At 39.3% G+C, this 62696-nt stretch overlaps 1 long non-coding RNA gene across 1 annotated transcript; it reads left to right on the forward strand.

The window, feature by feature from the left end:
• Nucleotides 1–13872: 13872 nt before the first annotated feature.
• LOC120516014 lies at nt 13873–51795 on the forward strand. The gene is made up of 4 exons (XR_005630749.1): nt 13873–13899; nt 21283–21327; nt 42007–42051; nt 51746–51795. It is a non-coding gene; the product is annotated as an uncharacterized LOC120516014 (long non-coding RNA).
• The last annotated feature ends 10901 nt before the right edge of the window (nt 51796–62696 follow it).

Here is a 62696-nt window from a genome sequence, read left to right on the forward strand (position 1 = left end):
GCTCTCTCAAACTCTCTAAAATTGTCTGCTCCTGATGCAGACACACTTTTGAAGAGAAGATATGTTTGCATTCTTTTAATTGTGAGAAAGAACTGTCATCTCTGTCTTGTAATGGAGCACAGTTTAAACTTTTGACTACAGGGTGTTATTTCATGTCTAGAGGGCTCTAATAATGTTAACAGTGTGGGAGAGTTTATAAGGGCTTAAAATATTTAAAAATAACTATACAAACATATGGTTTCTACTTCGCAGATTTTCATCTATCGCGGGGGGTTCTGGAACACAACCTCCGCGATCGAGGAGGGATTACTGTACTTAGTTCGGTGGTATGATGCCACTGTCGGCCGCCATATTGAACTTTTCAACAGTCTTTGCTACTTATGGGCCCATCTTTAAGACATTTGGTACACGGGTTCCCAACACTAACTGAATCCTACTTACGTACATATATACATCCATAGCCTGCAGCTCGGTCACTGTGTGAGGTGGCGTTGGGTCCCCCATCCCAACGCCTCCCACGTTGTTGGCTGCCTGCCTATATAAGACCGTCCGTCGCTCCGGTCTCTACATTCCCTTCCTTGCTTCGCCACGGGATTCACGTCTCCCTACTGATAACTACAGCCTTTTTGTTTAATCCACGGCTTCTCCGCTGTTTTATTGTTTGTTTATTACAATTATAGTTATTGTATAGGTATTTTAGACTTATTTACATTGCTCAGGTACCCATTTCCTTTATCATTTCAACCCCCATTACCATGTCTATTGAGGTGATCACCATCGATCAAAGAACTGTCACTTACCGAGTGGTTTCCATGCCCGGAGATGGCACCTACCTTTTCCATTCTCTTTGTTACATATTGCACGGCCATCTCAGGCTCACTCTTGATATCCGGAGGAACATTGTGTCTTATGTATTGAATGACTGGGACAGGTTCAAGGTGTGGACTGATGACGGTACAGGAGATAATTATACTACACAGGAGCACTATAAGAGTGAAATGCTTAAGCCCTTCACCTATGGTTCTGCATGTGAGTTGATGGCTGCCGCTGAATTGTTCGGTTGTCGCTTTCAAATGTACCGAAATAGCCAAATGTTTTACACCTTTCGACAACCGCCAATGCCTCTTAAACATCTTAGATTCACAGGTGACGATTTCAGTAGTGGACACTTTGATGTTTATGAATGTTTAAACTCTCAAAAGCTGGATGTGATTTTATCGATGAAACCGGTTGTGTGCTTACAACGCTTGACAGATGCCGAATGTCACTTCAACACAACAAATCCTGCAAATACTGTCATATTTGAAACAAACCAGGAAACTCAAACCGATTATGACAGCAGCAATCCAAGCTGTGAGATTTGAGACAAGATTACTGTTCACATGGCCAACTGTAAGTTGCATGCTCAAGAGTAAGCACAGCGCACAGCTTGGTCATGTTACAACCGGAGGGCCGAACTGACAACATGGTATACAAAGAGATCCTTAACAAATAATTATTGGCATATTGTCCCACAGTTTAAAAAGGTTTAATTTTCTTCTTAATAAAAATTTGAATGCAGTACTTCGCCGCTGCGAAGCACGGGTATTTTGCTAGTAATACAATAAAAACAATGAAAATATACATTATGCTAGCATAAGTATAATATACATATGCATATAGTGAGCATAGTGCAAATGTCTCATAAAGTGGCTCAGGTGGTGCAATTTTACAGATGTAGAGTTTACAATGAGGTAATTGTAATTATATTGTAAGTATAAACAGTTCTACCGGGATCACTTCATGGACTGGTTTATTTATGTTTATAGCTGTTATGATGAAAGTGTTTCTGAGCCTTGAGGTCTATGCGGGAAAATCTATGAAGCGTTTGCCAGATGGGAGAAGATTAAATAGACTGTGTGCATGGCTGATTGAAATCCATGGAGATGCTGGTGGGTTTCCTAAGGCTACAGGGTGTTGTATAAGTGTCCTCCAGGGCTTTCTGATCAGCTGCTATATGGCTGTGATTCAACAAACATATATAGTGGGTTAACATACTCTGAGTGGTGCACTGAGAGTAACAATGTTAAAGCAGCTACAGTAGTTGAAATAGTTTGGCCATTGTGTGCACCATTATAAAGTATTGTTACAGAATGAAGGGTAGATGTCTCTGAAAATGAACGAAATATTTCTCAAAGAATCTGTCTAATCCTGCCTTGGTCTCCTTTTGCACCCCTGAATTACAGCTTTAGCTGACTGTTCAATGACAGTCAATAAGTTCCATTTGTACGTGATTAGAAACACTGACAGAGAAAGTGTCTTCAAACAGTTTTAAAGTGACATTGTGTAGTCTGACAACAGTGGATCAAAGGGTATAGTGCTACCACTTCTATGGTAGCAGTATACCCTTCTCTACCCAATGACTATGAATATTTTGTAAGAAGGATAGGCATGCTGGGAATTGAGAAAAGTTGTTCCCTTAAAGTTGTCTTCTCCAAAGTTTAATGTTGATAATAAATGCTTTCACAGTGCTGTATGTTACTGTAATCAGCTGACATGGACCTTGCAACTTAAGATTAAATGCATTCAGTTCCTGTGTTATTTACACAAGGAAATAGAAATACAACAACCAGTTGTTATCTCCAATGTTTGAAAATATTTTTCTGCCCTTTTTCATAAATGTTTTGATTTTTGATCTTAAATCAAGAAACTTTTCCATGGGTTTTCTCTGCTTAGCCAGAACACCTCTGTGAGGTAAAGGTCATCTCCATTGTAACTCAAGAAAAGAGCGTGGCATAAATATACATGGTGACATAAAGTCGAAGAAAAGATGCAGACAGGGACAAGTACACAAAGGTAATGTTACACCCCCACCCCTCATTTCAGACACTCACTGTGAAAAAGTGCATAAATTTAATTTAAATGGCAATTCAATATAATAAAAAAAGGTTTACCTACATTTTAAATATTATTTTAATGTTTCTACCAAGTGTCAAACCCTCTTGGTAATAATTTATCTACCTCCATGTAGTGTGACAAAAGTCTGCTTGACTTTGTCCTTCGATAGTAATAGATGCACAGTTTTTACTTTTTATAATTTTTGAGAAATGTCTAGCAGGCACTCAATGACTTTTGATTTCGAATGTACCTTTCATACAACTTGCCATTTGAAAGTGATTCCAAAGCAATAAACAAAACCAATTTACACATACATAAAACCTCTTCACAGTCTGAAACTAAATATTGTTATTGCTTATTGTACCCTGTACCATGTAAGTCAGTGGAAACTGATGTAATAGTTGGTAATAACATAGTTACAGTATGTTGTTCTTTAGATATAAAGTACAGTTATTAAGGTGACTTTCCAAACTCCAATATTACAGTCCTTTTGAACCCAGAACACTGAAACTGTGATGCACTAACCCTCAGGCTGCCTTTATACTGTTTTGTTTATGTAAATATCCAAAGGTTAAATTAAGCTCAGAAATCTCAAATTTAGAAGACACTTTTTTCTGTAAAAACAGGGACAAATGGGAAGCTGCTGCAACAAAGCAGAAACTGAGCAGCTAAAGAATGCATACAAAACAGGTAAAGGATAACATTAAAGCAATAGCTTATTTTACTCTTGTAATTTTAACAAAGTTTGACCTGGATTTATTTAAAATATTTTGCAATTTACTCAGTATTTATTTCAGTTATTAAGACTAGTACATTTAATTGGATCACTCTAACGGAAAACAATTTATTTAAAAAAATCCACTAATCCATTTTGTGAACTACTTTATTTTATTGATTTCATTAAAATCACACATCATTCCATACAAATAAATAATGTTTTACAAACATAAGATCGAAAACAAATCAACCTCCACCCCTGAGAAAGAGACCTAAGCCAGCAGAGTAAAACTTAAAGCTAGTAAAAATAAGTAAATAGATTAATTAATAAGTGAATAATGATAAATGGAGAAATCCTCAGTACTTTAAAAACTTATTCTAAAATATTACTGATCAGATCCTGCCAGGTTCTGAAAAAGTTCTGCACAGATTCTCTAAGTGAGAATTAGATTTTTTCCACTTTTAAAAGAACAGGGTTTGCAAGGAGATAGGTAAACAAAAGCTTGAAAGGTTTTGCTACCAAGATTAGTAAACTGGAGCTTGAAGTATTTCTCCAACTATGGGATATTGTAAATGCACAAATTGATGAAAGATTTAGATGCTTTCTAACTGGTTTAAATCTAGTTCAAGTGAATTATCAAGAGTTACTCTAGGTGCTACAAATATCGAAGAAGGACTGATAATCCCCAGCCAAAAGGAAAGTGAGGCACTCAAATCTGCAAACTTACCTACCACATCTTTTCTAGCAGTGCAGCACTCTACACGGCTTAATGCACAAAATAATTCTTCTATAACACTGTCAGAGTAAACCAGCTTTCTGAGAGCAATATCACATTTCATAATGAAACTTTGTAACGGTAGTCGTTTATGTTTGGTGTCAGTTGGGGATGAGCCAATGGGTGATGGTAAAGTACGTGTAAAATAAATATTGTTGATTGGCTCCAACCATTTACAGAATTTTGCTCCAAGTTGTATTTAATTTTGTTAGTTTTCAAGTTTGTTATGTGTTCACTACATACCACAGTGAAATTCTTACTTCCATGTGTCTTCATAACAGTATATATACAAGTATATGCAACATAGAAATTAGTATTTGCAAGTACATACATAAATGCACACACTGTTATGTTAAAATATTTGTTCTTGTTATTGACTGTCCCATAATCTACAGATGCAAGTATCACTGGTCCTGTACAGTTACAAAATTGTCTATACAAGTCAGGTAAGGTCTTCAATTAGTCGCTTTATCTACCTAAGGCACTAAATGTTATATACAGTCATTTGAAAAAGTAAGTATACCCCATGAAAACGGTTGAGTTATTTTACATATTTGAACATGCAAAGAGTAGATCTTCATGCAAACAGTACCTACCGATAAAGTTGATATACTTCAATAAAACACAAGGAAAATTTGCCTTTTAAGTTGTTAATTTAATAGAAATTCCTGTAGATGTGGTAGCACTGCTGCCTCGCAGTTTGGAGACCTGGGTTCGCTTCTGGGTCGACCCTGCGTGGAGTTTGCATGTTCTCCATGTGTCTGCGTGGGTTTCCTCCCAAATACCTGCAGGTTAGGTGCATTGGTGATCTTAAATTGTGCTTAGTGTGTGTGCACCCTGCGGTGGCCTGGCGCCCAGCCTGGGGTTTGTTTCCTATGTTGCACCCTGTGTTGGCTGGGATTGGCTCTAGTAGACCCCCGTGACCCTGTAGTTAGGATATAGCGGGTTGGATCATGGAATGGATGGATCTGTAGATATAATGATCTGCTTTGGATCTGCTGGGGAAAAAAGCAAGGACACCCTTAATCTCAGAATTTGGTATTACCCCATTAGTAGGGATGACTTTTTGTAGGCATTTTGCATTACTACCCAACAGTTTTTGTGACATCATCTCAGTTAAATTTTTGACCACTCCACCTGCAAAATTCTTTCAGTTGCAACATGTTATCAGGTGTGAGATTTTCAGCCCGGACACAACCAAACGGACACTTGGCAGTTTTTAAAAAACACACACGTTTAATAGAATTGGCCCCACAAGTCCAAATCCCACACACACACATTGTTCGCAACACCACAACACCCTTTCTCGGACCTTTCAATGTCGGTGGGCTGCCTGTCTTCCACCTGTCACTAGAGCTTCATCTTGCTCCACCTTCTGACTTTAGGAAGGCGGCCCCTTTTATATCCACCCAGATGTGCTTCTGGTGCTTGCTGATGACCTTCTGGCGGCACTTCCTGGAGTGGTGGAAGTGCCGCACTAGCACCCGAAAGCACTCCGGGTATCCCTGGAATGTCTTTCCTCTACCTTCCCAGGTGTGGCGGAAGTGTCAATCTCCCCGGCTCCACAATGCCTGGGGCGCCCTCTGGCCCCAGTGGGTTTGAGCCTCCTTGCTCTGTCCCCATGGTCCCCTCATCATCCAGGGCGGTTGCCCCCTCGTGGCCCGGGGTACATATCGACCACCTCCCGGTCCTTCCAGGCGTCCCAGCTGGGTCTGGCCCCCAGCCTGATGCCACAGAGGTTTTCTTGCAGGTAGTGCCTATTTTAAATCTGCCCACAACATTTCAATGGGATTTAAATCAGGGCTTTCACTAGGCCAGTACTTAACTATCCATTTGATCTATTTGGAGCTATTCATTACTGGATTTCCTAGTGTGCTTCAGATCATTATTGTACTGAAGGGTGCATTTGCGGTTCAAATTCAACTGTCGAATAGATGGCCTCACAATCTTCTGAAGCATACTTTGATAGGAGGCAGAGTTCACAGTTGACTTCATGGAGATGCCGAGGCCCTGAGTCAGCAAAGTAACATGAAGCAATAACATTTCACCAACATGCTTCACAGATGGCATGAGGTTCTTCTCCTAAACTGGTGTCTTTGGTTTAAACTTATTCAGCTTCGGAAAGTATATTTTATAACCATCTAACCACTTCAAAGTTACTTTGTCATTAACAGTCCAGACAAGTTAAACTGTACAAATATTGTAGCTTGTAATTTTTTAAAATGCTGCGCAATTGCTTTTATTGACTCGTTTTACCAAAAAGGAATAGCAAATTTAGGAAATAAAGTTTTGTTAATGTATGATTTTTACAACAAACCTAATCTATTTTGAGACATGTACTGCATAATGTCTAATTATGTTTTCTTAGGAAAAGGATCTTGAGCTTGAAAAGCACAAAATGAACCTAAAGGTACAGTAAATTAATACTTTATTTTTTTGATGCATTTTTCCCCTCTAGAAGATCATTTTGTATTAAAAAATAAATCACCATTGCAAGCATAACCAAATTTTATATTATTTGTTCAATGTGATGATTAAAAATCTTCAGCAATTTAAGAAAATGTAGTCTAGAACATTTGGCTTCCAGGGGTACTACCAGAAATAGGAATTAGGATACTCATGCACTCATGATGGGCATTAACTTTCTGTATCTGATTGATTGATTCTGCACTGGGAAATAGGTGAAGATTTTGGCTCCAGAGGAGTATGCCCTCACCTAATGGTGTAAGATAGTCTCTTTTGTTGGTCACTCGTTCCATGAATAATTAGTTATTTGTCTTGTAGCCTATTTAGCAACCATAGTCAATTACCTAAACCAGGTCTCTCTATGTCAAAATTTCTGATTTCAAACACAATACTCATGTAGAGTATGGGAGCCAGCACAGCTATTTTACTAATTACCACTAATATAACAGATAATGGCAGAAAAAAACAAAATGTTATGAATAAAGAAAAATTGTTACCCTCCTGTTTTCCATGCAAAGTAATATTCATGCATGATATACAGTGGAACCTCGGTTCACGAATGTCTCAGAACACGTACAAATCGGTTTACGACCAAAAAGTTCACCAAACTTTTGCATCTGTTCGCGACCACACACTCGGTATACGAACAAGCCAGTTTCCCTTTTGGTTTGTGCGCACTAATGACTTCTGCACGTGTTCAGTCTCTCCCTGTGCAGCGAGCAAGAGACACACACACACACATACGCGCGAGCGAAAGATAGACACACACGGCACGAGAAAGACACACACACAGAAACCGGCGCGAGAGAGACACACACACACACACACAAGAGAGATGGCTGGAAGCATAATGCCGAGATGGCAGTTAAAGAATGCACCATGCTTGTTTTTAAAGAGACAGATCAGAGCATTGTTTAAACCTCGTTGTATTTAATGAAGACCTTTTTCTATTGGATTTTAACCTCCACTTCACTTCTATTTACAGCAATCGGTTCGTAATGTTATTTTTCTTGGTGGTTTATTAAATTATGGATTTTTCAAATGTTAATTTTTTTCCCCTGTGCTTAAAACTCATTAAAAAAAAGCGTTTTTAGCGAGCGGTTCGTAGCTTTATAGCGCAAACTCTTGCAGTGTTAGTTTTCTGTGTTATTCAATGTTTTTACATTTAGTTTACTATTACGCTGTGCATTCTATGGTCTAATTAACTATATTTGTGCTTAAAAATCTTTAAATAAAATATATTTGCATACAGTTCGTATAGTCAAGAGCCGATTAATTGTATTTACATACAATCCTATGGGGGAAATTACTTCTGTTCAGGACCAAATCGGTTTACGACCAGAGTTTTGGAACGAATTATGGTTGTGAACCGTGGTTCCATTGTAGTACTATAACCAATAATATGTTTCCATAGACAATCAACATCCTTTGCGAGTAGTTAATTGTACAGTGAAGTTTTAACAAATAGTTGCCTATGCTTCTGCTCAGCCAAATTTGTAATACTTGGTTGAAAGGCAGTTGCAGTAATCACCAGAGGCCTCATGTATAAACGGTGCGTACGCCCAAAAATGTTGCGTAAGAACGTTTCCTCAATCAAATCGCGATATATAAAACCTAAACTTGGCATAAAGTCATGCACATTTCCACGGTAGCTCATACCCTGGCGTGCGCAAGTTCTGCGCTCGGTTTTGCAGACTGGCGGCACCCAGCGTCAAAGCAGTGCTACTGTTCCTGTGTGGTTACCCTTTCTTTTTGAGATCCACATCCCTGCCGCTGTTTTTGTATATACACTGAAATTAACCGCATATTGTTTATTAGTTTAATGCATTTGATTGTCATTAACCTGTAACAATATAATGGTCCACAGAATGGTCTAACTATTCCAAATGTCATAACCACATCGGATCATCTTTTTCCATATTACTCAGTAATGGCATATTTTCCCTCAGTTTAAAAGGTTAAATTTTCTTCTTAATAAAAATTTTAATGCAGTACTTGATGATGACTTTTTGTAGGCATTTTGCATTACTGCCCAACAGTTTTTGTGACATCGACTCAGTGAAATTTTTGACCACTCCACCTGCAAAATTCTTTCAGTTGCAACATGTTATCAGGTGTGAGATTTTCAGCCCGGACACAACCAAACGGACACTTGGCAGTTTTTAAAAAACACACACGTTTAATAGAATTGGCCCCACAAGTCCAAATCCCACACACACACATTGTTCGCAACACCACAACACCCTTTCTCGGACCTTTCAATGTCCGTGGGCTGCCTCTCTTCCACCTGTCACTAGAGCTTCATCTTGCTCCACCTTCTTTCTTTAGGAAGGCGGCCCCTTTTATATCCACCCAGATGTGCTTCTGGTGCTTGCTGATGACCTTCTGGCGGCACTTCCTGGAGTGGTGGAAGTGCCGCACTAGCACCCGAAAGCACTCCGGGTATCCCTAGAATGTCTTTCGTCTACCTTCCCAGGTGTGGCGGAAGTGTCAATCTCCCCGGCTCCACAATGCTCGGGGCGCCCTCTGGCCCCAGTGGGTTTGAGCCTCCTTGCTCTGTCCCCATGGTCCCCTCATCATCTTGGGCCGTTGCCCCCTTGTGGCCCGGGGTACATATCGACCACCTCCCGGTCCTTCCAGGCGTACCGGCTGTGTCTGGCCCCAGCCTCATGCCACACAAGTTTTCTTGCAGGTAGTGCCTATTTTAAATCCGCCCACAACATTTCAATGGGATTCAAATTAGGGCTTTCACTAGGCCAGTACATAACCATTCATTTCTTCTTTTTGTAGCTATTCATTAGTGTATTTCCTAGTGTGCTTCAGATCATTATTGTACTGAAGGGTGCATTTGCGGTTCAAATTCAACTGTCGAATAGATGGCCTCACAATCTTCTGAAGCATACTTTGATAGGAGGCAGAGTTCACAGTTGACTTCATGAAGATGCCCAGGCCCTGAGTCAGCAAAGTAACATGAAGCAATAACATTTTACCAACATGCTTCACAGATGGCATGAGGTTCTTCTCCTAAACTGGTGTCTTTGGTTTAAACTTATTCAGCTTCGGAAAGTATATTTTATAACCATCTAACCACTTCAAAGTTACTTTGTCATTAACAGTCCAGACAAATTAAACTGTACAAATATTGTAGCTTGTAATTTTTTAAAATGCTGCGCAATTGCTTTTATTGACTCATTTTACCAAAAAGGAATAGCAAATTTAGGAAATAAAATTTTACAAACCTAATCTATTTTGAGACATGTACTACATAATGCTTAATTATGTTTTCTTAGGAAAAGGATCTTGAGCTTGAAAAGCACAAAATGAAACTAAAGGTACAGTAAATTAATACTTTATTTTATTGATGCATTTTTCCCCTCTAGAAGATCATTTTGTATTAAAAAATAAATCACCATTGCAAGCATAACCAAATTTTATATTATTTGTTCAATGTGATGATTAAAAATCTTCAATTTAAGAAAATGTAGTCTAGAACATTTTGCTTCCAGGGGTACTACAAGAAATAGGAATTAGGATACTCATGCACTCATGATGGGCATTAACTTTCTGCATCTGATTGATTGATTATGCACTGGGAAATAGGAGGTGAAGATTTTGGCTCCAGAGGAGTATGCCCTCACCTAATGGTGTAAGATAGTCTCTTTTGTTGGTCACTCGTTCCATGAATAATTAGTTATTTGTCTTGTTGCCTATTTTGCAACCATAGTCAATTACCTAAACCAGGTCTCTCTATGTCAAAATTTCTGATTTCAAACCACAATACTCATGTAGAGTATGGGAGCCAGCACAGCTATTTTACTAATTACCACTAATATAACAGATATGGCAGAAAAAACAAAATGTTATGAATAAAGAAAAATTGTTACCCTCCTGTTTCCCATGCAAAGTAATATTCATGCATCATATACAGTGGAACCTCGGTTCATGAACGTCTCAGAACACGTACAAATCGGTTTACAACCAAAAAGTTCACCAAACTTTTGCATCTGTTCACGACCACACACTCGGTATACGAACAAGCCAGTTTCCCTTTCGGTTTGTGCGCACCGATGACTTCTGCACGTGTTCAGTCTCTCCCTGTGCAGCGAGCAAGAGACACACACACACATACGCGCGAGCGAAAGATAGACACACACGGCGCGAGAGAGACACACACACACAGACACCGGCGCGAGAGAGACACACACACACACACCACGCACGCACCGCACGCACGCACGCACATACACGCTCGCGCCACACACACACACACGAGAGAGATGGCTGGAAGTATAAGGCCGAGATGGCAGTTAAAGAATGCACCATGCTTGTTTTTAAAGAGACAGATCCGAGCATTGTTTAAACCTCTTTGTATTTAATGAAGACTTTTTTCTATTGGATTTTAACCTCCACTTCACTTCTATTTACAGCGATCTTTTCGTAATGTTACTTTTCTTGGTGGTTTATTAAATTACGGATTTTTCAAATGTTAATTTTTTTCCCCTGTGCTTAAAACTCATTAAAAAAAAAGCGTTTTTAGCGAGCGGTTCGTAGCGTTATAGCTCAAACTCTTGCAGTGTTACTTTTCCGTGTTGTTCAAGGTTTTCTCAGTGTTATTCAATGTTTTTATATTTAGTTTACTATTACGCTGTGCATTCTATGGTCTAATTAACTATATTTGGGCTTAAAAATCTTTAAATACAATATATTTACATACAGTTCGTACGGTCTGGAGCGGATTAATTGTATTTACATACAATCCTATGGGGGAAATTACTTCTGTTCAGGACCAAATCGGTTTACGACCAGAGTTTTGGAACGAATTATGGTTGTGAACCGTGGTTCCATTGTAGTACTATAACTAATAATATGTTTCCATAGACAATCAACATCCTTTGCAAGTAGTTAATTGTACAATGAAGTTTTAACAAATAGTTGGCTATGCTTCTGCTCAGCCAAATTTGTAATACTTGGTTGAAAGGCAGCAGCAGTAATCACCAGGGGCCTCATGTATAAACGGTGTGTGTGCCCAAAAATGTTGCGTAAGAACGTTTCCACAATTATATCGCGATGTATAAAACCTAAACTTGGCATAAAGTCACGCACATTTCCACGGTAGCTCATACCCTGGCGTACGGAAGTTCTGCGCTCGGTTTTGCAGACTGGCGGCACCCAGCGTCAAAGCAGTGCTACTGTTCCTGTGTGGTTACCCTTTCTTTTTGAGATCTACATCCCTGACATGGTTTTATATATACACTGAAATTAACCGCATATTGTTTATTAGTTTAATGCATTTGATTGTCATTAACCTGTAACAATATAATGGTCCACAGAATGGTCTAACTATTCCAAATATCATAACTGCTTTAGCGTTGTTACTCTCACTGCACCTTCTTCTTCTTCTTTCAACTGCTCCTGTTAGGAGTTGCCACATCGGATCATCTTTTTCCATATTACTCAGTAATGGCATATTTTCCCTCAGTTTAAAAAGGTTAAATTTTCTTCTTAATAAAAATTTTAATGCAGTACTTGATGATGACTTTTTGTAGGCATTTTGCATTACTACCCAACAGTTTTTGTGATATCAACTCAGTGAAATTTTTGACCACTCCACCTGTAAAATTCTTTCAGTTGCAAGATGTTATCAGGTGTGAGATTTTCAGCCCGGACACAACCAAACGGACACTGGCAGTTCTTAAAAAACACACACGTTTAGTAGAATTGGCCCCACAAGTCCAAATTCCACACACACACATTGTTCGCAACACCACAACACCCTTCCTCGGACCTTTCAATGTCTGTGGGCTGCCTCTCTTCCACCTGTCACTAGAGCTTCATCTTGCTCCACCTTCTGACTTTAGGAAGGCAGCCCCTTTTATATCCATCCAAATGTGCTTCTGGTGCTTGCTGATGACCTTCTGGCGGCACTTCCTGGAGTGGCGGAAGTGCCGCACTAGCACCCGGAAGCACTCCAGGTATCCCTGGAAGGTCTTTCCTCTACCTTCCCAGGTGTAGCGGAAGTGTCAATCTCCCCGGCTCCACAATGCTCGGGGCGCCCTCTGGCCCCAGTGGGTTTGAGCCTCCTTGCTCTGTCCCCATGGTCCCCTCATCATCGAGGGCGGTTGCCCCCTTGTGGCCCGGGGTACATATCGACCACCTCCTTCCAGGCGTACCAGCTGTGTCTGGCCCCCAGCCTCATGCCACACAAGTTTTCTTGCAGGTAGTGCCTGTTTTAAATCCGCCCACAACATTTCAATGGGATTCAAATCAGGGCTTTCACTAGGCCAGTACATAACCATCCATTTGATCTATTTGGATCTATTCATTAGTGGATTTCCTAGTGTGCTTCAGATCATTATTGTACTGAAGGGTGCATTTGCGGTTCAAATTCAACTGTCGAATAGATGGCCTCACAATCTTCTGAAGCATACTTTGATATGAGGCAGAGTTCACAGTTGACTTCATGAAGATGCCCAGGCCCCGAGTCAGCAAACTAACATCAATCAATCAATCAACATTTATTTATATAGCACATATTCATACAAAAAAATGTAGCTCAAAGTGCTTTACAAAATGAATAGAAAAATAGAAGACACAATAAAAAATAAACATAAGTCAACATTAATTAACATAGAATAAGAGTAAGGTCCGATGGCCAGGGTGGACAGAAAACATGAAGCAATAACATTTCACCAGCATGCTTCACAGATGGCATGAGGTTCTTCTCCTAAACTGGTGTCTTTGGTTTAAACTTATTCAGCTTCGGAAATTATATTTTATAACCATCTAACCACTTCAAAGTTACTTTGTCATTAACAGCCCAGACAAGTTAAATATATTAAACTGTACAAATATTGTAGCTTGTAATTTTTTAAAATGCTGCGCAATTGCTTTTATTGACTCATTTAACCAAAAAGGAACAGCAAATTTAGGAATTAAAATTTTGTTAGTGTATGATTTTTACAACAAACCTAATTTATTTTGAGACATGTACTGCATAATGTTTAATTATGTTTTCTTAGGAAAAGGATCTTGAGGTTGAAATCCAGAAAAGAAACTCAGCCAGGTACAGTAAATTAATACTTTATTTTATTGATGCATTTTCCCCTCTAGAAGATCATTTTGTATTAAAAAATAAATCACCATTGCAAGCATAACCAAATTTTATATTATTTGTTCAATGTGATGATTAAAAATCTTCAGTAATTTAAGAAAATGTAGTCTAGAACATTTGGCTTCCAGGGGTACTACCAGAAATAGGAATTAGGATACTCATGAACTAATGATGGGCATTAACTTTTTGCATCTGATTGATTGATTCTGCACTGGGAAATAGGAGGTGAAGATTTTGGCTCCAGAGGAGTATGCCCTCACCTAACGGTGTAAGATAGTCTCTTTTCTTGGCCACTCATTCCATGAATAATTAGTTATTTGTCTTTAGCCTATTTTGCAACCATAGTCAATTACCTAAACCAGGTCTCTCTATGTCAAAATTTCTGATTTCAAACCACAATACTCATGTAGAGTATAGGAGCCAGCACAGCTGTTTTACTAATTACCACTAATATAACAGATATGGCAGAAAAAACAAAATGTTATGAATAAAGAAAAATTGTTACCCTCCTGTTTCCCATGCAAAGTAATATTCATGCATTATATACAGTGGAACCTTGGTTCACGAACGTCTCAGAACACGCATAAATCGGTTTACAACCAAAAAGTTCACCAAACTTTTGCATCTGTTGACGACCACACACTCGGTATATGAACAAGCCAGTTTCCCTTTTGGTTTGTTTGCACCGATGACTTCTGCACGTGTTCAGTCTCTCCCTGTGCAGCAAGCAAGAGACACAAACACACATACGCGCGAGCGAAAGATAGACACACACGGCACGAGAGAGACACACACACACAGACACCGGCGCGAGAGAGACACACACACACACACACACGCACACACACACACACTCACTCACACACACACACGCGTGCACACACACACACGAGAGAAATGGCTGGAAGTATAAGGCCGAGATGGCAGTTAAAGAATGCACCAGGCTTGTTTTTAAAGAGACAGATCCGAGCATTGTTTAAACCTCGTATTTAATGAAGACTTTTATCTATTGGGTTTTAACCTCCACTTCACTTCTATTTACAGCGATCGGTTCGTAATGTTAATTTTCTTGGTGGTTTATTAAATTACGGACTTTTCAAATGTTAATTTTTTTCCCCTGTGCTTAAAACTAATTAAAAAAAAGCATTTTTTGCGAGATGTTCGTAGCGTTATAGCGCAAACTCTTGCAGTGTTAGTTTGCTGTGTTGTTCAAGATTTTCTCAGTGTTATTCAATGTTTTTACATTTAGTTTACTATTACGCTGTGCATTCTATGGTCTAATTAACTATATTTGTGCTTAAAAATCTTTAAATACAATATATTTACATACAGTTCGTACGGTCTGGAGCGGATTAATTGTATTTACATACAATCCTATGGGGGAAATTACTTCTGTTCAGGACCAAATCGGTTTACGACCAGAGTTTTGGAACGAATTATGGTTGTGAACCGTGGTTCCATTGTAGTACTATAACTAATAATATGTTTCCATAGACAATCAACATCCTTTGCAAGTAGTTAATTGTACAATGAAGTTTTAACAAATAGTTGGCTATGCTTCTGCTCAGCCAAATTTGTAATACTTGGTTGAAAGGCAGCAGCAGTAATCACCAGGGGCCTCATGTATAAACGGTGTGTGTGCCCAAAAATGTTGCGTAAGAACGTTTCCACAATTATATCGCGATGTATAAAACCTAAACTTGGCATAAAGTCACGCACATTTCCACGGTAGCTCATACCCTGGCGTACGCAAGTTCTGCGCTCGGTTTTGCAGACTGGCGGCACCCAGCGTCAAAGCAGTGCTACTGTTCCTGTGTGGTTACCCTTTCTTTTTGAGATCTACATCCCTGACATGGTTTTATATATACACTGAAATTAACCGCATATTGTTTATTAGTTTAATGCATTTGATTGTCATTAACCTGTAACAATATAATGGTCCACAGAATGGTCTAACTATTCCAAATATCATAACTGCTTTAGCGTTGTTACTCTCACTGCACCTTCTTCTTCTTCTTTCAACTGCTCCTGTTAGGAGTTGCCACATCGGATCATCTTTTTCCATATTACTCAGTAATGGCATATTTTCCCTCAGTTTAAAAAGGTTAAATTTTCTTCTTAATAAAAATTTTAATGCAGTACTTGATGATGACTTTTTGTAGGCATTTTGCATTACTACCCAACAGTTTTTGTGATATCAACTCAGTGAAATTTTTGACCACTCCACCTGTAAAATTCTTTCAGTTGCAATATGTTATCAGGTGTGAGATTTTCAGCCCGGACACAACCAAACGGACACTGGCAGTTCTTAAAAAACACACACGTTTAGTAGAATTGGCCCCACAAGTCCAAATTCCACACACACACATTGTTCGCAACACCACAACACCCTTCCTCGGACCTTTCAATGTCTGTGGGCTGCCTCTCTTCCACCTGTCACTAGAGCTTCATCTTGCTCCACCTTCTGACTTTAGGAAGGCAGCCCCTTTTATATCCATCCAAATGTGCTTCTGGTGCTTGCTGATGACCTTCTGGCGGCACTTCCTGGAGTGGCGGAAGTGCGCACTAGCACCCGGAAGCACTCCAGGTATCCCTGGAAGGTCTTTCCTCTACCTTCCCAGGTGTAGCGGAAGTGTCAATCTCCCCGGCTCCACAATGCTCGGGGCGCCCTCTGGCCCCAGTGGGTTTGAGCCTCCTTGCTCTGTCCCCATGGTCCCTCATCATCGAGGGCGGTTGCCCCCTTGTGGCCCGGGGTACATATCGACCACCTCCTTCCAGGCGTACCAGCTGTGTCTGGCCCCCAGCCTCATGCCACACAAGTTTTCTTGCAGGTAGTGCCTGTTTTAAATCCGCCCACAACATTTCAATGGGATTCAAATCAGGGCTTTCACTAGGCCAGTACATAACCATCCATTTGATCTATTTGGATCTATTCATTAGTGGATTTCCTAGTGTGCTTCAGATCATTATTGTACTGAAGGGTGCATTTGCGGTTCAAATTCAACTGTCGAATAGATGGCCTCACAATCTTCTGAAGCATACTTTGATATGAGGCAGAGTTCACAGTTGACTTCATGAAGATGCCCAGGCCCCGAGTCAGCAAACTAACATCAATCAATCAATCAACATTTATTTATATAGCACATATTCATACAAAAAAATGTAGCTCAAAGTGCTTTACAAAATGAATAGAAAAATAGAAGACACAATAAAAATAAACATAAGTCAACATTAATTAACATAGAATAAGAGTAAGGTCCGATGGCCAGGGTGGACAGAAAACATGAAGCAATAACATTTCACCAGCATGCTTCACAGATGGCATGAGGTTCTTCTCCTAAACTGGTGTCTTTGGTTTAAACTTATTCAGCTTCGGAAATTATATTTTATAACCATCTAACCACTTCAAAGTTACTTTGTCATTAACAGCCCAGACAAGTTAAATATATTAAACTGTACAAATATTGTAGCTTGTAATTTTTTAAAATGCTGCAATTGCTTTTATTGACTCATTTAACCAAAAGGAACAGCAAATTTAGGAATTAAAATTTTGTTAGTGTATGATTTTTACAACAAACCTAATTTATTTTGAGACATGTACTGCATAATGTTTAATTATGTTTTCTTAGGAAAAGGATCTTGAGGTTGAAATCCAGAAAAGAAACTCAGCCAGGTACAGTAAATTAATACTTTATTTTATTGATGCATTTTCCCCTCTAGAAGATCATTTTGTATTAAAAAATAAATCACCATTGCAAGCATAACCAAATTTTATATTATTTGTTCAATGTGATGATTAAAAATCTTCAGTAATTTAAGAAAATGTAGTCTAGAACATTTGGCTTCCAGGGGTACTACCAGAAATAGGAATTAGGATACTCATGAACTAATGATGGGCATTAACTTTTTGCATCTGATTGATTGATTCTGCACTGGGAAATAGGAGGTGAAGATTTTGGCTCCAGAGGAGTATGCCCTCACCTAACGGTGTAAGATAGTCTCTTTTCTTGGCCACTCATTCCATGAATAATTAGTTATTTGTCTTTAGCCTATTTTGCAACCATAGTCAATTACCTAAACCAGGTCTCTCTATGTCAAAATTTCTGATTTCAAACCACAATACTCATGTAGAGTATAGGAGCCAGCACAGCTGTTTTACTAATTACCACTAATATAACAGATATGGCAGAAAAAACAAAATGTTATGAATAAAGAAAAATTGTTACCCTCCTGTTTCCCATGCAAAGTAATATTCATGCATTATATACAGTGGAACCTTGGTTCACGAACGTCTCAGAACACGTACAAATCGGTTTACAACCAAAAAGTTCACCAAACTTTTGCATCTGTTGACGACCACACACTCGGTATATGAACAAGCCAGTTTCCCTTTTGGTTTGTTTGCACCGATGACTTCTGCACGTGTTCAGTCTCTCCCTGTGCAGCAAGCAAGAGACACAAACACACATACGCGCGAGCGAAAGATAGACACACACGGCACGAGAGAGACACACACACACAGACACCGGCGCGAGAGAGACACACACACACACACACACTCACTCACACACACACACGCGTGCACACACACACACGAGAGAAATGGCTGGAAGTATAAGGCCGAGATGGCAGTTAAAGAATGCACCAGGCTTGTTTTTAAAGAGACAGATCCGAGCATTGTTTAAACCTCGTATTTAATGAAGACTTTTATCTATTGGGTTTTAACCTCCACTTCACTTCTATTTACAGCGATCGGTTCGTAATGTTAATTTTCTTGGTGGTTTATTAAATTACGGACTTTTCAAATGTTAATTTTTTTCCCCTGTGCTTAAAACTAATTAAAAAAAAGCATTTTTTGCGAGATGTTCGTAGCGTTATAGCGCAAACTCTTGCAGTGTTAGTTTGCTGTGTTGTTCAAGATTTTCTCAGTGTTATTCAATGTTTTTACATTTAGTTTACTATTACGCTGTGCATTCTATGGTCTAATTAACTATATTTGTGCTTAAAAATCTTTAAATACAATATATTTACATACAGTTCGTACGGTCTGGAGCGGATTAATTGTATTTACATACAATCCTATGGGGGAAATTACTTCTGTTCAGGACCAAATCGGTTTACGACCAGAGTTTTGGAACGAATTATGGTTGTGAACCGTGGTTCCATTGTAGTACTATAACTAATAATATGTTTCCATAGACAATCAACATCCTTTGCAAGTAGTTAATTGTACAATGAAGTTTTAACAAATAGTTGGCTATGCTTCTGCTCAGCCAAATTTGTAATACTTGGTTGAAAGGCAGCAGCAGTAATCACCAGGGCCTCATGTATAAACGGTGTGTGTGCCCAAAATGTTGCGTAAGAACGTTTCCACAATTATATCGCGATGTATAAAACCTAAACTTGGCATAAAGTCACGCACATTTCCACGGTAGCTCATACCCTGGCGTCACGCAAGTTCTGCTCGGTTTTGCAGACTGGCGGCACCCAGCGTCAAAGCAGTGCTACTGTTCCTGTGTGGTTACCCTTTCTTTTTGAGATCTACATCCCTGACATGGTTTTATATATACACTGAAATTAACCGCATATTGTTTATTAGTTTAATGCATTTGATTGTCATTAACCTGTAACAATATAATGGTCCACAGAATGGTCTAACTATTCCAAATATCATAACTGCTTTAGCGTTGTTACTCTCACTGCACCTTCTTCTTCTTCTTTCAACTGCTCCTGTTAGGAGTTGCCACATCGGATCATCTTTTTCCATATTACTCAGTAATGGCATATTTTCCCTCAGTTTAAAAAGGTTAAATTTTCTTCTTAATAAAAATTTTAATGCAGTACTTGATGATGACTTTTTGTAGGCATTTTGCATTACTACCCAACAGTTTTTGTGATATCAACTCAGTGAAATTTTTGACCACTCCACCTGTAAAATTCTTTCAGTTGCAATATGTTATCAGGTGTGAGATTTTCAGCCCGGACACAACCAAACGGACACTGGCAGTTCTTAAAAAACACACACGTTTAGTAGAATTGGCCCCACAAGTCCAAATTCCACACACACACATTGTTCGCAACACCACAACACCCTTCCTCGGACCTTTCAATGTCTGTGGGCTGCCTCTCTTCCACCTGTCACTAGAGCTTCATCTTGCTCCACCTTCTGACTTTAGGAAGGCAGCCCCTTTTATATCCATCCAAATGTGCTTCTGGTGCTTGCTGATGACCTTCTGGCGGCACTTCCTGGAGTGGCGGAAGTGCCGCACTAGCACCCGGAAGCACTCCAGGTATCCCTGGAAGGTCTTTCCTCTACCTTCCCAGGTGTAGCGGAAGTGTCAATCTCCCCGGCTCCACAATGCTCGGGGCGCCCTCTGGCCCCAGTGGGTTTGAGCCTCCTTGCTCTGTCCCCATGGTCCCCTCATCATCGAGGGCGGTTGCCCCCTTGTGGCCCGGGTACATATCGACCACCTCCTTCCAGGCGTACCAGCTGTGTCTGGCCCCCAGCCTCATGCCACACAAGTTTTCTTGCAGGTAGTGCCTGTTTTAAATCCGCCCACAACATTTCAATGGGATTCAAATCAGGGCTTTCACTAGGCCAGTACATAACCATCCATTTGATCTATTTGGATCTATTCATTAGTGGATTTCCTAGTGTGCTTCAGATCATTATTGTACTGAAGGGTGCATTTGCGGTTCAAATTCAACTGTCGAATAGATGGCCTCACAATCTTCTGAAGCATACTTTGATATGAGGCAGAGTTCACAGTTGACTTCATGAAGATGCCCAGGCCCCGAGTCAGCAAACTAACATCAATCAATCAATCAACATTTATTTATATAGCACATATTCATACAAAAAAATGTAGCTCAAAGTGCTTTACAAAATGAATAGAAAAATAGAAGACACAATAAAAAATAAACATAAGTCAACATTAATTAACATAGAATAAGAGTAAGGTCCGATGGCCAGGGTGGACAGAAAACATGAAGCAATAACATTTCACCAGCATGCTTCACAGATGGCATGAGGTTCTTCTCCTAAACTGGTGTCTTTGGTTTAAACTTATTCAGCTTCGGAATTATATTTTATAACCATCTAACCACTTCAAAGTTACTTTGTCATTAACAGCCCAGACAAGTTAAATATATTAAACTGTACAAATATTGTAGCTTGTAATTTTTTAAAATGCTGCGCAATTGCTTTTATTGACTCATTTAACCAAAAAGGAACAGCAAATTTAGGAATTAAAATTTTGTTAGTGTATGATTTTTACAACAAACCTAATTTATTTTGAGACATGTACTGCATAATGTTTAATTATGTTTTCTTAGGAAAAGGATCTTGAGGTTGAAATCCAGAAAAAGAAACTCAGCCAGGTACAGTAAATTAATACTTTATTTTATTGATGCATTTTCCCCTCTAGAAGATCATTTTGTATTAAAAAATAAATCACCATTGCAAGCATAACCAAATTTTATATTATTTGTTCAATGTGATGATTAAAAATCTTCAGTAATTTAAGAAAATGTAGTCTAGAACATTTGGCTTCCAGGGGTACTACCAGAAATAGGAATTAGGATACTCATGAACTAATGATGGGCATTAACTTTTTGCATCTGATTGATTGATTCTGCACTGGGAAATAGGAGGTGAAGATTTTGGCTCCAGAGGAGTATGCCCTCACCTAACGGTGTAAGATAGTCTCTTTTCTTGGCCACTCATTCCATGAATAATTAGTTATTTGTCTTTAGCCTATTTTGCAACCATAGTCAATTACCTAAACCAGGTCTCTCTATGTCAAAATTTCTGATTTCAAACCACAATACTCATGTAGAGTATAGGAGCCAGCACAGCTGTTTTACTAATTACCACTAATATAACAGATATGGCAGAAAAAACAAAATGTTATGAATAAAGAAAAATTGTTACCCTCCTGTTTCCCATGCAAAGTAATATTCATGCATTATATACAGTGGAACCTTGGTTCACGAACGTCTCAGAACACGTACAAATCGGTTTACAACCAAAAAGTTCACCAAACTTTTGCATCTGTTGACGACCACACACTCGGTATATGAACAAGCCAGTTTCCCTTTTGGTTTGTTTGCACCGATGACTTCTGCACGTGTTCAGTCTCTCCCTGTGCAGCAAGCAAGAGACACAAACACACATACGCCTGTAGCGAAAGATAGACACACACGGCACGAGAGAGACACACACACACAGACACCGGCGCGAGAGAGACACACACACACACACACACACACACACACACACTCACTCACACACACACACGTGCACACACACACGAGAGAAATGGCTGGAAGTATAAGGCCGAGATGGCAGTTAAAGAATGCACCAGGCTTGTTTTTAAAGAGACAGATCCGAGCATTGTTTAAACCTCGTATTTAATGAAGACTTTTATCTATTGGGTTTTAACCTCCACTTCACTTCTATTTACAGCGATCGGTTCGTAATGTTAATTTTCTTGGTGGTTTATTAAATTACGGACTTTTCAAATGTTAATTTTTTTCCCCTGTGCTTAAAACTAATTAAAAAAAAGCATTTTTTGCGAGATGTTCGTAGCGTTATAGCGCAAACTCTTGCAGTGTTAGTTTGCTGTGTTGTTCAAGATTTTCTCAGTGTTATTCAATGTTTTTACATTTAGTTTACTATTACGCTGTGCATTCTATGGTCTAATTAACTATATTTGTGCTTAAAAATCTTTAAATAAAATATATTTACATACAGTTCGTACGGTCTGGAGCGGATTAATTGTATTTACATACAATCCTATGGGGAAATTACTTCTTTTCACGACCAAATCAGTTTACGACCAGAGTTTTGGAACGAATTATGGTTGTGAACCGTGGTTCCATTGTAGTACTATAACTAATAATATGTTTCCATAGACAATCAACATCCTTTGCGAGTAGTTAATTGTACAGTGAAGTTTTAACAAATAGTTGCCTATGCTTCTGCTCAGCCAAATTTGTAATACTTGGTTGAAAGGCAGTTGCAGTAATCACCAGAGGCCTCATGTATAAACGGTGCGTACGCCCAAAAATGTTGCGTAAGAACGTTTCCACCTTCAAATCGCGATGTATAAAACCTAAACTTTGCGTAAAGTCACGCATATTTCCACGGTAGCTTATACCCTGGCGTACGCAAATTTTGCGCTCTGTTTTGCAGACTGGCGGCACCCAGCGTCAAAGCAGTGCTACTGTTCCTGTGTGGTTACCCTTTCTTTTTTAGATCCGCATCCCTTACACGGTTTTATAAATACACCGAAATTAACCTTATATTGTTTATTAGTTTAATGCATTTGATTGTCATTAACCTGTAACAATATAATGGTCCACAGAATGGTCTAACTATTCCCCAAATATCATAACTGCTTTAGTGTTGTTACTCTCAGTGCACCTTCTTCTTCTTCTTTCAACTGCTCCTGTTAGGAGTTGCCACATCGGATCATCTTTTTCCATATTACTCTCACTGCACCACTCGGAATATTTATATCACTCTATCTGAATGTGAATCACAGCTATACAGCAGCTAATCAGAAAGAGAATTATCGGTATACAGCATCAAGCACACGTTGCCTCAGCAATGCTGTCTACTGAACTGCATTCATACAGGAAACGCTTCAGAGCCTTTCCTCGGGGTTCAGAGACAGTTTCATCCCAAGAACTCTAAATGCACTCAATCAGTGCATCAAGTGCTCCTTTTAGAACTGTTTGTACTTATAACTACAATTACATCACTGTAAACTTGCGATACAGTTATAATATTGCACAACCTGAGCCACTTTATAAAGCACGTATTTACATATGATGAAATTCCGGTCAGCGTGAAAACTAACGCATGTGCCTGCCATCCAAGCCTGACTCCTCCCATTATTTTTTATATTCTAATATGGAAATCAACATTAATATCACCTTCCATTCTGTATTTGGTTAAAAGACAATGGTAAAAGCACGTGGAAAAAAAAATTTCAGCAAATGCAAAGTGGAAAAGCGTACTATTTGTTGGCTTCAGCAGTAGTATAAACAACTAAAGGAAGTCGCTCCAGTAATACATAGTGGCGAAGAAACTCAAAGGTTGAGTTCAGAAAGTCACATAATGCCCAAAATAAAAAAAAACAAGTGGTCAGGTATCAAAGTCGCAGTGAAAATGCGAGTTATACCTTACTGTCTGAGTGTCATATTAAAGTGTATTAGGGTATGGTGAAAAGAAAAAAAATAGGGACACATTGGAAGAAAAACATCTAAATGTCCACCTTAATCTCATAGTTTATTTTGTCATTAAAGTAGAATGTTGTAAACTTCATCTTAAAATCGATGTTTGTCAAGTCCCATCATAACTAAACCAGTACGTTAAATGCTTCATATGCTATATGTGTGAATCACTATGTGCTTCTTAAATGGGTTTTCTCTTTCACACACAGGAGGGCAAAGGCACTGATCGCCGCACAGAATACATTACACTTATTATATTGCAGCTCTTTGAACATTTTCAAATTCTAATAGGTATTCTTGATATTATTTTCATGATAAAATGCATTAAAGCAAGTATTAAACATGAGGGCAAAGTGGGGCGGTGGTAGTGATGAGCTGGTGCCCCATCCAGGGATTATTCCTGCCTCCTCCTCCTGGGGCTCGCGTTACCATGGATGAAATAAATTATTGCAGCAGTACTCTGTCTGTCAAACGTATTAAACCACCAATTCTGGTCCTTCTATTTACGTTCTCTATGTAACAATTCACCACAATATATGCTCTGTAATAAATGTAAACCCTGCTGGAAGCTTAGAATGATGATTCTTCAAAACTGTTAAGGAATATTGAAAAATCTTGGTAATACATGTTTGTTTATTCCATCCATCTATCCATCCAGGATCGCGCCAGTCCCAACGTGCACATAGCGTGAGGAAAGATTAATCCCTGGACGGGGTGCTAGATCTTCGCTACAACTACGCCACCGGGCCCAAACATGTTTAATTATTAACAGTGTACATTATTTAAATGCACTGAATTTGTCTGTTAAATGCAATATACATACTTTAATGCATTTCATCAAAAATGATAAAGTATACATCCTAGTATTCTAAAACCCCACAGATCCAAAATGATAGCTCTTGGAAATATAAATCGAGCACTGAATTTGTCTGTTAAATGCAATATACATACTTTAATGCATTTCATCAAAAATGATAAAGTATACATCCTAGTATTCTAAAACCCCACAGATCCAAAAGGATAGCTCTTGGAAATATAAATCGACTTAGAAGCCAGTCTTCATCATCTTGAAAGATGCTCTTTCTTCTACTAAATTGAAGTGAATTCCTTCATTTTCATTTTTTGGTACAATGAGATTCAATATACAAATCCTCCATAAACATCTTTTCGAAAAAAATAATAATAGTGCAATAAAAACAATGAAAATTTACAATTTAAGATTAAATGCATTCAGTTCCTGTTATTTACACAAGGAAATTGAAATACAACAACCAGTTGTTATCTGCAATGTTTCAAAATATTTTTCTGCCCTTTTTCATAAATACTTTGATTTCTGATCTTAAATCAAGAAACTTTTCCATGGGTTTTCTCTGCTTAGCCAGAACACCTCTGTGAGGTAAAGGTCATCTCCATTGTAGCTTGTGGCAGTAGGGGGCGCTAGTGCTCCCTTGAACCCTCAGGTACCACGCTAGACACTGGATAAAAGTCCCAGACTTTTTATTAACTAATAATACTGTGCATAAAGCACCCTCCTCACTACTCATAAATTACACAACAACACAATGGAAATACTCTCCTCCTCGCCCAGACACTTCGCCCCTCAACCTCCCAGCTCAGCTCAGTGTCTGGACTGGCCCGTAGTCCTTTTATAGCCCCTGACCCGGAGGTGTTCCTGCCCAATTAGTCCACAGTTCTTTTTTACTTCCGGGTCAGGGTAAACAGTCCTTTTCTTCAACCCGGGAGCACGTCGTTCCTTCCTGTCACGTGACCGTGACGTACTCCCGGGTTATAGGGCACACATGAGCCCACGAGCCCCCCTACAGCGACTCCCGGTGGCACCCAAGGTATCCAGCAGGGCTGTGTAAAAACACTACATAGTCCATGAGGCCCTGCTGGAACTTGGGGCATGATCCTGCTGTCGGGAGAGCTCCTCCTGGCGGCCTGGGGGTGAGGGCCGGAACACAAAGCCGGCAGTCCTCCACAATTCCCCCCCCCTTAGTGACGACAACTGCGTTGTTCATGTCCCCTAGTGAACCTCGGGAGAACGGTGTATCTTCTGTCCCCCCGCTACCTTGTCCTCCGGGAACAATCTTGCCACTCATGGCCATGCCGATGGCAGTTGTAACACCGACGATGTCCTCCTGGTTGTCTCCCTCTGCAAGACCAGAAACACCTTGGGAATTCCGTCAGTGTCATCTCCACCCTTTTCTCCGCCAAGAGGGGCATTACGGCCGCTTGGCTGCTCTCAGCCCTTCTCTCTGTTCATTCGGAAGACCCACGTTTTCTTTTGGGGATCTCTCGCTTATTCTGGGGTCTGTGCTCAGCCTGAGGCTCTCTATGGAAAGAAGAGAGCCTCTTTGCTGTTTGCACACCCGTTGTCCTACATTTACCAGGAGGCGGCATCATTAGCACCGCATCGCTCCGATGAACAGCACTGTTCAGCTGCACCGGCACGATCAGCGCTTCCCCCGGCCCTCCTGTCACCGGCGTTACCTCGCACTTAAGACCGGTCGGGTCCTGGAGCTCTGCACTGCTCCGGAAAGCCACGTCACACGCATGCCCCGGGCTGTTTGCTCCGTTCCCCAACCATTCGGTTATCGTGCCACACTCTTCTGTCGGGCACACGGTGCTTTGACAACCGCTACTTATTACCTGCGGTGCCAGATCGCACTATTTCCCCTTATATTCTACGATATGGGTCAGACTCACCTGCACTCCCGCATCGATCACCTCTGGAGCTTCCTGGCCCAGCCGCTGCACGAAGTCCCTCAGACCCTTCAATGGTGCTGCGGCCGTCGCTCCCAATTCCTCCACACGTTTCCTCAGCTCCTTCAACTCCTGAAGGAAACGGTGTAGTGGCACGAGGCATTCCCCGAGTCCCTTAAAATCCATACAGTTAGTTAATACGGCCGGTGGTACTTGCGCTTCTGCGTTTTCCTTACCCTCCGGCCGGGAACCAATGAGCACGTCCCTCCATGGCACGTATTCAGCTAGGGAGCGCAAAGTCTCCTGGGTCTTGGAGTCCTCAGAGGAACGGCTGGCTACTCCGAGCCGGTTGTGATCTGCCTTTATTCTTTTAACGGCAGACCCTTCAGCCATGACCCGTCCCTCTTTGTCGGCTTCTGGTTGTGTTGGCGCTGCTTCGCTCGCCTTCCCCTCCCCTTCCAGGGGGCTCGGACCCGTCGGGGAGCAAACGACCTCATCGGAAGACTCCGAGCCTCCTTCACCTTCCCGGCATCCACCGTGGGTGACCAGGCTGTTGTCCTCGTACGGGGGCGTCGCTAGCCGTCTCGCGTCCTGGCTTGCCTTCGGGGAAACGCGGCCATCTTGCTGGAACATGAGGCAGGCATCCGAGACGCCGCTGAAATTCTGAATGCGGGCGTCTGCAAAACAGGATAAAAACAAGCCCGAAACGTCGGGCGTTTTACCTGCACCTACCTCCGGACTAGGCGGCAGAAACCCCGGTCCATCTGGGGAGTCCGATGCGCTCAATAATTGTCCGCATCCCCACTGTTGCGCGACTCTGGCTCGCTCGGCCCGAATTAGCGCACGGTCTTCCTCACTCCCATTCAGGTACATCCAGGTCATCTCGGCGTCCGTCAGATGCTGTACCCAACTGGGACTGACCTTTTTCTTTCCGGACTTCTTCCCCATCGTTCTCCGTGTATAATTAGGCACAGCAGCAGCGCTCTCCGTAGTGGGTGGCTTTGTACCTCCGTGCAACGAAGCGTGATCCACCTAGGGTTGTCTGCCCACACAATATTTATTTTAAATGCAGGTCCCCTGCCAACAGACGGCCAAGGTATCCTGCCGACTACGCCAGTGTGGCAGTAGGGGGGGCGCTAGTGCTGCCTTGAACCCTCAGGTACCACGCTAGACACTGGGTAAAAGTCCCAGACTTTTTATTAACTAATAATACTGTGCACAAAGCACCCTCCACACTACTCATAAATTACACAACAACACAATGAAAATACTCTCCTCCTCGCCCAGACACTTCGCCCCTCTACCTCTCAGCTCAGTGTCTGGACTGGCCCGTAGTCCTTTTATAGCCCCTGACCCGGAGGTGTTCCTCCCCAATTAGTCCACAGTTCTTTATTACTTCCGGGTCAGGGTAAACAGTCCTTTTCTTCAACCCGGGAGCACGTCGTTCCTTCCTGTCACGTGACGTACTCCCGGGTTATAGGGCACACATGAGCCCACGACCCCCCCCTACAGCGACTCCCGGTGGCCCCAAGGTATCCAGCAAGGCTGTGTAAAAACACTACATAGTCCATGAGGCCCTGCTGGAACTTGGGGCACGATCCTGCTGTCGGGAGAGCTCCTCCTGGCAGCCTGGGGGTGAGGGCCAGAACACAAAGTCGGCAGTCCTCCACAAGCTCAAGAAAAGAGCGTGGCATAAATATACATGGTGACATAAAGTCGAAGAAAAGATGAAGGCAGGGACAAGTACACAAAGGTAATGTTACACCCCCACCCCTCATTTCAGACACTCGCTGTGAAAAAGTGCATAAATTTAATTTAAATCGCAATTAAATATAAGAAAAAAGGTTTACCTACACTTTAAATATTATTTTAATGTTTCTACCAAGTGTCAAACCCTCTTGGTAATAATTTATCTACCTCCTTGTAGTGTAACAAAAGTCTGCTTGACTTATAATAGACGCACAGTTTTTACTTTTTATCATTTTTGAGAAATATCTGATTAATAGCACAGTGTTTACAGGTACATCCAGTTCTACTTTTGAGATCATATACTAGCAGGCACTCAATGACTTTTGATTTCGAATGTATCTTTCATACAACTTGCCATCTGAAAGTGATTCCAAAGCACTAAAGAAAATCAGTTTACACACACATAAAACCTCTTCACAGTCTGAAACTAAGTGTTGTTATTGCTTATTGTACCCTATACCATGTAAGTCAGTGGAATCTGATGTAATAGTTGGTAATAACATAGTTACAGTATGTTGTTCTTTAGATATAAAGTACAGTTATTAAGGTGACTTTCCAAATTCCACTATTACAGTCCTCAGTCTAGGGTTTGAACCCAGAACACTGAAACTGTGATGCACTAACCCTCAGGCTGCCTTTATACTATTTTGTGTATGTAAATATCCAAAGGTTAAATTAAGCTCAGAAATCTCAAATTTAGAAGGCACTTTTTTCTGGGATAAATGGGAAGCTGCTGCAACAAAGCAGAAACTGAGCAGCTAAAGACTGCATACAAAACAGCTAAAGGATAAAATTAAAGCAATAGCTTATTTTACTCTTGTAATTTTAACAAAGTTTGACCTGGATTTATTTAAAATATTTTGCAATTTACTCAGTATTTATTTCAGTTATTAAGGCTAGTACATTTAATTGGGTTATTCTAACGGAAAACAATTTATTTAAAAAAATCCACTAATCCATTTTGTGAACTACTTTATTTTATTGATTTCATTAAAATCACACATCATTCCATAAAAATAAATAATTTTTTACAAACATAATATCGAAAACAAATCAACCCCCACCCCTGAGAAAGAGAGCTAAGCCAGCAGAATAAATCTTAAAGCTAGTAAAAATAAGTAAATAGATTAATTAATAAGTGAATAATGATAAATGGAGAAATCCTCAGTACTTTAAAAGCTTATTCTAAAATATTATTGATCAGATCCTGCCAGGTTCTGAAAAAGTTCTGCACAGATCCTCTAAGTGAGAATTAGATTTTTTCCCCTTTTAAAAGAACAGGGTTTGCAAGGAGATAGGTAAACAAAAGCTTGAAAGGTTTTGCTACCAAGATTACTAAACTGGGGCTTTAAGTATTTCTCCAACTATGGGATATTGTAAATGCACAAATTTATGAAACATTTAGATGCTTTCTAACTGATTTAAATCTAGTTCAAGTGAATTATCAAGAGTTACTCTAGGTGCTACAAATATAGAAGAAGGACTGATAATACCCAGCCAAAAGGAAAGTGAGGCACTCATATCTGCAAACTTACCTACCACACCTTTTCTAGCAGTGCAGCACTCTACACGGCTTAATGCGCAAAATAATTCTGCTATAACACTGTCAGAGTAAACCAGCTTTCTGAGAGCAATATCACATTTCATAATGAAACTTTGTAACAGTTGTCATTTATGTTTGATGTCAGTTGGGGATGAGCCAATGGGTGATGGTAAAGTACATGTAAAATAAATATTGTTGATTGGCTCCAACCATTTACTGAATTTTGCTACAAGTTGTGTTTAATATTGTTAGTTTTCAAGTTTGTTATGTGTTCACTACATACCACAATGAAATTCTTACTTCTATGTGTCTTCATAACAGTATACAAGTATATGCAATATAGAAATAAGTATTTGCAAGTAAATACATAAATGCACATACAGTTATGTTGAAATATTTGTTCTTGTTATTGACTGTCCCATAATCTACTGATGCAATTATCACTGGTCCTGTACAGTTACAAAATTGTCTATACAAGACAGGTAAGGTCTTCAATTAGTCGCTTTATCTACCTTAGGCACTAAATGTTATCTATACTAATAAGAGGCAAAGCCCTCACTGACTGACTCACTCACTCACTCACTCACTGACTCATCACTAATTCTCCAACTTCCCATGTAAGTAGAAAGCTGAAATTTGGCAGGCTTATTCCTTACAGCTTACTTACAAAAGTTTAGCAGGTTTCATTTCGAAATTCTACACGTAACGGTCATAACGGTGGCGAACTTTCTTATTTATGGCCCCATCTTCACGAAATTTGGTAGACGGCTTCCCTGCGCTAACCGAAACCAATGTACATACTTATTTTGGTGGTATGACGCCACTGTCAGCCGCCATATTGAACTTTCCAACGTCAGTAATTTTCCAACTTCCCGTGTATAGAAGACGGCTGAAATTTGGTACTTATTTCAGTGGTATGATACCACTGTCGGCCGACATATTAAACTTTTAATGGAAACCGATGTACGTACTTATTTCGTTGGTATGACACCACTGTCGGCCGTCATACTGAACTTTCTAACGTCACTAATTCTCCAACTTCCCGTGTAGGTAGAAGGCTGAAATTTGGCAGGCTCATTCCTTACAGCTTACTTACAAAAGTTAAGCAGGTTTCATTTCAAAATTCTACGCGTAATGGTCATAACGGTCAACAACGTCCGCCATGTTGATCTTTCTTATTTATGGCCCGATCTTCTCGAAATTTAATAGGCGGCTTCACTGCTCTAACCGAAACCAATGTATGTACTTATTTCGGTGGTATGATGCCACTGTCGGCCGCCATATTGAACTTTTCAACAGTCTTTGTTACTTATGGGCCCATCTTCAAGAAATTTGGTACACGGGTTCCCAACACTAACTGAATCCTACTTATGTACATATATATACGTCTATAGCCTGCAGCTCGGTCACCGTGTGAGGTGGCGTTGGGTCCCCCATCCCAGCGCCTCCCACGTTGTTGGCTGCCTGCCTATATAAGACCGTCCGTCGCTCTGGTCTCTACATTCCCTTCCTTGCTTCGCCACGGGATTCACGTCTCCCTACTGATAACTACAGCCTTTTTGTTTAATCCACGGCTTCTCCGCTGTTTTATTGTTTGTTTATTACAATTATAGTTATTGTATAGGTATTTTAGACTTACTTTACATTGCTCAGGTACCCATTTCCTTTATCATTCCAACCCCTATTACCATGTCTATCGAGGTGATCACCATCGATCAAAGAGCTGTCACATACCGAGTTGTTTCCATGCCCAGAGATGGCACCAACCTTTTCCATTCTCTTTGTTACATATTGCACGGTCATATCAGGCTCACTCTTGATATTCGGAGGAACATTGTGTCTTATGTATTGAATGACTGGGACAGGTTCAAGGTGTGGACTGATGACGGTACAGGAGATAATTATACTACACAGGAGCACTATAAGAGTGAAATGCTTAAGAGTACCAAAATGGCCAAATATTTTACACCTTTCGACAATCGCCAATGCCTCTTAAAACATCTTAGATTCACAGGTGGCGATTTCAGTAGTGGACACTTTGATGTTTATGAATGTTGAAACTCTCAAAAGCTGGATGTGATTTTATCGATGAAACCGGTTGTGTGCTTACAACGCTTGACAGATGCCGAATGTCACTTCAACACAACAAATCCTGCAAATACTGTCATAATTGAAACAAACCATGAAACTGAAACCGATTATGACAGCAGCAATCCAAGCTGTGAGATTTGAAACAAGATTACTGTTCACATGGCCAACTGTAAGTTGCATGCTCAAGAGTAAGCTAAGCGCACAGCTTGGTCATGTTACAACCGGAGGGCCGAACTGACAACATGGTATACAAAGAGATCCTTAACAAATAATTATTGGCATATTTTCCGTCAGTTTAAAAAGGTTAAATTTTCTTCTTAATAAAAATTTTAATGCAGTACTTCGCCGCTGCGAAGCGCGGGTGTTTTGCTAGTATACAATTATTTGAAAAAGTAAGTATACCCCATGAAAACAGTTGAGTTTTTTACATATTTGAACATGCAAACAATAGATCTTCATGCAAACAGTACCTACCGATAAAGTTGATATACTTCAATAAAACACAAGGAAAATTTGCCCGTTTAAGTTGTTAATCTATATTAATAAAAGGCAAAGCCCTCACTGACTGACTGACTGACTGACTGACTGACTCACTCACTCACTCACTCACTCACTCACTCACTCACCACTAATTCTCCAACTTCCCGTGTAGGTAGAAGGCTGAAATTTGGTAGGCTCATTCCTTACAGCTTACTTAAAAAAGTTAGGCAGGTTTCATTTTGAAATTCTTCGCGTAACAGTCATAACTGGAACCTACTTGTGTACATATATACCAGCCATTGCCTGCAGCTCCGTCGCCGTGTGAGGCGGAGTTGCGTCTCTCATCGTCATGCCTCCCACGTAAATTGAGTGCCTGTCCATATAAGGCCTTCCATCAGCAGCACTCCAATAGAAACACTCTACCACTAAGTATTTGCGGGTTTAGGGCTGTGCTTATGGAAACGAAGATGAGATGGTCAGGGTGGTGTTTGGCACAAACTCAGCGAAATTGCGAGATTAACATTTAAGTGCCGGGTCTTAGCTAACATTAAATAAAGCCATGGACATCGCATGAGATAGCACAAGCACAGCTCAGAACCTTCCATGCATGTAGTCCGAGCGGCTCACGTGAACTGACTGTGAATGTGAACGCAGTACACAGACAAAGAGCAAGAGCTCCAAAGAGCGCTGAACAAAAAAGATTTACACAATTGAGAAGGCAGCAAAAGAATATGAAGCGAGTGACGCATACAAGCATATTCATAAGTGCAGCTACTGTGGAAACAAAGCACACAGTGGAAAAAGTCAATGTCCAGCTAAAGGAAGACAGTGTAAAAAAAACTCTTGCATGCAGTGTGTGATGTCTCAAATAAAGAGGAAGACGAGCTGTTTATTGATGCAGTAAGAAAGGAATCGATGAATGAAACCTGATATCTTTACAACGGTTGACAAACACGGAATGTAACTTGAACACAACACATCCTCCAAATACGAACCTGATTGAAAGAAATAATGATATTCAAATCCATGATGACAGCAACACTCATAACAGTCACAAAACAATTACATTGACAATCATATTACGTTATTTTTAAAATGTTCCCTTTTCTTTTTCATAACTTAACACACTACTTCGTGGGTATTTTGATATCTATATATCTATATATATATATATATATATATATATATATATATATATATATATATATACTAGCAAAATACCCGCTCTTCGCAGCAGCGAAGTTCTGCATTAAAATTTTTATTAAGAAAATTAAACCTTTTTAAACTGAGGAAAAATATGCCAATAATTATTTGTTAAGGATCTCTTTGTATACCACATTGTGAGTTCGGCCCCCCGGTTTTAATATGACCAAGCTGTGCGCTGAGCTTACTCTTGAGCATGCAACTTACAGTTGGCCATGTGAACAGTAATCTTGTTTCAGATCTCACAGCTTGGATTGCTGCTGTCATAATCGGTTTGAGTTTCATGGTTTGTTTCAATTACGACAGTATTTGCAGGACTTGTGTTGAAGTGACATTCGGCATCTGTCAAGCGTTGTAAGCATACAACCGGTTTCATCGATAACTTCACATCCAGCTTTTGAGAGTTTAAACATTCATAAACATCAAAGTGTCCAGTACTGAAATCGTCACCTGTGAATCTAAGATGTTTAAGAGGCATTGCCGGTTGTCGAAAGGTGTAAAATATTTGGCCATTTCGGTACACTTGAAAGCGATAACCGAACAATTCAGCTGCAGCCATCAACTCACATGCAGAACCATAGGTGAAGGGCTTAAGCATTTCACTCTTATAGTGCTTCTGTGTAGTATAATTATCTCTGTCATCAGTCCACACCTTGAACCTGTCCCAGTCATTCAATACATAAGACACAATGTTCCTCCTCAAGAGTGAGCCTGATATGGCCGTGCAATATGTAACAAAGAGAATGGAAAAGGTAGGTGCCATCTCCGGGCATGGAAACCACTCGGTAAGTGACAGTTCTTTAATCGATGGTGATCACCTCAATAGATATGGTAATGGGGGTACGGATGGAATGATAAAGGAAATGGGTACCTGAGCAATGTAAAGTAAGTCTAAAATACCTACACAATAACTATAATCGTAATAAACGAACAATAAAACAGCGGAGAAGCCGTGGATTAAATAAAAAGGCTGTAGTTATCAGTAGGGAGACGTGAATCCCGTGGCGAAGCAAGGAAGGGAATGTAGAGACCGGAGCGACAGACGGTCTTATATAGGCAGGCAGCCAACAACGTGGGAGGCATTGAGATGGGGGACCTAACGCCGCCTCCCATGGTGACCGAGCTGCAGGCTATGAATGTACGTATATATGTACGTAAGTAGGATTCAGTTAGCGTTGGGAACCCATGTACCAAATTTCTTGAAGATGGGCCCATAAGTAACAAAGACTGTTAAAAAGTTCAATATGGCGGCCGACAGTGGCATCATACCACTGAAATAAGTACGTACATCGGTTTTGGTTATCGCAGGGACGCCACTTACCAAATTTCGTGAAGATGGGGCCGTAAATTAGAAAGTTCAACATGGCGGACGTTGTTGACCGTTATGACCATTACGCGTAGAATTTTGAAATGAAACCTGCTTAACTTTTGTAAGTAAGCTGTAAGGAATGAGCCTGCCAATTTTCAGCCTTCTACCTACACGGGAAGTTGGAGAATTAGTGACGTTGGAAAGTTCAATATGGCGGCCGACAGTGGTGTCATACCAACGAAATAAGTACGTACATCGGTTTCCGTTAGTGTACGGACGCCGCCTACCAAATTTCGTGAAGATGGGGTCAGCCTTCTACCTACACGGGAAGTTGGAGAATTAGTGACTTTGGAAAGTTCAATATGGCGGCTGACAGTGGCGTCATACCATCGAAGTAAGTACGTTCATTGGTTTCGGTTAGTGCAGGGAAGCCGTCTACCAAATTTCGTGAAGATGGGGCCATAAATAAGAAAGTTCAACATGGCAGATGTTGTTGACCGTTATCGACCGTTATAACCGTTACAGTTAGAATTTTGAAATGAAACCTGCTTAACTTTTGTAAGTAAGCTGTAAGGAATAAGCCTGCCAAATTTCAGCCTTCTACCTACACGGGAAGTTGGAGAATTAGTGATGAGTGAGTGAGTGAGTGAGGGCTTTGCCTTTTATTAGTATATATATATATATATATATATATATATATATATATATATATATATATATATATATACCCGATCTACATACTGTCAAATAAACGAACCACACGCCGTGGTGCAACGCAACAGGTTTCGCCTCTAGCTCTGACGTTCAAGGTTCGATTCTCTAGAGGAGGTGCAGTGAGTTTGTACGCCTGATGAGCCCAGAATTAGGGTGAAACACGTGTTGCGTACTCTTTGCATTATTTGACAGTAAAACTATTTTAATATATATACATATACACATTGTCGAGGGTGCCAGGGGCCGCCTTGGAGGATCGGAAGTGGGCGTGTGCCCATCTGGGATCACGTGGGGGCCGCCTTCCTGGATGCTTTGGGGGCCACGGGTTCAGGGCGTGGAAGCCCCACCCTGTAGGGGCCCGTGGTCACCACCAGAAGGCGCCCCAATGCCTTGGGGACCCTGGACCTCAGCACCTTCGCCACACCAGGAAGTGCTGGGGGGGAAGAGAAGCAGGGACACCCAGAGAGCTTCCGGGAGACCAGCCGGCACTTCCGCCACACTGGGGCGTGTCAGCAGGAGATTGCCGGGGAGCACCTGGAGCTCATCCGGGTGTGGGTAAAAGGGGCCGCCTCCCTTCATTCAGGGCGAGAGTCGGGAGCGGAGAGGACTGAGCTGGAGAAGGCAAGGAGGCAGCCTGAAGAGAGTGAGAGAAAGGCATTGTGTGGCCAGGACTTTGGGGACTTGGGGGGTTTTGTGGAGCACTTATTGTAAATAGTTGTGAATAAACGTGTGTTTGGGTGACAATGATGGTGTCTGCCTGTCTGTGTCCGGGTCAACCTCCACAACATATATTATATATACACACACACACATACATATATATCAGCGCTTCCCAATTCATTTTACCCTCGCACCCCCTGTGACGGACAATGCCGATTTCTCACCCCCTTGGTTTGAGAAGTATGAAAAAATATGAGGTTAACGCAGAAAAACAGATCACCAATTGAAGCTTTATGAATAATGAATACTTTATTCGCCATCAATAATTGTTTTGATAAAGCCATACTGAGTGTAATCCTCCTTCTATTTTCTAATTTTTTCGCGACTAACCATGATTAAATGAACCGTAAAAAAGTAAGAGCAATGTGACGGTGACTTATTGAGGCAGGCAGTTGAGAGCACAATAGCACGCGGGCTCGATGTAGTGCGCTTCAAGTCGATCTAAAATGTGCGATCAGATTCGAAAAAATATATCTTTTCAATTCTATTTGGATATAAGTAGGTTCTATTTAGTCGACAGAAATATCTTTGGTAGGAATGTTGAAAGTTGAATTTAGTCTTTACATTTCTATGGTGAAGAAAAATTTATGCAATGATGACTAAGTTTAACTTACATCCCTACCAAAGATATTTCTGTTGACTAAATAATAATTACTTATATTTAAAATTTAAATAGAACTTGAACAGATACGATAGTTCATAATACCTACGCAGAACTAAGTGCACGTAAGAGCGGAAGTCATCCATTTTAACAAGCAGCGTATTGCACTGATACGAAATAGCCTGCCCATTTAATTATTTAGGAATGGATAGATAAATTAAGATTTTGTACAAATAATGTATTTCATTTTTCTTCCTCGATGGATTCTGGCACCCCCAGCAACAGCTGTTCACACCCCAAAGGGTGTATATATATATATATACTAGCAAAATACCCGCGCTTCGCAGCGGCGAAGTACTGCCTTAACATTTTTATTAAGAAGAAAATTAAACCTTTTTAAATTGAGGGAAAATATACCAATAATTATTTGTTAAGGATCTCTTTGTATACCACATTGTGAGTTCGGCCCTCCGGTTGTAATATGACCAAGCTGTGCGCTGAGCTTACTCTTGAGCATGCAACGTACAGTTGGCCATGTGAACAGTAATCTTGTTTCAAATCTCAGAGCTTGGATTGCTGCTGTCATAATCGGTTTGAGTTTCATCGTTTGTTTCAATTACGTCAGTATTTGCAGGACTTGTTGTGTTGAAGAGACATTCGACATCTGTCAAGCGTTGTAAGTATACAACCGGTTTCATAGATAACTTCACATCCAGTTTTTGAGAGGTTAAATATTCATAAACATCAAAGTGTCCACTACTGAAATCGTCACCTGTCAATCTAAGATGTTTAAGACGCATTGACGGTTGTCGAAAGGTGTAAAATATTTGGCCATTTCGGTACACTTGAAAGCGACAACCGAACAATTCAGCGGCAGCCATCAACTCACATGCAGATGCATAGGTGAAGGGCTTAAGCATTTCACTCTTATAGTGCTCCTGTGTAGTATAATTATCTCCTGTACCGTCATCAGTCCACACCTTGAACCTGTCCCAGTCATTCAATACATAAGACACAAGGTTCCTCCGGATATCAAGAGTGAGCCTGATATGGCCGTGCAATATGTAACAAAGAAAATGGAAAAAGTAGGTGCCATCTCTGGGCATGGAAACCACTCGGTAAGTGACAGTTCTTTGATCGATAGTGATCATCTCGATAGACATGTTAATAGGGGTAGGGTTGGAATGATAAAGGAAATGGGTACCTGAACAATGTAAAGTAAGTCTAAAATACCTACACAATAACTATAATTGTAATAAACAAACAATAAAACAGCGGAATTTGGAGAATTAGTGACGTTGGAAAGTTCAATATGGCAGCTGACAGTGGCGTCATACCACCGAAATAAGTACGTACATTGGTTTCGGTTAGCGCAGGGAAGCCGCCTACCAAATTTCGTGAAGATGGGACCATAAATAAGAAAGTTCAACATGGTGGACGTTGTTGACCGTTTTGACCGTTACACGTAGAATTTCGAAATGAAACCTGCTTAACTTTTGTAAGTAAGCTGTAAGGAATGAGCCTTCCAAATTTCAGCCTTCTACCTACACGGGAAGTTGGAAAGTTCAATATGGCGGCTGACAGTGGCGTCATACCACCGAAATAAGTACGTACATTAGTTTCGGTTAGCACAGGGAAGCCACCTACCAAATTTCGTGAAGATGGGGCCATGAATAAGAAAGTTCAACATGGAGGACATTGTTGACCGTTATGGCCGTTACGCGTAGAATTTCGAAATGAAAACTGCTTAACTTTTGTAAGTAAGCTGTAAGGAATGAGCCTTCCAAATTTCAGCCTTCTACCTACACGGGAAGTTGGAGAATTAGTGACGTTGGAAAGTTCAATATGGCAGCTGACAGTGGCATCATACCACCGAAATAAGTACGTAAATTGGTTTCGGTTAGCGCAGGGAGGCCGCCTACCAAATTTCGTGAAGATGGGGCCATGAATAAGAAAGTTCAAAATGGTAGACGTTGTTGACCGTTATGACCGTTACACGTAGAATTTTGAAATAAAAACCTGCTTAATTTTTGTACGTAAGCTGTAAGGAATGAGCCTGCGAAATTTCAGCCTTCTACCTACACAGGAAGTTGGAGAATTAGTGATGTTTGGAAAATTCAATATGGCGGCCGACAGTGGTGTCATACCACCGAAATAAGTACGTATATCGGTTTTGGTTAGTGCAGGGAAGCCACCTAGCAAATTTCGTGAAGATGGGGTCAGCCTTCTACCTACACCGGAAGTTGGAAAATTAGTGACGTTGGAAAGTTCAATATGGCGGCCGACAGTGGCGTCATACCATCGAAATAAGTACGTACATCAGTTTCAGTTAGCGCAGGGAAGCCGCCTACCAAATTTCGTGAAGATGGGGCCGTAAATAAGAAAGTTCAACATGGCGGATGTTGTTGACCGTTATCGACCGTTATAACCGTTACAGTTAGAATTTTGAAATGAAACCTGCTTAACTTTTGTAAGTAAGCTGTAAGGAATAAGCCTGCCAAATTTCAGCCTTCTACCTACACGAGAAGTTGGAGAATTAGTGATGAGTGAGTGAGTGAGTGAGTGAGTGAGTGAGTGAGTGAGTGAGTGAGTGAGTGAGTCAGTGAGGGCTTTGCCTTTTATTAGTATAGATATATGTATATATGTGGATGTATGTGTGTATATATATGTATGTGTGTATATATATATATATATATGTATATATATACATATGTATGTATATGTATATATGTATATGTGTATATGTACAGTATATATATGTTTATGTTTGTATGTGTATATATATATATATATGACAGCAACACTCATAACAGTGACAAAAAATTACATTGACAATCATGTTAACGTTATTTTCAAAATGTTTACTTTTCTTTTTCATTACTTCTTTAACGCACTACTTCTCCGCTGCGAAGATGCGGGTTTTTTGCTAGTTTAACAGAAATACCTGTAGATGTGGCGGCATGGTGGCGCAGTAGGCTAGCGCTGCTGCTTTGCAGTTTGGAGACCTGGGTTCGCTTCCAGGTTCTCCCTGCATGGAGTTTGCATGTTCTCCATGTGTCTGCGTGGGTTTCCTCCAGGCACTCCAGTTTCCTCCCACAGTCCAAAGACATGCAGGTTAGGTGCATTGGCAATCCTTTAGTGGGTGTGTGTGCACCCTGCGGTGGCCTGGCACCCAGCCTGGGGTTTGTTTCCTGTGTTGCACCCTGTGTTGACTGGGATTGGCTCCAGTAGACCCCCGTTACCCTGTAGTTAGTATATAGCGGGTTGGATCATGGAAGGAATGGATGGATCCGTAGATATAATAATCTACAGTGGATCTGCTGGGGAAAAAAGCAAGTACACCCTTAATCTCAGAATTTGGTATTGCCCCATTAGTAGGGATGACTTTTTGTAGGCATTTTGCATTACTGCCCAACAGTTTTTGTGACATCGACTCAGTGAAATTTTTTACCACTCCACCTGCAAAATTCTTTCAGTTGCAAGATGTTATCAGGTTTGAGATGTTCAGCCCGGACACAACCAAACGGACACCGGCAGTTCTTAAAAAACACACACATTTAATAGAATTGGCCCCATAAGTCCAAATCTCCCACACACACACATTGTTCGCAACACCACAAGACCCTTTCTTGGACCTTTCAATGTCCGTGGGTTGCCCCTCTTCTACCTGTCACTAGAGCTTCGTCTTGCTCCACCTCTCGACTGTAAGAAGGCAGCCCCTTTTATATCCACCCAAATGTGCTCCTGGTGCTTTCTGATGACCTTCTGACGGCACTTCCTGGAGTGGCGGAAGTGCCGCACTAGCACCCGGAAGCACTCCGGGTATCCCTGGAAGGTCTTTCCTCTACCTTCCCAGGTGTGGCAGAAGTGTCAATCTCCCCGGCTCCTCAATGCTCAGGGCGCCCTCTGGCCCCAGTGGGTTTGAGCCTCCTTGCTCCGTCCCCATGGTCCCCTCATCATCCAGGGCGGTTGCCCCCTTGTGGTCCCGGGATACATATTGACCACCTCCCGGTCCTTCCAGGCGTCCTGGCTGGGTCTGGCCCCCAGCCTCATGCCACACAAGTTTTCTTGGAGGAAGTGCCCATTTTAAATCCGCCCACAACATTTCAATGGCATTCAAATCAAGGCTTTCACTAGGCCAGTACATCACCATTCATTTCTTCTTTTTGTAGCTATTCATTAGTGAATTTCCTAGTGTGCTTCAGATCATTATTGTACTGAAGGGTGCATTTGCGGTTCAAATTCAACTGTCGAATAGATGGCCTCACAATCTTCTGAAGCATACTTTAATATGAGGCAGAATTCACAGTTGACTTCATGAAGTTGCCCAGGCCCTGAGTCAGCAAAGTAACCTGAAACAATAACATTTCACCAGCATGCTTCACACATGTCATGAGGTTCTTCTCCTAAACTGGTGTCTTTGGTTTAAACTTATTCAGCTTCGGAAAGTATATTTTATAACCATCTAACCACTACAAAGTTACTTTTTCATTAACAGTCCAGACAAGTTAAATCTATTAAACTGTACAAATATTGTAGCTTGTAATTTTTTAAAATTCTGCGCAATTGCTTTTATTGTCTCGTTTTACCAAAAAGGAATAGCAAATTTAGGAATTAAAATTTTGTTAGTGTATGATTTTTACAACAAACCTAATTTATTTTGAGACATGTACTGCATAATGTTTAATTATGTTTTCTTAGGAAAAGGATCTTGAGGTTGAAATCCAGAAAAAGAAACTCAGCCAGGTACAGTAAATTAATACTTTATTTTATTGATGCATTTTTCCCCTCTAGAAGATCATTTTGTATTTATAAAATAAATCACTATTGCAAACATAACCAAATTTTATATTATTTGTTCAATGTGATGATTAAAAATCTTTTATGTAGTCTAGAACAGTTGGCTTCCAGGGGTACTACCAGAAATAGGAATTAGGATACTCATGCCCTCATGATGGGCATTAACTTTCTGCATCTGATTGATTGATTCTGCACTGGGAAATAGGAGGTGAAGATTTTAGCTCCAGAGGAGTATGCCCTCACCTAACGGTGTAAGATAGTCTCTTTTGTTGGTGACTCATTCCATGAAAAATTAGTTATTTGTCTTGTAGCCTATTTTGCAACCATAGTCAATTACATAAACCAGATCTCTCTATGTCAAAATTTCTGATTTCAAACCACAATACTCATGTAGAGTATGGGAGCCAGCACAGCTATTTTACTAATCACCACTAATATAATAGATGTAGCAGAAAAAATAAAATGTTATGAATAAAGAAAAAATTGAATAAAGAAAAATTGTTACCCACCTGTTTCCCATGCAAAGTAATATTCATGTGTTATATAGTTCTATAACTAATAATATGTTTCCATAGACAATTAATATCCTTTGCGAGTTGTTAATTGTATAATGAAGTTTTTACAAATAGTTGCCTATGCGTCTGATCAGTCAAATTTGTGATAATTGGTTGAAAGGCAGCAGCAGTAATCACCAGGGACCTCATGTATAAATGGTGTGTACGCACAAAAACAAAGCATTCAACGTGCTACTTTAGTTACGATGGGATTTGAGAAACTAATAAATTAAACAATTTTAAGATGAAGTTTATGATGTTCTGCTTTAATGACAAAGTAAAATACATGATTAAAATGGAAATTTCGAGGTTAAAGTTGAAATTTCATGCTTTTTTTCCCCCACTCTGTGCCTTTTTTTTTTCTCTTTACCCTAATAAGCTTTCATATAACACTCAGATGGTGGCTACGAGTCACCTTTTTACGGTGACTTTGATATGTGACAACTTATTTATTACAACTTTATTATTTCGGACACTGTGTAAGTTTGAGAACTTGAGCTTTCGAGTTTCTCCAACATGCTATGTTACTCGATCAACTTCCTTTTGTTGTTTATACCACTGTTTAAACCAACAAATAGTACGTTTTTCCTTGCTTCCACTTGGTATTTGCTGAAATTATATATTTCCTTGTGCTTTTGCCATTACCTTTTCACAGAACACTGAACTTAAGGGCTATTTATATTGATTTGCATATTCAAAGAGGCGTAATTCTGGGAGGAGTTGAAGTGGGGCAAGTGGCGCGTGCACGTGCGTTACTTTTCACGCTTATCAGAATTTATGTAGCGGAAGAGCGTGGAATTTGGCGAACGCACAGATTTATGCATCTGGATTTTTCTGTGCGTACACACATTTCCGCTTTTGTGCTTACGCCATGTTATAGTGTGTGTTCTATGCACGCCATTATACATGAGGCCTCAGGGACGGCAAATGCATGTATAAAAAAAGATTTTCCCAAAATGCCAAGTGGAAGTCCTACAGTAAAATAGCGACACAGTGAAGAAGAGATTGAAATATCGACTGAAATCTCAAAATTTTCACTTTATTTGTTCTTCATTTTGTCATTAAAGTAACACATTACAACCTTCATCTTAAAATCAATGTTTAATTTACTAGAATTTCTCAAATTCATCGTAACTAAAGTAGCATGTTAAATGCTTTGTATTGTATTGTGTTGTAGGAGTGTAAAGGCACTGATCACCACACAGAATACATTACATTTATTTTATTACAGCTTTCTCAACATTTTAAAATACTAATATGTATACTTGATATCAGTTTCATGAAGAAATGCATTAAAGCATGTACTAAACATGGGGACACAGTGGGGCAGTGGTAGCGATGAGGTAGCATCCCATCCAAGAATTGTTCCTTCGTCCCCCGTCCAGGGATTGTTACTGCCTCCCCACCCCATCCAGAATATTTTCTACCTCCTCCCCATCTAGAATTGCTCAGTTCCCCCATCCTGGGATTGTTCCTGCCTCCCTGAAGATACTTGCTGGGAATCACACAACCGTGGATTAAATAATTTATTGTAGCAGTACTGTGTCTTTTAAACGTTCTAACTTTCAATTCCTGTCCTTCCATTTTTTTTCTCCACAAAACCAATCACCACAATATAAGCTCTGTATTAAATGTATACCCAGCTGTAAGCCTAGAACGCAGATTCTTCAAAACTGTTAAGGAACATTGAAAAATCTTGATAATTCATCTTTAATTATTCCATCCACTTATCTATCCACGGTCGCGCCAGTCACAGGAAGCGTGCAACATGAGGGAGGATCAATCCCTGGATAGGGCGCCAGCTCATCACTACCGCTGTGCCACTGTGTCCCCACATGTTTAATTATTAACAGTACAGTATACGTTACTTAAATGCAGTTAATTTATCTGTAAAATATAATATACATACTTTTAATGCATTTCACCAAAAATATCAAGTATACATCCTAGTATTTTAACAACTCACAGATCCAAAAAGATAGCTTTTAGAAATCTAAATTGACTTGAAGGCAGTCTTCATCATCTATAAATATTTGCTCTCTTCTATCAAATTCCTTCATTGTCATTGTACAGTACAATGAGATTCAATATACAAATCCTCCATAAATATATTTCCTATAAAATAATAATAATAAAAACTAGGGGGCTCTGCCCCCTGCTCGCTTTACTCACTAACCCCTGTGTTTGGTTAATCGGATATACTATTTTTAAAGCTTGTTTTTTTCTTTGGAATTGTTTCAATTTCATTATTTGCCTTTTAGTTTAAAGCTTCATATTTGGAATTACCTTTTCTACTCAAGATCGCATTTAAATTTGATTCCGTGTTTGGACTTACATCGTGACAACACAACGTATAACTGCCCGTAAGTGAATATTTGTTCTTTTCTCTAATAAATAATCTGACTTTTTCGAACGTTCGTACCTGTGATTTGTTAATTGTCATAGCAAAACCTATGTAAACTGTAAATATTTTAATACAAATGGCATATCAAGATGTCCTTTGGTGTCTAATGTTATTCGTGAAATATATACTACTGTACATTACCTTTCTTGTTGCCTGTTAAAATTTGAATCGCCACTCGGTGATCATAAGTATACACTTGGGTGAATTGCGGTTTTCCTCGAAATTAAACTTATCGTTGCTTTAATTGTTGTGGGACCACAGATTATTATAGTGTATGATCCATTATTGTGTAAATGTATGATTTGAGCACTGAATGATGCAAAGGCAAAAAGATTATTGTAGACTCGTATATTTTGCCTGTTGTGTTTGTGGATTCTGAGGTGGACTGGCCACCTGCCCGGGGTTTGTTCCTGACTTGTGCCCTGTGCTGGCTGGGATTGGCTCCAGCAGACCCCCGTGACCCTGTGATTGGACAGAGCAGGTTGGGAAATGACTAACTGACTGTTTGTGGATTTCACTTTCCCCAAACATCAAATCTTTTAATTCTCTTGGATACGCCTACTCATTGTGTAGTGCATGACTTGCAAGAATCTCAGGTTCCACGTCCCCGCTAGACGGTCCTGGGACAATATCTTGGCACAAAGTCTCATGTTTAAGGTCCCAGCGAGACGAAAGAGATTGACCATGTCTTGTCTCCCTAGTCTCCCTTCTAAGATTTATTTTTATAATAAAGAGACCATGAAAAATATACCATATGAAAGAATAAGTACAACAGTACAACAACATAAAATAATAGTGCAGATAATGTACATGGCTCATTAAGTGGCTCAGGTTGTGCAATATTACAGTTGTAATTACAATTACCTCACTTTTAACTCTACAAGTAAAAGCTTCTACCTGGAGCACTTGATAGACTGATTGAGTATGTTTATAGGTGTTGTGGTGAAACTGCTTCTGAGCCTTGAGGCCCATGCAGAAAAAGCTATGAAGTGTTTGCCAAATGAGAGAAGTTTAAATACACTTTTGAGTATTGCGTAGTGGAATCTATGCAAAGGGTTTTTGGCTTTCCTGAGGCTGCAGCGTGTACTCTAAATGTCATCCTGGGCTTTCCAATCAGCTGCTGTATGGCTGTGAATCCACAAACAGATACAGTTGGTTAACATACTCTGAGTGGTGTACTGAGAGTAACGACGCTAAAGCAGCTATAGTAGTTGAACTAGTTTGGCCATTGTATGCACCATTATACAGTTTTGTTACAGAATGATTACAATCAAGTGCCATATATTTGTAAACAATATGTAATTCATTTTGATAAACTTGATAAATCCTGTCATTGATGTGAATCTGAAAAACAGGACACCACACAAACATTAGCACTGCTTTGACGCTGGGTGCCACCAGTTTGCATAACAGAGCAGACAAGTGCTTTGATTTAATTTTCATAGTGGAAAACATTATCTTGTGTGCATGTGTACTGCACAAAATGCATATCATCTTCTTTAAGAGGGTAGATCTCTCTGAAAATAAACAAAGTATTTCTCAAATAATCTGTCTGATCCTGGCTTGGTCTTCTTTTGCTCCCCTGAATTACAGCTTTAGCTGAATGTTCAATGACAGTCAATAAGTTCCATCTGTAGGTTATTAGAAACACTATCTACACTGACAGACTAGGGTGTTGTGCCATGTTAGCCATTATGAATGTAGAGAAAAGCCAAGCAAAATGACACCTTTTATTGGCTAACTAGAAAGATTACAGTATGCAAGCTTTCGAGGCAACTCAGGCACCTTACATCTTGCCTAAAGAGGGTGCCTGAGTTGCCTCCAAAGCTTCCATATTGTAATCTTTCTAGTTAGCCAATAAAAGGTGTCATTTTGCTTGGCTTTTCTCAACACTGACAAATAAAGTGTTTTCAAACAGTTCAAAAGAGACATTGTGTATTCAGACAACTGATAACTGTGGGTCATTGGGTATAGTGCTACAACTTCTATGGTGGCAGTATACCTTCTCTACCCAATGACTAGTAATATTTTGTAACAAGGAGACATGCTGGCAATTGAGAAAAATTATTCCTGAAAGTTGACTTCTCCAAAGTTTTCTTTTGATGAATAATGCTTTCACAGTGCTGTATATATCTGCAATCAGATGAAACTGACCTTGCGACTTAAGATTAAATTAATTCAGTTTCTGTGTTATTTACACAAGGAAATAGAAATAAATCAACCAGTTGTTATGTGAAATTTCTGAAATATCTTTTTTGCTCTCTTCCGTAACTATTTTGATTTCTTACCTTAAATCAAGAAACTATTCAATGCGTTTTCTCTGCTTAGCCAGAGCACTCATGTGAGGTAAAGGACATCTCCATGGTAGCTCAACAATAGAGCATGGCAAAAATATACATGATGACATAAAGTCAATGGAAAGATGCAGGCAGGGACAAGTGCACAAAGGTAATGTTACACCCCCACCCCTCATTTCAGACACTCACTGTGAAAAAGTGCATAATTTAATTTAGATGGCAATTAAATACAATAAAAAAGGTATACCTACACTTTAAATATTATTATAATAATATAATATAATAACTATAATAGGAACAAGACTACCAAAGCTGCGTTGCTGCAAAGAAATATCATTAGAAACATATAAAACCTCTTCACATTTAGAAGCTGTATTGTCATAGTAGTTCCCTCTACTTACCCTTTACCTGTTTTCTTCAAGGGTAAGTGTACTGATCAAGTTTGTTACCGGTTTGATCTACTGTTGCACCTTAAGATTAACACACGCATACTTAGCTATACGCATACACACAGAAAGGTCAACAGTGCCCTATGCATGACAAACACACAGCTGGTTAATCTCTAGCACTTCAAACCACACAAGTGCCTTATGAATAACACAACTTGTCACTCTCTTAGCACTTCATGAGACTTACATACACCACACCCACACCACATACTATACAACCACAACACTGCCCCATGAATGACACACACGCAGATGGTTAACCTCTGGCACTTTAAACCACACAGGTGCATTAGGAATAACATAGCCTGTCACTCACTCAGCACTTCTAGAGACTTACTTATTATCGGCACGAAAAACATATGTTTTAGTGATATCTCAAACCTAAATATTACTTTTGCTCTACAAGAATACATTTAAACATACAAAGGCTGAGCATCCTTGACTATAGGCCATTTATCAGCCAAGAATGCCTTACTTTTACGTACTGTTCCCTACTTTTGGGTGGAACTCTCTCCCTCAGCCTTAATAAACTTCGCAGCAAAGGTAATGGCAAAGCTCCGGCTGCACCAGGTGCTCAAAAAAATCTACCTTATTACTTCAATTACACTAAACATAAAGACAAAGCATAGAAAGTTAAAAGCAGTATGGAATTTGTTACAGGAATAATAATACCAGTAGAACAAAGAATAATAGAAAATAGGACTAATAGTAAAGTTTGGATATGTAGTCTTTACAGAAAGCTTACAAAAAAGTAAAGATGACAGGAATGAATATTGCAGGCGGCCTATGATCTAGCACTCATAGTTGATCATTATATATTTTTCTGAAGATCAGATGGAAACGGCCGCAAAATGCTGACGCCCTCTTCTGACGCTGCTCTGTCCTCTTCTCCCTCCATTCTATATCGCTCTTCAGCAGAGGCATATTTCTTCTAAAATTCTACTGGGGTTTCACAACACATAATTGTTGCATGCACCTGATTGACTAGCTGCCAATGTGATGGATGAATTTTGCTCAAACTCTTTAATTAATCTTTTCCCAAATAATAAGGTTTTTTGATGTTGTCTGAGGTATCGGCATGTCTTTTTTTCCCAGTCTTTAAAACAAATTGTTGTCCTAGACGTCCATCCATAAAGTATTCTATAGCCTGAGGTATCGGCAAGTGTTCCTTTCCCAGGCTGTAAAAGCAAAATAGCACTATGTTGTGAACAACTGCTATAAAAGTGAGCTATAAAGGAAGAGGATATGCTTTTGATATTATAATGTCTATACAAATGTCCTGGATTTGAATTCATCTTGTTGTGATTGAGCAAAATATAATAAAAATATACAGAATAATTTGTAGATTTTAAACACCACAACAGAAGCCAAGTATTGTCATTGTTTATGGTACCCTGTACCATGTAAGTCAGTGGCAACTGAAGTAATATTTGGTATTAATATAGTTACAGGATGTTGTTCTTTAGCTATAGAGTACAGTTAGTAAGAGAGCTTTATAAATCTCACTATTACAGCCTTCAGTGTAGGATTTGAACCCAGAACATTGAAACTGTGAGGAAGTAACCCTCAGGCTGCCTTTATACTATTTTGTTATTTAAATATCCAAAGGTTTAATGAAGCTCAGATATCTCAAAATACAAGGCACTTTCTTCCGTGAAGTCGGGAAAAAATGGGAAGCTGCTACAACAAAACAGAGGCTGAACAGCTGCAGAGTGCATATAAAACAGCTAATGGATAAAATTAAAGTTAACAGCTTATTTTACCTTGTAATTTTAACAAAGTTTGACCTGGATTTATTTAAAATATTTTACAATTTATTGTGTGTGTGTGTGTATGTGTCTGTGTGTGTACGCCCTGCAGTGGGCTGGCGCCCCGCCCGGAGTTTCTTTCCTGCCTTGCGCCCTGTGTTGGCTGGGATTGGCTCCAGCAAACCCCCGTGACTCTGTAGTTAGGATGTAGCGGGTTGGATAATGGATGGATTCAGTTTTTATTTTGGTTATTAAGACTAATACATTTAATTAGATCATCTTAACTGAATAAAAATTACTTTGAAAAATCCACTTATTCATTTTGTTAACTACTTTTAAAAGAACAAGAGTTTGCAAGGAGCTGGGTCAACGAAAGTTTGAATGGTTTTCCTGCCGAGATTAATAAACTGGTACTTGAAGTGTTTCCTGACTATGGCATACTGTAAATGCACAACTTCATATTACATTTAGATGCTTTCTAACTGGTTTAAATTTCGTACAAGTGAATTATCAAGAGTTACTGTAGGTTCTACAAATATGAATAATAACCAGCCAAAAGTAAAGAGAGGCATTCAAATCTGCAAACTTATCTAACACACATTTTTGAGCAATGCAGCACTCTACACAGCTCAGTGCCCAAAAGACTTCTGCTATAACACTGTCAGAGGAAACCAGCTTTCTGAGAGAAGTAACAATAATTAATCTTTGTAATGGTTATCATTTGAATTTGATGTCAGTTGGGGCAGACCCAATGGTTGACAATGATGTCAATCTAAAATAGATATTGTTGATTGGCTCCAATCATTTGCAGAATTTTGCTCCAAGCAGTGCTTAATCTTGATTTGTTTTTAAGTTTATTGTTTTGTGTACAGTACATAGCACAATGAATTTCTTACTTCCATGTGTCTTAAGAACAGTATATATACAAGTATATGCAATATAGAAATTAGTATTTGAAAGTACATACATAAATGCACACACTGTTATGTTAAAATATTTGTTCTTGTTAGCCTGTTCCCGAATCTCCTGATGTATCACTGGTCCTGTACCATTACAAAAGAGTCTATGCAAGACAGGTGAGGTCTGCTATTTGTCACTTTATCCTCCTAAGGCACTAAATGGTACATACAGTCATTTGAAAAAGTAATTATACCAAGAGGAAACTCTTCACTTTTTCTACATATTTGAACATGCAAACAGTAGATCTTCGTGCAAACTGTATCTACTGATAACGGTAATATAATTGAATAAAACACAAGGAAAATTTGCCTTTAATATTTTTTATTTACAGAAATAATCGTAAATGTAATTATCTACTGTGGATCTGCTGGGGAAAAAGCAAGTACACCCTTGATCTCAGAATTTGGTATTGCCTGATTACTAGGGATGACTTCTTGTAGGCATTTTGCATAACTAACCAACTATTTTTGTAACACTGACTAAGTGAAATTGTTTGACCTCCCTACCTGCAAAATTCCTTCAGTTGCAAGATGTTAGCAGGATTTCTTGCAGTGCCCTTTTCAAATGCTCCCACGACATTTCAATGGGATTCAAATCAAGGCTTTCATTAGGATAGCCCATAACCATCCATTTCTTCTTATTTGAGCCATTCCTTAGTGGATTTGCTAGTGTGCTTCAAATCATTATTGTACTGAAGATTCCATTTGCGATTCAAACTCAACGTTCGAAGAGATGGCCTCACAATCTCAAAGCATAGTTTGATATGAAGCAGAATTCTCAGTAGACTTGATGAATTTGCCCAAACCCTGAAGCAGCAAAGAAACCCCAAACAATAACATTTCACCAACATGCTTCACAGATGGCATGAGGTTCTTCTCCTAAACTGGTGTCTTCGGTTTATACTTCTTCACCTTTGGAAAGTATATTTTATAACCATCTAACCACTTCAAAGTTACTTTGTCATTAACAGTCCAGACAAGTTAAATCTATTAAACTGTACAAATATTGTAGCTTGTAATTTTTTTAAATGTTCTGCAATTGCTTTTATTGAGTTGTTTTACCTAAAAAGAATATTATAAATCTACCATAAATTTTCAGTAACATTGTTGTTGTTTTGCCTTTTTTTATAGCAAATTTAGCTATTTAAATTTTGTAATGTATTATTTTTAGAAGAAACCTAATCAATTTTAAAACGTGTACTGCATAATGTTTAATTATGTTTTCTTAGGAAGCAGAAGTTCAGTTGAAGAAGACACGGAGGGAACTTGAAAAGGTACAGTAAATTAATGCATTTTTTTATTGATGCATTTTTCCTCTCTAGAAGACAATTTTGTATTTATAAAATTTATATTATTTGTTCAATGTAATGATTAAAAAGCTTCAGCAATTTAACAATATCAAGTTCAGAACATTTGACTGCCAGGGATACTACCAGCAATTGGAATTGGGATACTCTTGCCCTCATGATGAGCATTAACCTTCTGCATCTGAATAATTGATTCTGGACTGGGAAATAGGAGGTGAAGATTTTGGCATCAGAAGAGTATGCCCTAGCCTACCGACGGAAGGTAGTCTCTTTTGTTGGTCACTCATTCCATGAAAAATTAGTTATTTGTCTTGTAGCCTATTTTGCAACCACAGTCATTTCCCTAACCAGGTCTTTCTATGTCAAAATTTCTGAATTCAAATCACAATACTCACATAGAGTATGGGAGCCAGCACAGCTATTTAACTAATCACCACTAATATAACAGATATAGCAGAAAAAAAAAAGTATGTTACGAATAAAGAACAATTTTTAACGTCCTCTTTACCATGCAAAGTAATATTCATGCATTATTTATTACTATTAATAATAATATGTTTCCGTAGACAATTAACATACTTTGCGAAAAGTTCATTATACAATGAAGTTTTTCCAGATAGTCAAATTTGTAATATTTGGTTGAAAGGCTGAAGCAGTAAATCACCAGGGGCATCATGTATAACACCATGCATAGAATTCAGACTAAAACACGGCATGCGGACAAAAATGGAAATGTGCGTATGCACAAAAAATTCCAGGGGCCTCATGTATAATGCCGTGCATAGAACTCGCACTATAACATGGCGTAAGCACAAAAAACGAAATGTGCTTACGCACAGAAAAATCCAGATACAGGAATCTGTGCGTACTCCAACTTCCACATTCTTCCTCTACATAAATCCCGATCAGCGTGAAAAGCAACACTCGTACACAAGCTTTATGTTAAACGCCCCAACTCCTCCCAGAATTATGTCTCTTTGAATTTGCAAATCAATATACTTTGTAAATCGCCCTTAAGCTCAGCCTTCTGTGAAAAGACAATGGGAAAAGCACGGGGGAAAATATAAGAATTTCAGCGAATACCAAGTGGAGGCAACGGAAAAACATACTATTTGTTTAATTAAACCGTGGTATAATCAACAAAAGGAAGTTGATCGAGTGACATAGCGTGTTGGAGAAATTTGAAAGCTCACGTTCACAAAATCGCACAGTGCCGGAAATAAAAAAGAAGTCACATATCAAAGTCACCGTGAAAAGGCAAGTTGTAGCCCACTGTCTGAGTGTCATATGAAAACTTATTAGGGTACTGTTATACTACATTTTTCTTCATGTCACTATATCTGGACAATACTGTTATGAGTTTTATTCACATGTGCATGCGACACACAGGGGCTCAGCAGTTAGAATTGCCAACCAAGCATTGGATTAGATAGCCAAAGACAACTGGAGGATTGTATAGTCAGCTTAAACACAGAAGAGTATTTCTGTCCTCTGTCAGTACAAAGTCTTCTTTCCTTGTTGGGAGAATGAGAATCGGCATGTAAGCACTATGATATTTCTGTATTTTGTGGAGGAGGAGTTAAGCACTTTCCTGCCCTTGTTTGGAGACAGAGAGGACCAGCAAGCTGAAGAAGAACAGTATAAAAGGCTTGGACAACAGCCAGACCCTTTGAGGCACGAGTCAGCAAAGTTCCGAAAAACCTACCAGCGTGGGGACGAAAAATGGCAGACTGTGTTGATCCAGATTCCCACCTGGATAAAGTCTGTCATATGCCTCCCGTCTGTAACCGCGTTAACTGTCAGTAAATGTAAGCTAAAATATATTTTTTCTCATGTGATTCTAAATGTAAGCTAAAATATATTTTTTCTCATGTGATTCTTGTACCGCTGTAATCACGATGGGAGGGATATCGCCTTTTCTGTTATATTACTATATTGCTTAGTTACTTAATATGCCGCAATTTCAAAAGAACACATTTCCAAGAGAGCTAATGCCTCTTCAGGAAACAGGTACAGAGGAAAAAAAGGCACACAGTGGGGAAAAAGCACGAAATGTCAACTTCAGTCTCGAAATTTCCACTTTAATCATGTGGTTTATTTTGTCATTAAAGTAGAACATCACAAACTTCATCTTAAAATCGTTTAATTAACCAGTTTCTCAAATCACATCGTAATTAAAGTAACATGTTAAATGCTTTGTTTTGTATGTGATCTTCTATGTGCTCTATGAGTGTGAATCACTACTTGCTTCTTAAACCGGCTCTCTTCCTCCAACTGGACACAGAATCCATTACATTCGTGATATGACAGCTCTGAATAACTAAAATACTGAGATGTATACATGATATCATTTTCATGATGATAGGAGTTAAAGCATGTTATTATTCATGGGTTTCATGGCGCAGTGATTGTGTGTGAACTTCGATGAAATAATTTATTGCAGCAGTACTCAGGGGTGGCTCTAGGCTTGTGGCGGCCCTGGGCAGAGAAAGAATCGGTGGCCCCTTCGCCCGCCAATGTCAATATGGTATCTTATGCACGGTGGATGGCCATGTCTGTTGCGGACACTGCATAGCCGCCTAGTGCTCATAACACAAGCATTTAACTTTTGCCGAAATATGTCGCTGCGTTTATAGCTGTGTTGTTATTCTCTCTTTCTGTTTTATATTCAATATATATTGGCGTCGCCGCCCCTGCAGTCCTTGCTTTTCTTTCTCCGAGTAACCGATCCCCACACAATCAGCTCTGTAATAGACGTTAAGCCATCTGTAAGCTTAGAGCGCCAATTCTTCAAAACGTTTAAGGAACATTGAAATATCTTCGTAGTACATGTTTAATTATTCTGTCCTTCACGACAGTCCCAGTGAAGAATATAGATTATTTAAATGAAGTTAAAGTTTTATCTGTATAATATAATAAACATATTTTGCTGCATTTCATCTTAAAAATGATATCGTCATCATATGTAAATACGCGCTTTATAAAGTGGCTCAGGTTGTGCGATATTATAACTATAGTGCAAGTTTACAGTGAGGTAATTGTACTTATAAGTACAAACAGTTCTACATGGAGCACTTGATTGAGTGCGTTTAAAGTTCTTGGGATGAAACTGTTTCTGAACCGCGAGGCCCATATAGGAAAGGCTTTGAAACGTTTTGCCATGGCTGAGGTAGCGTGTGCTTGTAGCTGTATCCCGATAATTCTCTTTCCGATCAGCTGCTTCTGTGATTCACACTCAGATACAGTAATATAAATACTCTGAGTGGTGCAGTGAGAGTAATATTGAAAAAGATGATCTGCTGTGGCAACTCCTAACAAGAGGAGCTGAAAGAAGAAGAAGAAGAAGAAGAAGTGAGAGTAACAACGCTAAAGCAGTTATGGTATTTGGAATACTATGGCTATTCCCTGGATCATTATATTGTTACAAGTTAATTACAATCAGATGCATTACACTAATAAACAATATGCGGTTAGTTTCAGTGTATTTATAAAGCCGCGTCAGGATAATAAAGAGTAACCACACAGGAACAGTAGCACTGCTTTGACACTGGGTGCCGCCAGTCTGCAAAACCGAGCAGAGAACTTGCGTACGACAAGGTATGAGGTACCGTGAAAAAGTGTGTGGCTTTACGCCATGTGTAGGTTTTATACATCGTGATTTGAACGTGGAAAAGTTTTTACGCAACATTTCTGTGCGTATGCAACGTTTATACATGAGGCCCCAGATGAATAAAACTCTGTGTTCGCCAAGTTCCACGTACTTCCCCTTCATAAATCCCAACAGATGTGAAATTTAACGAACGTGCTTTCTAGCCCTACTAGACTCTTCCCAGAATTTTACATATCTGAATATGCAAATCAATATAAATATCCCCTTCCATTAAGTATTTTGTTAAAATTAAATGTCAAATGCATGTGTAAAAAGAAGATTTTCACAAAATGCCAAGTGGAGGTCCTACTCAGTGAAGCTGAGGAGAGGAAAAATGTACTTTTTGGTGGCTTAGGCAGTGGCATGAGCAACAAAAGGAAAGTGATGGAATGACACTTGAAAGTTCAAGTTCAGAAAATTGCACAGTGCCCGAAATAAAAAAAGAAATGGTAAGATGTCAAAGTCGACCCACTGTCTGGGTGTCATAAGGAAGCATAATAGGGCACACAGAAAAGAAAAAAAATAGCAACAGTGAAGAAGAAAGAGATCGAAATGTCGACTGAAATCTTAAAATTTTCACTTTAATATTGTACTTTATTTTGTCATTACAGTAGAGCATTGTAATCTTCATCTTAAAATCAATGTTTAATTTAGTAGAATTTCTCAAATCCCATCGTAACTAAAGCAGCACGTTAAATGCTTTGTATTGTATGTCTGTGAATCACTTTCACACACAGGAGCACAAAGGCACTGATCGCCACACAGAATACATTACATTTATTATATTACAGCTCTCTCAACATTTTAAAATACTAATATGTATACTTGATATCATTTTCATGAACAAATGCATTAAAGCACATACTAAACATGGGTAGTCAATGGGGCAGTGTTAGCAATGATATCGCGCCACGTACTTGAATAGTTCCTGTCCCAATCCAGGGATTGTTTCTGCCTCCCCAACCCATCCAAAATTGCTTGTGTCTCCCCCATCCAGAGACTTGTGCTGGGATGCACGCAAACCTGGGTGAAGGAATTTACTGCAAAAGTACTATGTCTTTTAAACGTACCAACCCCTAATTCCTGTTCTTCCATTTTTCTCTCTACATTACCAATTGCCACAATAAAACCTCTGTATTAAATGTATAACCAGCCATAAGCTTAGAACGCCGAGTCTTCAAAACTGTTAAGGGACATTGAAAAATCTTGATAATACATATTTAATTATTCCATCTATTTATCTATCCCGGATCGCGACATTCCCAGGAAGCGTACAACACGAGGGAGGATCAATCCCTTCATAGACCGCCAACTCATCACTACCACTGTGCCACCGTGTCCCTACATGTTTAATTATTAACAGTATGTTTTTTAAATGCAGTTAACAATTTATCTCTAAAATGTAATATACATACTTGAATGCATTTCATCAAAAAATATCAACTATACATCCTAGTATTCAAATAGCTCACAGCTCCAAGAGGATAGCTCATAGAAATCTAAACTGACTTGAAACCAATCATCATCATCTATAAATACGCACTCTCCTCTATCAAATTCCTTCATTGTCATTGTATTGTACAATGAGATTCAATATATAAATCTTCCATAAATGTATTTTCCTATAAAATAACACTAATAATAAAAACAATGAAAACTGTACCATATGAAAGAATAAGTACAATAGTACAACATAAAAATATAGTGCAAATAGTGCATATGGCTCATATAGTGGCTTAGGTTGTGAAATAGTGTAAAGTTTATTGTGAGGTAATTATAAGTACAAACTGTTCTAGCAGGAGCACTTGATAAACTGATTGAGTATGTTTATACCTCTTATTGTGAAACTGTTTGTGAGCCTGGAGGTCCATGCAGGAAAAGCTATGAAGCGTTTGCCAGATGAGAGAAGTTCAAATACACTTAGTGGAATTTATGGAAAGGATTTTGGCTTTCCTGAGGCTGCAGCGTGTACTCTAAATGTCCTCTAGGGCTTTCCAGGCAGCTGCTATATGGCTGTGATTCCACAAACAGATACAGTTGGTTAACATACTCCGAATAGTGTTCTGAGAGTAACGACACTAAACCAGCTATAGTAGTTGAAATAGTTTGGCCATTGTGTGCACCATTATACAGTATTGTAACAGAATGATTACAATCAAGTACCATAAATTTGTAAATAATATGCAATTCATTTTGATAAACTTGATAAATCCTGTGTCATTGATGCAAATCTGAAAAACAGGAGACCACACAAACAGTAGTACGGTGTTGACGCTGGGTTCCACCAGATTGCATAACTGAGCAGACAATTGTGTTTGCAAGGTGAGGGGCTTCGGTGAAATTGTGCGTGGCTTTATGCCATGTTTAGTTTTTATACATCTCAAAGAGTGTGTGGAAATGGGGGTAGGCAACATTCTTGTTATTACGCACCTTTTATACATGAGGCCTCAGAACTTGTGCATGGTGAGCATCCCTTAGTGTGGAGCTGTGCTTTGATTAAATTTTCATAGTGGAAAACAGTATCTTGTGTGCATGTGAACTGCTCAAAAGATGTATCATCTTCTTTAAGAGGGTAGATCTCTCAGAAAATGAACAAAGTATTTCTTAAAGAATTTGTCTGATTCTGGCTTGGTCTTCTTTTGCTCCCCTGAATTACAGCTTTAGCTGACTGTTCAATGACAGTCAATATATTCCATCTGTAGGTGATTAGAAACACTATCTACATTGACAGAGAAAGTGTCTTCAAACAGTTCAAAAGAGACATTGTGTGTTCTGACAACTGATAACAGTGGATCATAGGATATAGTGCCTCCACTTCTATGGTGGCAGTATACCTTCTCTACCCAATGACTAGCAATATTTTGTAACAAGGAGAGGCATGCTGGCAATTGAGAAAAGTTATTCCTGAAAGTTGACTTATCCAAAGTTTTATTTTGATGATGAATACTTTCACACTGCAGTATATTACTGCAATCAGCTGAAATGGACCTTACAACTTAAAATTAAATGCATTCAGTTTCTGTGTTATTTATACAAGGAAGCACAAATAAATCAACCAGTTGTTATGTGAAATATCTTTTTCTGCTCTCTTCGTAACTATTTTGATTTCTGACCTTAAATCAAGAAACTTTTCCATGCGTTTTCTCTGCTTAGCCAGAGCACCTCTGTGAGGTAAAGGACATCTCCATGGTAGCTCAGCATAAGAGTGTGGAATAAATATACATGATGACATAAAGTCAATGGAAAGATGTAGGCTGGGACAAGTGCACAAAGGTAATGTTATTCCCCCACCCCTCATTTCAGACACTCACTGTGAAAAAGTGCATGAATTTAATTTAGATGGCAATTAAATACAATGAAAAAGGTATACCTACACTTTAAATATTATTATAATGTTTCTTCAAAGTGCAAACCCTCTTGGTAATTTTTTCTCTACCTCCATGTAACTTGACAAAAGTCTGCTTTATTTTGTCTTCTGACAGTGATGTACGCATCATTTTATCTTTGTAGCATTTATTAGAAATGTCTGATTGATAGCAAAGAGTGTTTAGAGGTACATCCAGTTGTAATTTTTAGATCATTTTCTAGAAGCCACTCGGTGACTTTTGTTTTTTAATGTACCTTGAATACAGCTTGCAATCTGAAAGTGATTCCAAAGCACTTAAGAAAATCAATTAATAGCAACGAGACTACCAAAGCTGCATTGCTGCAAAGAAATATCATTAGAAACATATAAAACCTCTTCACATATAGAAGCTGTATTGCCGTAGTAGTTCCCTCTACTTACCCTTTACCTGTTTTCTTCAAGGGTAAGTGTAATGATCAAGTTTGTTACCGGGTTGATCTACTGTTGCACCTTAAGATTAACACACGCATACTTAGCTATATGCATACACACAGAAATTGAACAGTGCCATATGCATGACAAACACACAGCTGGTTAATCTCTAGCACTTTAAAACACACAAGTGCCTTATGAATAACACAACTTGTCACTCTCTTAGCACTTCATGAGACTTACATACACACAGACCCTAACCAAAACAATGCCCTATGAATGAAACACACACAGATGGTTAACCTCTGGCACTTTAAACCACACAGGTGCCTTAGGAATAACATAGCCTGTCACTCTCTCAGCACTTCCAGAGACTTCCTTATTATCAGCACGAACATCATACAATGTTTTAATCATATCTCAGACCTAAATATTACTTTTGCTCTACAAGAATACATTTAAACATACAAAGGCTGAGCATCCTTGACTATAGGCCATTTATCAGCCAAGAATGCCTTACTTTTACAGAATGTTCCCTACTTTTGGGTAGAGCTCTCTCCCTCAGCCTTAATAAACTTCGCAGCAAAGGTAATGGCAAAGCTCTGGCTGTACCAGGTGCTCAAAAAATTCTACCTTATTCAGTTACTCTTGACATTAAGACAAAGCATAGAAAGTTAAAAGCAGCATGGTATTTGTTACAGGAATAATAATACCAGTAGAACAAAGAATAATAGTAAATAGGACTGATGTAAAGTTTGGATATATGTAGTCTTTAGAAAAAGCTTACAAAAAGTAAAGATGACAGGGATGAATGTCGCAGGCGGCCTGTGATCTAGCACTCATAGTTGTTCATTACATTTTTTTCTGAAGATCAGATGGAAACGGCCGCACATTGCTGATGCCTTCTTCTGACGCCGCTCTATTCTCTCCTCATGACGTGTTTACCTCTTCTTCTTCCTCCCTCCTATGTCACTCTTCAGATGTGGCATACTTATTATAAAATACTACCAGGGTTTCACAACACATAATTGTTGCATGCACCTTATTGACTGGCTGTCAATATGATGGATGAATTTTGCTCAAACTCTTTAATCGATCTTTTCCCAAATAATAAAGTTTTTGATGTTGCCTGAGGTATCGGCATGTCTTTCTTTCCCAGGCTTTAAATCAAATTGTTGTCCCAGATGTCCATCCATAAAGTAATCAATAGCCTGAGGTATCGGCAAGTGTTCCTTTCCCAGGCTGTAAGAACAAATTAGCACTATGTTGTGAACAACTGCTATAAAAGTGAGGTATAAGGGAAGAGGATATGCATTTGATATTATAATGTCTATACAAGTGTTCTGCATCTGGATTCATTTTGTTGGGATTGAGAAAAATATAATAAAAATAAAGAGAATAGTTTGTAGATTGTATACACCACAACAGAAGCCAATTATTGTTATTGTTTATTGTACCCTGTACCATGTAAGTCAGTGGCAACTGAAATAATATTTGATAATAATATAGTTACAGGATGTTGTTCTTTAGATATAGAGTACAGTTAGTAAGAGAGCTTTATAAATCCCACTCTTACAGCCTTCAGTGTAGGATTTGAACCCAGAACATTGAAACTGTGAGGCACTAACCCTCAGGCTGCCTTTATACTATTTTGTTTACAACCCCAATTCCAATGAAGTAGGGACGTTGCGCCTTTATACTATTGTGTTTATGTAAATAAACGCAGTTTATGTAAATTATGCAGTGCTCTGTCTGTCTGTGTGTTATGAATTTTAAAAATAACAGTTATAAGGACACGTGTTCATGTTAATTGCAGTCTCAATTGTTAAAAAATATTTTAAAATCAGCATCCCACATGAAAATATAACAATCTCATTAACTGACAGTGCATACCAATTTATAAGTTTTATGTCCGTTTGAGGTTAAAAAAAGAAAAAAAACAACACTTTCTCTCCAGCTGTGAATAGAACTTGGGTCTCTGAGGCAGGGAAAGCCTGCTGCTCTCTGAGACACCAAATTTTACCGCTAAGCCATGGAAGCTGTTGTATCATCCTTGAACCTTTTGTCACATTATTTATTTGATGTTTGGACTTCATGCTTCACACATTTTATGGTTTGTGCTTACATTTTGTAACATTTATTACTAAAATATGAAAAATGTTTCTGTTTTAACAATGTGTTTACACAGATTACTGTAGAAACGGAACACAGATGAAATGCATGTGTTCCAAATAACAATCTATTCTTTCCACTCTAAAACTCCACTTCACTCCCAGATAATCAATCAAGGCATGAGCTGGGAGAAGTTCATGTATGTTCTCAGTCGGTGGGATGATGGAATAGCTGGCTGTTTGCAGCTTGTCTTTATCGGCACATGTACAAGACAAAGGACGCTGGTGGAGTGGTGTGATGGGATTTAAGGTGGGCTGGATCTATGAGTTTTTTTGTAGACTCTGGTAATTCTAGTGTTAATGAAGCTCAGATATCTCAAAATACAAGGCACTTTCTTCCGTGAAGTCGGGGACAAATGGGAAGCTGCTGCAACAAAACAGAGGTTGAACAGCTGAAGTGCATGTAAAACAACTAATGGATAAAAATTAAAGTTAACAGCTTATTTTAAGATTGTAATTTTAACAAAGTTTTACCTGGATTTATTTAAAACATTTTACAATTTATTCAGTATTTATTTTGGTTATTAATACTAAGATATATTTAATTAGATCATCTTAACCGAAAAAAATTACTTTGAAAAATTCACTTATTCAAACTACTTTTAAAAGAACAGAGTTTGCAAGGAGCTGGGTCAATGACAGCTTGAAAGGTTTTCCTGCCAAGATTACTAAACTGGTACTTGAAGTATTACCTGACTATTGTGGACACTTTTTCTCTAGTGTCATTTCTTGTGACTGAAGACAGAGAGATATAATTAAAGTTAGTAAAAATATTTTATTAATACACACCAGGCAAAGGTAAGAATGACAGAGAAGCACAGTCCTAGGACACCTGCCCTTCATCTGCGCCCAGGTGTCGGTGTCCTAAATCTTTTATAATGCTAAGCGCAAAATTTGACCTTATGACTTTAGTTGCACAAGAATTTCAAGACATTACATCTTTACAATAATTTTGTTTGGATCAGTAGTTACACAATTTTAAAGGTCATCAGTTGGGCACTTGTAACTTCTTGTTCGTTACAGAAAACAGAAGCTGCACTTGTCGCAAGACAGACTTCTCGTGGCCCTTGTCACGCACACCAGATTTGATCAATAACTGATTTTTATTTTTCCACATTCCCCCCTTTTTATCAATCTGGGCATGACAAAGAGTGAAGAAAATTCAGAAGGTGGAGGTAAGGGATGGGGAAGGAGGAGGAGAGGGGAAAGGGATGAGGAAACTGAAGAGGCAATTTGGAGCATATGTTCCTCGTGTAGCATATAGGCCTTGGCTAT

Source organism: Polypterus senegalus, chromosome 15 (assembly GCF_016835505.1).
Source record: "Polypterus senegalus isolate Bchr_013 chromosome 15, ASM1683550v1, whole genome shotgun sequence".
NCBI lineage: Eukaryota > Metazoa > Chordata > Cladistia > Polypteriformes > Polypteridae > Polypterus > Polypterus senegalus.